Here is a 72,089-nt window from a genome sequence, read left to right on the forward strand (position 1 = left end):
TTACAAAATGTTTTAATTCAAAAATGTAGGACTTCATAGATTTGTATGGTTTATGTGATGCATATATATTTAAAGGTGATACCTGAGCTTACTTGAGTTAAATGGGTTGTATTTGTTGTTATTGTTATGGTTACCTGAGGTAACCCTGTAATGAATGAATTCTTTGTAGATACTTTGCTATTGTTTACATTAATTGTAATAAACAAACTTCTTTATTTCAAATGTAGGACTTCATGAAAGTTGTATTGTTTATGTGATGTATATATATAAAAGTGACCTCAGTTAACTTGAGTTAGATGGGTTATCTTTGCTATTATTGTTATGGTTACCTGAGGTAACCCTGTAATGAATGAATCCTTCGTAGACACTTTGCTAGTGTTTACATTAATTGTTATAAACAAACTTCTTTATTTTAAATGTATGACTTCATGAAAGTTGTATTGTTTATGTGAAGCACATGTGAAGGTGACCTCAGTTAACTTCAGTTATGTGGGTTATACTTGTAATTATGTCTGGGGTTACCTCAGGTACCCATGTTATAAAGAATGCTTTTTAGATAGTTTGCTAGTGTAAACATTTATGTTGTAATCAAACAATTTCTTTATTTTAAATGAAGGACTTCATAGATGGGTATTGTTTATGTGATATATTGGAAAGGCGACTTAAGTTAACTTGATATGAATGGATAATACTTGTTTCTATTTTATGAGTTACCTGAGGTAACCGTGCATGACAGAATATTTAGTAGATACTTTGCTAGTATATGCATTTATGGTGTAATAAACCAACCTCTTAATTTTTAATGTTGGAATTCTTTGAAGTTATATTGTTTATGTGATGTATATGTAAAGGTGATCTGAATTAACTTGAGTTAAATAGGTTGTATTTGCTGTTATTGTTTTGGTTACCTCAGGTAACCCAGCTATAAAAGAATTCTTAGTTGATACTTTGCTAGTGTATACATTCATATTGTTATTCCACAATTTTTTAATTTGAAATGTAGGACTTCATAGATTTTTATTGTTTATGTGATGTATATATATTTAAAGGTAACCTGAGTGAACTTGAGTTAGATGGGTTATCTTTGTTGTGATTGTTTTGGTTATCTGAGGTAACCCTGTCACGTAAAAATACGTCGTAGATAGTTTTCCAGAGTATACATTTAACTTCTAATAAACCATTTACTTTATCATTTTGGACTTCATAGATAAGTATTGTTTATATGATATTCAGGAAAGGCGACTTTAGTTAACTTAATTTGAATGGATTATATTTGTTGTTATTTTTGAAATAACATGAGGTATCTCTGTTATGAAAGAATACTTCGTAGATAATTTGTTGGTACATGCATTTATGCTGTAATGACACAATTTCTTAATCTAAAATGTAGGACTTCATAGATTTGTATTGTGTATGCGAGGTCTATATAAATGTAACCTGAGTTAACTTTAGTTGAATGGGTTGTATTTATTGTAATTATTGAGGTTACCTCGTGTAACCCTGTCGTGAATGAATACTTCGTAATACTTTGGTAGTGTTTACATTTATTGTAATAAACAAACTTCTTTATTTCAAATGTAGGACTTCATGAAAGTTGTATTGTTTATTTGATTTACATGTAAAGGTGATCTCAGTTTACTTCAGTTAAGTTAAGTGGGTTATAATTATTGTAATTATATTTGGGGTTACCTCAGGTACCCATGTTATAAAGAATCTTATTAGATGGTTTGCTAGCGAAAACATTTATGTTGTAATCAAACAATTTCTTTATTATACATGTACGCCTCATAGATGTGTATTGTTTATGTGATATATCGGAAAAGCGACTTTAGTTAACTTGATATCAATGGATAATACTTGTTGCTATTTTATGGGTTACCTGAGGTAACCCTGTCATAACAAAATACTTAGTAGATACTGTGCTAGTATATGCATTTATGCTGTAATAAACCACTTTCTTCTTTTGTTATGTAGGAATTCATTGAAATTATATTGTTTATGTGATGTATATGTAAAGGTGATCTGAATTAACTTGAGTTAAATAGGTTGTATTTGCTGTTATTGTTTGGGTTACCGCAGGTTACCCTGTTATGAAAGAATTTTAAGTACATACTTTGCTAGTGTATACATTTATATTTTAATTACACAATTTCTTAATTTTATAATAGAATGTAGGACTTCATAGATTTGTATTGTTTATGTGATGTATATATAAAGTTACCTCAGTTGACTTGAGTTTAATGGTTGTATTTGTTGTTATAATTGGGGTTACCTCAGGTAACCCTGTCCTGAATGAATACTTCAGATCATTAATTGAACTTTTATAAAAAAAAAAAAAAAAAAAAAGTTTATAATTTTACCAACCATCCCCACCCTACACGTACATACGAAATGAATGATCGGTGAAAACAAATAATAAAATCATTTGGGAAGTTTGTTGACATCTTTGGTATTTGGTCACATTAAAATTTGGTATTAAGATCTATCTAAATAAGAACTATATTTTCGTGCGTATTTAATCAATGACGCATTACCACGATTACCTCAGGGCACCGATTACCTCAGGGCATACAGCAGCGGACCTAACTGCCACCTGCTTTCTGAACGGAACATGTTTGTTTACACGGAATTATACTGATCGTTTCGTTCGTTTCGTTCGTTTCGTTCATACACGACTGTGAGCGGAAAACCACGATTTGACTGCAATGAATGAAATGAGTGGAGATACACGATTCTGACTGATTTAACTCGTTCGTTCTCATTCCATTCCATTCGCGTGTTCGTTCCGTTTTCGTTCCGTGTAAGAGGGAACGTTGAGTGGTTTAGTAGCTGTAACAAAAAGCAAAATCCTGAATGACCAAAATACGGCTACAATAACATAGTAATTGATTCGTTTTTGAATAACCGGCTTGATTATTTGAAGTGAGAAATTAATTGCAAAGAAGTTGTATATTGACAGAATGTAAAAAGTTATTTCAGATATCGTGCCTTAAAGAAATGACAAGGCATATTTCGTTTTTCTTAAGAAGTGATTTTTTACCTTGAGTTCAGTAATCGAAAACTAAACTGCATTTACATATTGGATACATGAAGTACGGGTGATTAAGTTACACTACAGTAATGACAGCGACATAGATTATGTAAGTCAAAATCCTTTCATCTTCTACTAGTTAATACAATGGTGTCATTTTCAACCAGTTAGTTAAAATCATAAATCAGTCAGCTATTTCAAACAAGGGGGTCCAGCCATGCCAAAACCTCTTAATATTTCGAATACACTCCGCATAATACTCTAAGTAATCTTAGTGATAGCATCGATTAAATTACTTGAAGCGGAATTTATTACTCTAGGATGCAATATGATCATAGTACTATGTTTGAAAAGAAGTAATTTGGATATGTACAACAAACAACTGTGACAATTGGAATGCAAAGTAACGAAGTACTACATATTCATTTGTCATCGCAGTACTCATAGAATTGTTGCGTTTGGATAGATGTTTAAATCCACAGTGTTTGAATACTTTTTTACTATTATGAATATGGAAACAATGTGTTTGCAATATAATCAACACGTATGTCATAAATTATTCTTACACACATTAACTCCCACATGTTAAGCCAGTACATCTATTTGTTTTAGTTTTTAGCAATTTTTCCTCTTCGTCTGAATGGAAAATGGCTTCCATTTTGCTCGTACAATTGAAAGGCATTATTATAAAACGGAATTAGACTTGTTTTGAATTTTATCTTGTCCAAATAAGTCCAAAACTTCGCAGTTATATTACTGGCTTGTAAAACAGGAATGTGCATTCATTCAGATGAATTAACATACAACCATTTATGTAGATTAGTTCATATGTGCTCGGCAATATCCGTTTTTTAAAACAATGACTCGCCGTTTAAAAGGAAACTAAGATCCAACAGGAATACCGTTCCGCGAAGATTCATTATTATACAGGTCACAAAGCAAATTATGATATCAATGTGTTTTTATTGATAGGAAATCGAAATGAAAATCGTCATTTAAAGCTATTGCACGTCTTTTATAATTTTTATCAGGGTCCTACCTAGTCTAAACATTTTGAACATAATTTACAATTTCAGTCTTCCATTGCATTTTTGTTACGTTTTGGATTTTAATGAAGGTTATCTATGTTTGTGTGGTAAATAATAAAGTTAGGGATTTCGTTACCAAAACTTACCTTAAACCTTGTCTAAACAAAAATTTCCATAGATCTAAAGATTGGGTTTTGAAGTTTGATTGTTCCTGTAAAAAACTTATTTCAAACGGAAAAGCACATTCTAATTTAAACATGTTTAATGGAGATGTTGTTTACCGAGCCCGGAAATTTAGAAACGATTCGGGTTAACTAATCGATCCGTTCAATAAATTTAATCTAAAAGTTTACCGATTCAACCCTGTAATTAGATCTTTGAATATTGTTTTTAAAGAAAATAATATTGATTTTGTTATCAGTAAATTTATAGGAAACTAAACATTATGTAGTAGAGAATTGATAAGAAGTAGTGGATTCGTAAACGATAATCAACGAGCGACTTTAGTCTCGAGTTGATTATCGTTTTCGAATCAACTACTTCTTATCAATTCTATAGCTTAACCCATTTCTAGTAAAACGACTATCTATTACATGATCTGACAATGAATCAACGGAATTACAAGAAAATGATTTCGTATTTTGTCTTTTTTATTCTCTAATAGCTGGAAATGATTAGATCCACACGGTTCACATTTATATTTAACTTAATATAAGTTCAATTTAACTTAATTGTGTTGTTATCTTCCTGTTTTATTTTTAGATTTTATATTTGTAAATAATTATTTCATTCAGTGTTTAATCATTACAAATAATTTATATTAATTAGATTTTAGTATTTATATTTCATTCCAAAAGACATATAATTAATATATGGAATTTTTTTAATCTTTTTTTGGAAAGTTTAAAAAAAAATGATTGTCAACATTCAGAAATCTTTGACATTTACACATATAGTATTTATCAACCTGATGAGCAATTCAATGTCGATTACATCTCCCATATGATTGAAATTACAACATACATACAAAATGACTGAAGCATTTTACATGGAAATGAAGCGTAAATGTCACAATAATACCACTTCACTAGACATCAGTTGCTGGTTAAATAGATACAATGATTGGTCATAACTGAAAAATTATATATAAATGTTGTGTAAACTGGTTCCCTTTCATTATGTTTTGATTATTTTAACGTTATTACATTTGGCGTCCATCGTCAATCAGTTAATGAACTAGTATTATTTGTGGTACGCATTATGAAACCCAAGCAGAATTGCTTTTGCTACAAATGTACATTATATAATTATGTACATTTTGCAATGTATCATGCAAGCTGTTCATAGCAGTGATCGTCTAGTCGTTGGTACCGAAAGAAATAACTGTGATATTAACAGTGCCAAGTTCAAGCCTAGTACCTGGAATGATTTTTTTGTCTACCAAATTACTATTTTTAATCTTAGGGCTTTTTATATTTCATTTTTACTATAAAGTTGACGATTTTTTTTGGGGGTTTTACCGTCAAATCAGTAGTTCTACAGTCGTAGCTTATCACACTTTATTAACATACGAGTCAGTTATGTTGATGTATATTTGGACCATGTATAACCAAACACAGAAAAACTGAGTGATCATAGTATGATATCATTATGATCCTAAAACTAAAAGTAAGCATTTGCTTTTATGAAAAGGGAAAGGACGTGTACGTTAAAAGTGATAAGTGTAATGTGTAAATGGATGTTTATTTTATAAAGGAATTGTACTAATAAGTACTATTTACAATTTCTTGGTTTTATAGTGTTTATATATTTTATTATATAACAAAAAGACAGAAATACAGTTTATTGACATGCATTGACAGATATACGCTATAAGAGTGATATTTAAATTATAATTTATATCAGCACTCGTGGTCTAGTGATATCTTGCATGGACTACAGACTTTACTGTCGAAAATACGCGCGAGTTCGAACCTTTCATTAGTCACTCGTTTTTGAGAGGATAACATATCGTAAGTTAAAAGTTTAAAGTTATGATGTAAGTTATCCTAAGTTAACACATTGGTCAGTGGATTCTTGAAAAATAATCCACTGTTAGAAATATAGACTGACATCAGAGAATTGGGTTAATGTTATATACCTCTACACATGTATGACCTTTAATCTGACGATCACTCTATCGTGACATTGCAGAAGGTCATGTCGTTCTGTTGTTCTCTGACTGTACTTAGTTGTGTTTTTTTTATGTTGGGATGTATTAGTAGTAGTTCCGGTCCATTTATTCTCTGTGTTAGATGTATTTTTATTTGTATCTGATGAGTTCACCTATTTAACTGATTTTGTTGTTTACTCTAATGTTGTACTGTTACACCACTGTTCCAGGTTAGGGGAGGTTTGGCGATCACTAACTTGTTTAACCCCACCAAAATGTGCCTTTCCCAAGTCAGAAAACTGTAGTTGAGTGGTTGTTCGTTGTTGATGTTGATCAAATGTGTTGTTTGTTTATTGTCTTGTTCAGTCCTTGTATTGTTCTGTTCCACCAATGTCCTTAGATTGAAGGTTGGTGGCTGCTAACATGTTTAACCCCGCCTCATCCTGTATGGGCCAGTTCCAAGTCAGATACATGTATATGAGTTCTTCTAGAGCAAGTACGTATCTGATATCCGAAAACATTTCGTTTCAAAGCGGTTCGTTTTGTTTTTGATTTTGTTATAGTGGCATAGGTAGTGGTTATGATAACAGTCTTATGTTTTCTTTGTCCACAATCTTTTTTTGTTTTTCAATCGGTATCTGCGGTAATTATATATATAACTTAGTTATGTTTTAGGTTTTAACAATTCACATATACACCTGATATATGGATTTAAATATGTCTAAGAATTTAAAACAATAATCATGATAAATGAACACTTCTACTAAGGTATGATACCTAATCTGCGAGCATCACTGAAGAATACAGTCTAGACGGGAAATGGGGAATTTGTCAAAGAGACAACAAATCAACCAAAGACCATAAAAATCCAGCAGTGAATATTTAAAGTTGAAAGACCATACAACTCCGACGGCCACCAACGGGTATTCAACACGACAAGAAGTTTCACACCTGAAGGCGTGCTCCCGTTGACCCTTTAACAAAAACTGGTACTAGTTCAGTCCAAAACATATCAATGAACTAAAATTAAAAAACGTCATAATAGACTACAAAACAATAATACATAAATAAACAAAGCACTAATAGTCGTTACTGACATGCCAGCTACAGCTCTCAATTAAACTGTTTGAACATATAAAAATCATGCACACATTCCTTCCCCCTCCATTAGCGGTTTATTATCATACCATCAAAACATATACGAGAAGAACGTAAACCATTTCATGCCATCAACTGGTTTTAAGAGAGCTGTGTTAGTTTCCAATGCAAAGACCCCGTGAGTAAATCAATATAAAAACCAACATATGCCATATTTAATGACCCGAGAACAGTATCGTGACTATAGCCCATATTAATAAGTATGTTTAAAGCTTTGATAAGCTCTTCAGATGATTGCCAACATTTTTGTGCTTTGTAAAAAATATTACCATAAAAGGTTCGATGAATACCTGAACGTATAAGATGTATGCATGTTGATTTATATTTACGAAGGGTGCCCTTGTACAGATGATAAATTAAAGAAAATGTTTTGACTGGTTTGTGTATTAGAAAACCCTGGAGGAATATTTTTTTAGTAATAATTGTTCTATAATGGTTATATCTTGCCACTAATGGTTAATTGTTTTATAGTGTGGAGTAGTTGTAGCAATGGCGATTTAAATATGATATTAAAACTAAAAAAAAGAGCTGCTAGATTAATACTAGACACATACCCTTTCGCTCTTTCCGAGCTTTTATTCAAACACATAAACTGGATGACAGTTTAACAGAGATTGAAATATCACAAGTCTGTAATGACATTGAAGTTCATCAAAAATGATGCCCCATCATATCTTACTAACAAGTTTCATTATGTGTTAGACAGAAACCCATTCTCCTTGAGAAATGCTGTTTAAGGTAACCTCATACTCCGTAAACCAAATACAGAATTGTTCAAAAAATCTTTTATGTATTCTGGACCATTCTTGTGGAATAATTTGCCAATATCGTTAAGAAATAATACAAATGTTAGTTCTTTCAAAAACAAGATAACAGATCATTTATTGAAATCAACTAATTATGTCATCATGTTTATGTTTTCCTAACACTATTATCATGCCTGACTTTTATACTGTTGTATGCAATGTATATGTTTGCATTCTGTTTATGATTTTTTATTATGAGGGCCTCAGGGAAGATTACTTAACTAACTTAACTAACTGAGTTACCCTCTTGTTTTGTTGTTGTTGATATTCCGTTTTAGTTAAAATCAAATACGTTTGTTATATGATCTTATTTTTGGGAAATGTTTTTTTGGGGGGGAAATCTTTTTAGAAATTCAAATGTGACGTCACTTTGTGCGTTCATGGCTTTGGCCAACTCGGCTGTGTATTTTTATGTGCTGGTTTAGGTTGTGTTATGTAATGTTTCCGTTTGTATTTAGTCACCACTTCGGTTTTATCACGTATATCTATTATATAGTCATTTTTATTAAATTTACAGTTTGGAAAAGTATGAATTACTCTATATAATAAGGATGTTCTTATCCCAGGCAGAAAGCCCTAGCCGTATTGATCACAACTTTTTGGAACTTTTGGTCCTCAGTGCTCCTCAACTTTGTACTTATTTTTGGCTTTCGATCTTTTTTCATCTGAATGTCACTGATTAGTGTGGACAAATTTAAAACGAGGTACCTTTTGTTAGCTATTATTCGTGTGTTTCTCTGTCATGTATTTTCTCCCATTTATTTGTATTGTAGTCCTGTCATATAAAGTTGTCATTTTAATGTTTTATTCAACATTGCCATTCAAGCAGGAGGTTTGGCATACCACAAAACTAGGTTCAACCCACCATTTTTTTTTCTTCAAATGTCCTAGGCCTGTACAAAGTCAGGAAAATGGCCATTGGTGTATTATAGTTCGTTTCTGTGTGTTACATTTTAATGTTGTGTTTCTGTTGTGTCTGTGTTCTCCTTTTATATATGATGCGTTTCCCTCATTTTTAGTTTGTAACCCGGATTCGTTTTTTTTTCTCAATCAATTTAATGAATTTCAAACAGCGGTATACTACTGTTGCCTTTATTTATTTACACGATCAAATTGAAATATTTGAGATATATAAACACCATAAGATGGTGACAAGGGAACTTCATATCTAAAAATGAATAATCAACAATAGGAAATGAAAAATCATCTCTTTTATCATAAATTTTGATACTAAAGTTCCCTTAATGCCCGCGTCATACTGTCCCGATTTTTACGCCGATGGCAACACGATTATGGAAATTTTAAAAATCGGGACTGATCGTATCCAGATCGGGCTATTCGTAGTGCCATCTTTAACCATCGTAGAACCATCAGCCACTTTTTCTAGCCTTCGGGGAAAACTTCGGGAAGGGTTCTAAATATTTTAACATGTTAAAAAAATCCCCGAAGGTGCGTCCGATGTTGAGGGTTCGTATTGAGTTCGTATGAACATCCTCACCATCGTAATGTCACCGGGAATGCATCTTTGAACATCGTATTGCATTCGTGTTTCCATTGTTTTCATCGGGCAGTTTTGACATTACGATGTCTACACGAATGAATCACGAAGCTACCCAAAGGTCTTACGATGGCAACACGACTTCGTGAAGACCTCGTAATCCCGTCGTGTTGCCATCGAATAAAAGTACGGAGGCGACAAGATGGAACTACGATGGCAATAAATCCAGCTAAATGTAAGTTAATTTACGCGCTAAAATACATTTTAAGTGCCATGCGCGATACGCACTGGTCATTCAATACGACAGTTAAGAAAGACGTTCACAAAACATGGAGCTCATATCATATGATTCTATGAGAACAAGAAAGGCCACAGCGTTTTTTATATTAATTCAAATGGAACACGAAGAGCAGCTATTACAGGCTCAGGATTTACTTTTACAAGTTAAATATTATTTTTTTGTCAATTTTTCATATCAAGTAACATAATGAAAATCATAAACGCGCCTCGTACACCAACACTGCAGGTACACGTATATAGGGAAACCAACTTTTTTTTCATTATTCTGATTGTTTTATGTATCGTCTGAGTTGTTGTCACACGAATGTTTACTCCATAACCATTTTGTTTTCTATATGTCATATTTTGCCGGATTTGTTGCTTTTCCCACATCCTTCCTTTTGTCTATATTATTATGATATTCTCCTGGAAAGAGCTCTTTTTTAATAGAAGGGATCAACGAACCCATTACCTTACCTTTAAGATAGATCAGTAAACATGGGCATAATTATGGGTTATTATTCAGACTAGTGCACACATTTTACAGTTCAAACAAGGCAATGCCGAGCGTGGCATCCCCTCGTATGTAACAAATTGGGGACAAATATGGACACTATATTTGTATATGACACATGCAGAAAATGGTAAATTGAATATGCATATTTGACACATAAACTATTTTTTTTAAATCAACCAAAACATTCAGTAACTGGAAATACCTTAAATATTGTCTTTAGAACCAGCAGATAAAAAAATGAGCAACCAATTTCCTGTGTATTATGCTATTTCAAGGAGAAAAAACAAGTCCATCTGCATGACCTTGACCTTTGGCCTTGAACTCAAAATTTTCAGATCATTACAAGGAGGAACAATATACCAAATGTGGTTAAAATCTTTTGAAGCATATTGGTTTTAGAGTGTCCACAAGGGTTATATTGCCTTGTATTACAACTGCCACTGTGACCTTGACCTTTGAACTGTAAAGTCAATAGCTCTTAAGATATTCTTAACGAGTAACACCATATCAAGTTTTGAGCATTTTGGTTCTAGAGTGTCCATAAAAAATTTATCTACACGCAACACGCAACTTACATGTAGTAGGCGAGGGGATAATAAACTAAGTTTTTTAAGAATTGGACAAAAAGATCGATTTCCCGCCATGCATGACAGATTTGTACAGAAACGATATGCTGTCAAAATTCTGTTCGTATCATAAAAAAGTTCAAAACAGGTAGAATGCAATTTTTTATCGTTTGTTTTGTGTTAAAACGCGTGATGCCTTCGGCATATAATTTAAATGCATCGTAAGCTGTACACGACATCTTTTAGACATCGTATGGTCATCGCACCATCATCGTAATCCATCGTGTAGCCTTCGTAATCCATCGTGTAGGCTTCGGCTGAGATATGAAGCTTAAATACCCGTCTTCGGTTAACCTTCGTATGTCCATCTTTTGCTATCGTATATAATTTCGGCACCATCGTATAGACTTCGTTATTCAATGTACTTGATTCGGTTACTTTTTGGTATTTTAACGAGATCGGGACCAACTTCGTACGAACTTACAATTTTCGCATTCGGGTTTTCATCGTATATAAAAATCGGGACAGTGTGAAGCAGGCATAAAGATTTGGATATCAAGATCCTGGAAAGGGCAGTGTTCATTGTTAAATCTCTTTTCAGTATACATACTGAAGTCGTCATTATTGAGACATTGTGATAGCCAATAAATTTTTTAAACCAAGCTATGCTTTTACTTTTTGTGCTCACACATTGACTTACATCTAGAAATTGACAATGAGAGTCGGTTGAAAACAAAACTTTACGACAAAAGAGATGATTTCAGCTTCACAAAAGTGAACTTTCCATTTATATGTAGCAACATTCAAGCAGCTCCTGAACACAGAGTATATATCTACCAATTGATACGATATCCCCGAGGTTGTATTTCCTGTCATGTTTTTCTCGATAGAGGGTTGCTGCTCACAAGGTAGCTATTAAAACAAGAGTTCCAAATGGTGAACTTGAAATCATCCCTACGTATCTTTTATGGACACCATCTCGAATTGGTTGACCGTTATTGAATAACCGTTTCACAGATGATATCAGATATGTTCCGTATGTCGTAACTACAATCACCTTCTTTTTTCACCACGAATGTGACCTTCCGAATTATATTATTTACCGGGTTTGTAATATCATTAGCAATACGACGGGTGTCACAGCTGGAGCAGAATCTGATTACCCTTCCGGAGCACCTGAGATCACCCCAAGTTTTTGGTTGGGTACGTGTTGCTTAGTCTAGTTTTCTATGTTGAGTCTTTTGTTCTATTAGTTGTTTGTTTGTCTCTTAATTTTTAGTAATGGCGTTGTCAGTATATTTTCGATTTATGACTTTGACTGTTCCTTGGGAATCTTTCGCCCCTCTTTTGTTGACAATATCATGTAATTTATAAGATTTTCATACAAGTTAACCAGATTTATTCCAGGTATTATTTTTAACAGGCGTCAACCTCCAACTTAGCATTTTAGCATGAAGTAGTGTAACTACATAAAAATGTACAAAAGACACACTTTTGAATATCAATTGGAAACGGGTTAACTAAATAAAAAAACACATATTAACAAAATCAAGTAAGCATAAACTGAACGAATAATATGAATGGTTTTTATTTGGAATCTATTCAAATAACTTTTTTTAAACTGTAACAACTGTTTCAATTGGAATTATTTAAGGTTAATTATACAAATGATTTGCTCTCAAAATGTGTCCGTGAATATTCAAGAAAATCTCAAATTATAGCAAACAGCAACTTACATTAACATATAAAGTTCCACTAAGCATCATTTAGATGTTTAGAAAGTTGTAAATTATTCACATTATAAATAATTATCAAAAATTGGAAAAAGCAAACATTTCTAAATGATCAAGAAAAAAACATTCATCGTAAAACCAACATCATGGATAACAGGATGGGTACCACGTACGTGTATGGAAGAGTTATGATTTTCACAACACCATTGCTGCTGCCTGAAAAAAAGAATCAAAACATAACATTTCTTTATTCGCTGGATGAGTGTGCATGTAACGTTAAATTTTTTTCATGAATCTTAAAATACTTAATCGAAAATGCAGTACAGAAAATGTGGAAATAACTATCATTTCATTGGTCGTTATGAGTAGCGAAAAAACCTCACTGATAAATAAAATGGTATACCAAACCGGTAGTCGTCACATTGTTACCTGACATTTTGACCAAGGTTCCAATTTCTGTTAGTATGCGTATTTCGTGAGAACTGAAGATTACAATACAGCATAGACTTAAACGTAATCAAAAATAATAAAAGCTCATCAAACACACATATAAAGTTTTACTCAAAACGTACGTATTATCTACATTAAACTTATCAGTGATACGCCAATGTTACAATTCAGTGTTTTCTACTATGAATTTGTGTTTTTATTCACCTAATTGTCTTGTTGTATTTAATCGTCGTGAAATATTTGATGAAACACTCATCCTTGAGACTTGTACTTCTACCTTTTAATTTAATGATGAATTACAGATCATAGACATACAAAGATAGAAATGACCAATGTAACGATGACATTGCAAATTAACTGAAACTTACACATGGTTGGTTTGCCGGTTGGCGTTGCAGTATAACCTGTATTACATTGACATTTATTCAGACTAGAAGTAGTGTTACAAGACGCATGGGTTACACACTGATGGACAGCACAAGTGGCACCTGGACCAATCCCTGTAATTAAAAGTGAACAAAAACATTTAGAGTATAAGTTAATGTGACAGTGATCCAATACAAAAACAAAACACATAACGTTCATCATCTGGTCTTAGACACTAGATCGGTGCCTACATGTATAGAGTACGTCAATCAGGCAATCGAGCAGAGTTTTTCCTTTGTAAATAAAACAAATACGAAATGACTTTATCAATGATTTTATCCAACACGTTCGTATTCTCAAAAACCAACCAACACCAATAAGATGAACTAGAATTAACCATTAATAAGGTTCATTTCTTGAAATAGGAACAAATATAAAAGACTCAATATTCAAATCACGAAAAGAGAAAAATCTGAAACAGCTAAAATGTATCTGTATGAAAAACAAAATAAATAAAGTAAATTCATTACATTGATCGTATAAAATTACAACATGAGGGGTCTAAAACATGTGGAAATAAAAAGTTTTTGAATGTGTTGTTTTTTTCGAGCTTGGCAGGCTGACAAGAAATATACTAAACGTATTGTAAGTCAATGAGATATTGATTTTGAATTTTGGTGTTTTAACGCCACTTTTAAGCACCGAATTTCGCTATTTTATTGGTGAAGTTAGCCGATGTGCCCGGAGAAAACCACCGAACTTCGTAAGGAAAACTGACAATTCTAGTCAATTAAGATTGGAGTCGAGTGCACCCGCATGAGCGAGGTTCGAACTCACAACCTCAGTATTGACTGGCTAGTGATTGCAGTAGTAACCACTTAGACAACTTGGTCACCGAGTCCCCTGCCAATGAAGTAATAAACCTATCAAACCACATGAAGAGCTATCAAATCAATAGGGAATAACTAATACCAAATGTAAAAAAAAAAAATTAGAAATCAAGATTCAAAAATTCATTAAACCGGTTAAGCCCTAAACTGTATTAAACTGTGTGTATCAGGCAATTGCATGTGCCCAAATACTAAATGTATATAAATTTTTAAAAAGAATATAATCACTACTACAAACAAAAAACTTAATTTGTCATGAACTAAAGCCGACATTATAAATATGTTCTTAGTTAGCACAGAACCACCATTTAACCGTACAAGTGTATCAAAAACAAAATCTCAGTCGCAGGAACGCGGCTTGAACAAAAAATTTGTTTAAGACATTGACGTTCAAGTTTTTTAGCATTTTAAACTAATCAGTGTTCAAAGAGTTTTTTCAATAAAGAAGTCGACATATATGCACCTGTTGCACGTTTTGGTAGATTAGATCGAAAAGTACTTGACTTAGATGGAAGCCTGTCAAAATGGTAAAAGAAAAACCATTGTAGGCCAAAGTGCGGTCTTTAACACGGATCATTGGCTCACACAAAACAGCAAGCTATGAAGGGTCCAAAAATGACTACAGTAAAACCATTCGAAAGGGAATAACCAACGGCCTAATCTATATAAAAATCGAGAAACACTTATGAACCCCATCAACAAACGACGACTACTGAACATCATGTTCCTGATTCAGGATAGGTGCAAACAAATGCAGCAGATTTAAACGTTTTAACAGGTACCCTTCACCCTTACCAGAAACAAAAGTGTAATAAGCCTTTTGAGATTGATAAAATACACAATTAATTATTTTCAAAAATATGTAAATATTTCTAATCTTACTCGGATTGCAAGCTGACGAAGATTCATAGTGAGTGGCTTTACACATACATTTTAGTTCCTTTACCATCACTTTGCATCCCGCACTGGCTAAACATTAATCTCTGCGACGTCGCAATTTTTTTTTTAATTTAATTTCTGTTATTTGATGAATTTAATCTAAAAACCAGTTACAGTCACGGTTGGTAATCTACACAAGCAGAACAATTGGTTCTGCATTGAAAATCGTAAGAGAATTTTCCGGTTGTGCTTGAGAGGAGTAATTGCTAACGCTTCAAAAGGTATATATACAGGAAGATGTGGTGTGAGTGCCAATATGCATATTCGATATCAATTTGATATTTTGATTTTAACAGTAATTGTTTGGTAGTTTTGAACATGTCTCCTGCACGCTCTTATTCAATTTTAGAGCCTTCACGAAACGTTTGGTTTTCGATCATCATACATTTGCATTTGTTGATGTGTTTGAGCTTTTGATTTTGCCATTTGAATAAGCACTTTCCAATTTGAACGTTCCTGTGTGTTCAGTATTTTTGTGATTTTACTTTTGGCTAACCACTAAGCTTTTATTTAACATTTAATTCATACGTTTAAGAAAAATCAGGGTAAAACTCGCCGTTAGTTTTGTCGATGGAATTGTTTTACACTCGACATTTCGAGGCCGTTTATATCTGACTTTACGGTATGAACTTTTCTCATTGTTGAAGACCGTAAGGTGACCTAAACCTGCTGATTTCTGTGTCTTTGGTTGTATCATATGCAATCATACCGCATCTTACTTTTTATAATAAATATTGATATTGTATTAATATTTTTCGTTCAAGATATGTGAATGATCATTATCATCTTCTAAATAATAACATATTACTTAAGGAACTGTACTCCTCTTGGTATTGAATTTTTACCAGATATTCAGAATCCTCTGGTTTTATCCATGTAGTGCCATTCAAAAAATTTGTCCGATAACTCCTACTTTTCTTTTCATAATTTTATTACATATAGTTTCAAATGTCATATTTGAAATATTATAAAATCCTTGTTATTTTTTCGTAGTTTTAAAAGAAAAAAAGTGCCTATGTTAAATGTTTGAGAATTTAGAGAGAATGAATTATTTCCCACCAAATTTTTAAAAGCTTATATCTCGTTAACAAGCACACTGACCCTTCAAAAGCTTGTTATTTTAAAACAGAGTTGCGAACAACCTCAATGAATTATCTTCATCGGTTCGCTCACATATAGAAACTAGTGAAAACAAAGAATGTTTAGCTACCTAAATACGTGAAGGCTTAAATCAATAAATAGCTTAATAATGGCCATTGTTAAACGTAAAGATATGAGATTAGGTTTATTCTCAACGGTTTTTCATCTGGTCATCAATCATTTTCATTTGTCCAACTTCAAAATTTAGTGACGTTGCACATGCTGCTGTTACTAGTGAGCATTACACGATGTTCTCGTTTTAAGACAGTTGTTTCAAAGACTGTCCAGGCACTCAAGCTTATATTTGAAATAGGTGAATCGGTTGATCAAATTTAGTTTTTATTTTAATAAAAAAAAAGGAATATGGTTTTCCAAGTGAACTACATGTTGTCACACATTTAATTTTGATTTTATTGATATTCAATTACATAATTTTTCATCCTTTCAGTTATATGTTAACTCCTTACGTATGATTTTTAAACATTTCACGATGCTTTCTTTTCGTAAAAAAAAACAGAACGGTAAAAAATATTTGGGAGTCATGTTTTTTTTTCACACTTCCATATTGTTGTAAGTTGATGAAACGATTCGTGTCTTTTTGTTTGTTATAACTTAGCAACGAATTTTTCCTTTATTTTTTATGTTTTCAATAAAAGATAATAATATTCTTTGATTTTTAATTTGACGATATGAAGCATGTAGAAAGATGACGACGTTCCTTAGTGGGAAAAACCGACACTCAAACTCGATAACAAATTATTTTTAAATCTCATTTGACCAACATTTGATTTTCAATGTTGTCCTATTTCCTGCTAAATTGTATCTATAGTCCTAAAACTATTACAGGAGAGGGCAAGTACAACCTGTACTGATTTGAATTTGGTAATTTGATGTTCATTAAATTTATCAATCTACAAAACTTATGCGTTGTGTTTTTTTGGGTTTTTTTTCAATTCATTTTACGAAATTTGGTAAATATGTCAATGAGGCGGTCATACAATTAAACAGAATACTACTGTTGAGACATTAAGATATACCAAGGAGAGTTAATCGGTAATAAAATCAACAGATATTGTTATCACTTTCTGAAGTTTTCTCTTAATTTAACGCACTACCAAAACATTTTCAGAGATAACTGTATTGTATTTTAAGCTTGGTCTTCGTAAAACGGAGATTTTACTGTCACAAATTGAGTTTAACTTGCGACGCGTAACGTTAAATCAAGATAAACATATATCGTTCTGAATAAATTTCTAAGAAACTGAAAAAGATTGTCAAATTCCCTTTGACAATTAGTACAAATTGTTTAATGGATATAAATAGATATAAGAAGATGTGGTATGAGTGACAATGAGACAACTATCCGTCCAAGTCATAATTTGTTAATGTAAACCATTATAGGTCAAAGTTCGGCCTCAAACACGGAGCTCTGGCTCACATCGAACAGCATGCTATAAAGGGCCCCTGAAATGACTTAAAACCAATCAAACAGGTAAACAAACAGCCAATCTAAAATAGTAAAAACGAGAAACGAGAAACACTTACGAACCAGATCACCAAACGAATACCACTGAACATCAGGACCCTGAATTAGGACAGATGCAAACCAGTGTATTATAGTTGTTTTACAATAAATTGTCTTTATCTCTTTTAACGACATCCCAATAAACTAGTATTCTATATGTAAGTTCAAAGAGCGACTTTCTAATTTATGGACTGGTAGAACGTTAATCCCGTTAAAGTTTCCATTCTCAATTTTGGCAACGCAACATATTTGTATATAACTTATACCACACAAAAGTACATCATTACTCTGAAATAATTATATTGTTTGATGTACCCTGTGGAACTTTTGAGAAAAGCACAACATACCAAAATATTTGCAACCTGACATAAAACTTGACCTGTATCAATGAATATATTTCCTGTCGTACGGTACTTTCATAAAATCTTACATTTTGAACATTTCCGTCCTTATTTCAAAATGAAATATTAAAGAATATGTACAATGATGTACTTAATAATAAAATGCAAACACTAATAAAGTCATATTTATAAATAATTGGGTCCATTACCCCCAGCGCCTGAAATTTGTCTAACCAAGACACAAAGATAAAACTTTTGAACAAACCTTTACAAAATATACATCTCTGTGACAAGCAATCAGAGACTTCCGCTTTTTAGCTTTTTGTTTCCAGAATCATTTTCAAATATGATGTAATTACATTCAAAACATAAATTGTAGTAAAAGCCCTCTGATGGCCATGTTTTTCACTCCATACACAATTTTTGAAGGAATGAATTGGTATTTGTTAGTGTAATGTGTAAATACTGAAATTTACTTCAATTAAAGGAAAGCAAGAGATGACCAGGGAAAAATTTCAATTTGACAGTAAAACTAACAAAGAAGATTGATAAATCTTACTTGCTGCACACTCTGAACCTTTACGGAAAGAATCGGCAGTACATTTACAGGTGGTGTCACACACTGTTTTTTTTTTTCTTTGCAATCTCCGGTCCCAGAACCTGTACAAGCGGCACCATAATCTGCTCCTGAAAAAAACAATATATGAGTTTCTCAAATCATTCTAAATCATTTTGTCACTTCAAACATGACAAATTAGTAAAAATTGTCAAATATCTCATCATAAGGCCGTTTATTGGATAAAAGTTATTGCACGGAATGTACAAATTTCATAGGTATTCAGGAACTAATATTTCATACATTATATATACATTGATTTTAACGTATACGGATGTCGATTTTTGAGTGAATGAGGTTGTTGTTGTTGTTGTTTTCATTTGGTATATATCAATGAAAGGTCAATTTGATTTATTTGGATTTTTAACTCCGATTGAACATTACTCTAAATTTCAATTCCAAACAAAACAACTGTGCATATCGATCATTCTTAACGCAATGCTTTAGACGTTTTCCGCCGCTCATTATCTCCTAAATTCACCCCTGAATAACTAACGTGCAAGGAAAAAATAATGTTTGAACAACGATTCATGAAAGTCTAACATAATTCATTTGTTGCCAAACTGTGTTATATTAAAGACCCATTGTTTCTTGCTTTTTGGTCGGATGGTTGTCTTTGACACATTACCGGTTGTCGTTCTTAAATTTAAGATTTGACAATTAACATAATTAAAGCAAAATAATATACTCTCCTTTTTGAATTTCCCTCGGATTTGACTTTTCATATGCGTGAAAACCTTAGTCTTGCGAAAAAACATATATCGCCTATTTAGTACTTTTATCCTAAAACGTCAAATCGATTTGGAGAAAGTTTATGTACACGTCTTTTAAATTAAACTTGATATTCTGAAGGAAATTCGGAAACTTTACACTTAGTTGAACATAAATCTAAGCTGTATCAATAATCAGAACATACCTTCAACATCTACTGCAATATAAACAAAGCACTAAATCCAGGTACCAACAAACCTAAGTAAGAGGTCCTGTAATAAAAAAAATCATATCAAGTATCATGAAATCATGTGTGCATAACAATAAAACTATATGTTTTTCTTGCGATTTTTGAATCAACAATGCCCAAACAGAAGACATGTGAAAGCCATGGATGTATTATAAATGACTGATAGCTAAGCACACCAGTATAAAAGAACAAAAGACAATGTTTTATGAAGTTCTGTAAAAAACTGTCTCACATAAAATTGCGAGGCTAATAATTTCAGACAATAAACAGGTCATCTTGGAATTATTACTAAACAACAGTTTTTTCTTGTTGTTGTGACTACATTTCTAATGAATTGAGTGAGTTATAAAATTGGAAGCTTATCAGTAACCGTAGAAGATATTAAAATATACGAATTGTCTGCCGGTATGGGTATTTGAGGGATGACAGATGTATTGTGTTGTCAAAGTACATACAATATTGTTAGATTTAATATTGAGCAAAATGTATACGAAGCATTGGATTCTTTTACTTGTATTTACATTTGCATTTGTTCTGTTGCAATGTGGAAACCTAATCTAATGAACATTGATTTATGATATTTAATAGAGTTATTTTTAATTGACTACAAAGAGCTGCCAAAACTAAGCTTTTATTTTTTTTCGGAAAAATGAGCACAAATATATTAAATTTCATTAATTAAATGCATAAGAATACATTACGTTATATTAAAAAAAAACGTGGACCTTTTGAATAAAGTTAGGATGTCAACAAATACGAATAATAGAATAATATTCGACTCGACCTGTCGGTTTCCAGCTAGGATACCTTTTCTGCTTATACATTTGTTAAACTATTCGCTTGCAAACATTCAGTACCGTTCAGTAGCTATTCAGAAAATTGAGCATGTTGTTGATAAGCACAGGTTACTAATAACATAGAATTTACCGTAGTGCGCATGTCTGAAAATTTAAGTGGATGACTAAAACTGTCTTGATAATTTAAAGTTCAGTCGAATGAAAGATATTAAGACCCAAATTGTTTACTAAGGTATAATTACATTTCCATTTTATTTTCATAATAATCATAATTGCTTTTCTGCGTTCTAATAAACATTACACAAATCGCCACGGGTTTTAGATTAAAGTATGCAAGCAACTTATGATGCTTAATGAAGATGATCTACCATGACATTTATCGTAATATAAGAAATAAAACTATGGACACATTTAATAAAATATTATCAAAGCGATAGTCAGCATGTTTAATTCCAACCAGGAAAGTATTTGGGTGATTTTCGTTAGCAATATTGAAAATCATGTTCTGGATTAGAGGAAAGAATTGTACCATAAACTTACCTGCAAAGAATTGTTTGTTTCGGTTGTTGGCAACTGTACCTATTTAAAATTTGTCAGTATATTTTAACAAATATCCGTTCTGTTTCTAGAAAGTTCGACAGTCGAACTGAGTACATTGGAAAACAATTATCTATTTCGTTCACGACTCAACAGATGTATACTTGTATTTGTTAATTAGTTCTTTACCAAAATATCACACATCACACCAGTATGTCACCAAATATTCATAATTACTTATCAGACCCGACCCTAGCGTATTCCAAACTGGTTGTGAATAAGTGCTTACAAGTTCTAGGGGCGTTCATTTGATGAAGATGTTTAGCTAACCATATGAACAATCAGACCATGACTTGCATGTAAGAGAATCGCAGTGGGTAGAGCAGGATAGCATTGTGCTAGAGCTACGGGGTTCAATCACTGACTGTGAAAGTAAAAATGTTTAAGGAAATTATACTCTTCTGTAAAACATCAACGACCGGCCGAAATAAGTACGCTGAATTCGTTGTCTCGCATTCAAATAATAGCACACTCTCACAACGTTTAAAATACATCACAACTCATTAACTAAAACCAAAACAAATTAAGCAAACACAAAAACTAAAATTACCATAAAAAAGAGAGATGTAAAAAAAAGAAGTTCTATTTATTTTCTTTTTATATTGATTTTATTATATTTAACAATACCTAAGCTCGATTTTAGCAGTTACTGTGAGAGACCACAACAACTGAGATGACACAAATTTCCTATCAGTTCTCCTGCAATCCTTCAGAACTAGCTGCAAGTATAGGGATACTACATCTGGACAGATCAGAATTAAATTATTGATTTTTAAATTGTATTTAATCGAATTCAGTTTTTTGTTGCATTGTCAAAATATTGCATCAAAAAAGTCACTTATCTAATTACAGCTGTATTCCCCGTTTATTTAGGTGTGAATCTTTGATGGAATTATACTACCTATATAACTACCAGTTTCAAAATTATTGATTTTAACGCACCATATATGCGCATTTCGACAATTAAGTCTTGGATCCAATTATAATAAAGGCTAACAAAACCGAAAAGAAACACAAATGTTATTAAACATTGCCGTAAATAAGTATGTGAGGCATATGCGATGTATCATTACACGCTTAAAATCTATATTCTTTCTTCAAATAAACAACCATAATTCAGAGGCAAACAGCAAACTCAAAACTTTAAATGGTTATTTTATGTTTTGTTTTTATATGATAATGTAATCCCGAACGTTTCCAGGTGAGAGAGAAAAAACACATATGACGTAGCACTATCGGTATGTTGAAATATATCTTCAAAAAAAAGAAATAACACTTTATTAATGCCGTGCGTCCAAAGAACCTGTCTGGATTGAACATTGTTTTAAATTCAAATGAATTATACGCTTGACTTAATGTCACTTGTTACTAACCACTTTTTTAGTACTCCACAACGTCAAACTACCTTCTTATGTTTATCTTCTACGCATTATATGAATAATATAGTTTTTAACCACAATCCCTCTGAGGGAAAGCAAAAACGTGCTAACGCCACGTTGCAGATCTAACATTGTTATGCTAAATTTTAGACGAGTGCATGAATTATAGTGAGAGGATAGAGAAAGCCTGTCGTAAAATTGTCACAAATTTAAACGCATACATGATTGATAAAATTACATTCAATTTGACGACATAATAAGTAAAATAAGAATCCTTTACGACAGACAAATAAAAAATGATCTGCACGGTCAACCATCTACTTGCAACTATACGTCATGTACCCTGTTACAACACTGGATAACACTGATATGGAAAGGTGTTTTAAACTAATAAAAGCTTAAATTTTGTATTCCCTCGATGACCGATACTGTAGGGCGCTGGACACAGTGTATGCAGTTTTTCCATGATGTATCAGAAGCAGGGATTTGAAACTTACTATGGGTAGAACAAAAATATCCTAACGCAACTTTTCAAATCTAACATTATTGGGCTAACTTTAAGAAGTATATTGATATACTAGAAAAGAGGGACGAAAGATACCAGAGGGACAGTCAAACTTATGCTTGAAAGCATAAAGAAATTAAATACCTTTTGCTCTCAATTGAGATTTATTTGAATAAAACTTTTTTATAATCCCATGTTAAATTAGATTGTGTGCACTTCATCTGACTTGTTTGCTTTCATTTGCTTTTTTGTTATGCTTTTTGTACTTTCAATTTGTATTTTCCATCTAACGTTGTTTAATTTGAGTGTTGACTGCTTAAATGTAGTTAATTGTTCTGATCCATGGTATATGACTTAGATAGAGAATGACTAGTATATATAAAAACAAGGAATGTAGTATGATTGCCAATGAGACAACCTTCCAACAAAGACAAAAAGTCATAGAAGTTGATATCTTTAAGTCACCGTGAAATCTTCCATTAGGGGCAAACCCATACACGAAGAGTTATCCAAGACACAGAAATGACAAATGTAAAACAATTCAAACGAGAATCTTAAACATGTACGGTTTCCGTCCTATACAAATATATACAAGGCTTTATAATGCATTTGTCTGTATTTTATATATCTATGTCTAAATAAACGAAAGAAGTCAAAACTTTAAGAATAGCATATGCTTACGCGGCCAAACAAAAAAGAAGGTAGAGACAAACAACAGTCTACTGATTAAAACGAATGATTTATACTACGATTTAATGCTGAAATTTCTAGGAACTGTATAATTCATGCAAATTTGAGAGCATAATGACTATTTTTTAAATAATATATTTCTTACGACAGTTTCGAAAAGAAGAGTTCGTCCATTACAAAATTATTTTTATTTGGAAATGCAGTGGTCACGATTACAAATAATCCCAAAAAATGGGTAAGAGGCCACAAGGAACTATTTTCCATGCGTTTTATATTTTGATTAGATAAACATAGTTAAAAAAAGATCAACGAAATTCACCCAGTTTTATAATCTAACTGTCAATAACAAAACAGTGTTAATTGTTTTCTTTCAGATTAGGTGCTAGTAATAAAATGGAAGTATTGAATGCAAATTCATTTACAAATATTTGCAGTCTGTGCAATGCCATATACAAATATTTGCAGTTTGTGCAATGCCATATATAAATATTTGCAGATTTCACCACATATAGCAAACAGATTTTTTTTTATATAAGATATATCTAAATCACCTAAATTATTCTAATTGAGGTTCTTCGAGTAAGAACGAAGTTGTGCAAGTATATATCAATACGTCTGTTTAGCTATTGTTTGTTAAGAAATCCCTATACAAAATCTTTAACTGTTTGAAAATTGAGTTCATATAAGAATCCTACAAAACAGAACAAATTCATCTTTTATTTCGTATTTGAATGTACTAAAATCAATCAAAGTCTTATATGATATTATACATGTACATGTATACGTGCACAATGTTGATTCTATCCGACGCAGCTCATATTATGATTAATACCGATTCCATAGTTACACTTTATAACCATTAAAGAGCAAACACAATAAATCCCATCGCATGTTTAACAATTGATTTACTTATCAATTAATTTAGGACGAAACAGATTTGTAGAATACGGCTTGACATGCATTGGTTATACTTGAAAATGTTCACGCAAAGTCGATTATACATAAATATACCATTTTATCAAGTTGGTTTTAATTCCAATTAAAATAACAAATAATAGTACTTGTTATTGATGTTGGAAAAAAAAACTATTATTTTGGAAAAACAATAACAGCTTCATTATATTTTTGTCTTGTTAATTATAGGGTTTTTTTTATTGTTCGTTTTTTGTTGGTTTTTTTTTTTGTTTCCTTGAATTGGGACGTTACACTTGTCAACAAAATCAAATTATCAACAGAAAAGATACACCAGTGAAATAAATTGTGAGAATATAACAGAGACAATAAAAACATGGATGAACATACTCTATTTTTTTTTTAGATCTTCTATATATAGTGTATTTAGAGATTAGGCGCTATAAAACCAATCCACCATTTTCTACATTTAAAAATGCCTGTACCAAGTCAGAAATATGACAGTTGTTTGATGTGTTTTATCATTTGATTTTGCAATTTGATAAGGGACTTTCCGTTTTGAATTTTCCTCGGAGTTTTCCTGTGATTGATTTATGACTTGAATTGGTTCATTGCTTCATGGAATAATTAGTCCATTCATGAAATGATTGATTGGTTCATAAACTGGTAGAACAATTTATTGAATAAATGATTGCTTCATGAACTGGTTGAAATGGTTGATTATTTTATAAACTGGTTGATTGGTTAATAAGCTGTTTGATTAATTCATGATTCAATTATTAATTGTTGGTGGCAGCTTGTTAAAGCATATGATAAACAGCGGATCGATAGAAAGATCGGATACTATAATTGATGATTGCATGTTTTTCTAACGTCCAATCGCAAATATTTCAGGAGTATTAGCATATTTTAAAATGACTCCTATTGAAAATATGTTTAGTATTCTTCTCGTAGGGAAAGACTAACCAACAGGACAGTCTGAACAAAAAAGGAACAAGTGTTTTATTTTTTAACTAGAGGTACTTAGTTTTAAATGTTCAATAACTGTAGCAAACTATAATGTGTGTGTAGGGGGGTTAACGTTCTCATGTGCGACTTTTTGTGTTCACATATCAATTAATTAAACGACTTTAAATCTTATTTCGAATCCTCATTGATACAATTATCACATCTCTAGGTGATGTACATTGGTTAAAGTATCAAAAACGTTAAATGCATTGATTATCGATTAAAATAGTTGCAAAAACTATAGTTTTCGGAATGCTGTAAATTCCTATGGTAACTGTGTAATTTATTAGCTACATGTATCATACAATTGTTTGATTTTTTTACGCATAGTCATAACCAAAAAGATAAACGACAAAAATTGCAAATAAATGTCATGATTTTAATGTGTTCACCTTGTCTTGGATTCCTTGTTTTCATTATAGGTCAGCTAGGAGTGTCATCGATTTTGTAATATTCGTTTTTTGTTTTGATGTTTCTTTCGGGCTTAAAAAAAAACTCTTGACCTGGAATACAATGTAAATTTTTCTTATAAATTCTTGTCAACTTGATCGAATGCATATAGAGTATATACCTCAGTTGAGCCCCTTTATACGATGTTCGATGGATTATATTGCCTAACAAGATTTTTTTTAAAGAGGGTTCTGCTCACAAGGAACCTATTAAACCAAGAGTGCCAAATTCAAAATCATTCAATCTCTTTTTCTGACGGCATTACGAGTTAATTGACCGTTATGTAATATTTGTTTCACAGTTGATATCGGATATGTTCCAAATGTCTGACCGACAATCCCGTTTCATTTTCACACATGGGAACTACCGAGTTAAAATTATTACCTGGTTTGTACTAACCATGCTAACATGAGCAAGACGACGGGTGCATCATTTGCAGCTGTATCCGTTTACCCTTCTGAGATCAACAAAAAAATCTTTAAAAGGAAATATCATATTGAATACAGACCCTAAAAAGTCTGTCTTTTAAATTTCAGTATAACACCCACTGTGCATCATAAAGTATAAATGCAAGTTCAATATAATAGATGGGTTTATTATCGCGGTTCTCAGTACACATGCATACTAGTATATGCATTTCAATCTGCCCTTTTACACACTTATGTTTACATGATCGAAATATCAATTCCTTCATTTCTAAATTTTTGTGAAATGCCTCAATTGAACAAAAATGAGTTTAGATGTAGTTTGACTATCAAACTTTTCAAATTGAAACTATGTAAAACAGAATTTGTCGAAAATATAGTCTGTATTTCAAAAGGTATCATATATGACAAGTACTTGATGGTTTACTTTTTATGACTTGTAACGGAAAAGATCCTCAAATTAAATAGCTAAACCTCTTAAATATGATAACTGGCCCACATTGTATAATAGTGATGTTTGCATTTTTCAGTTGTGAAATATAATCCCTTTCATGTTAATGATATATTGTATGCATATTTTTTTCCGTAAACAAAACGTTTGAAATATTCTTAATTCTAGTCTCCGTTCAAAACATTAAAGATAGATCCCGTACCAATTTTGATCGTGTTGTGACAGTAATCAATACGTCCAGTGTCGTTGTAATCTCTTATTTTGATATTATTACACGGCCGACACTCGGCTAACCGAGAGTTTGGTCGGTTAACTTATATTGAGTATGCGGCTATATCGGCGGTTGGTCTGTTAATCGGGTTGGCTAAAGTCTGTTAATCAGGTGTTATCGAGAAAATCATTGCAAGGTCAGTATGTTTCATTGTATAACTTTTTAATTATATTTATATCATAAAAACTATTCATGTCTGACAAAACGATTTGGAGTACTGAATCCAGTGGTGTAATTATTTTTTTTCTAGCTTCAATAAACGATCTATAAAATGAAAAGGCGAGTTACTCATCAGTAAATTTATACACATTTTACACACACAAAATGTACACAAAAATGACAAGTTGGTTGAGTTTACTTGCATGCAATATTTTGAACATCGAAAAAAGACAGGCATTATGTTTGTTTACCATATTAACATCAATATGTGAAAAATCTACACGAAAAACTGTATTTTGGTGGCATAAATCAATTTTTGATAAAAATGTGGTCTGTTAATGGGTCGGATGTATAAAACTCGGTCTGTTAATTGGTCTGTTAAGAGTTATGAATGACATTACAAGCATAATTTAATTGCTATATGGGGTGTTATCTGAATCAAGGGATAGACTCAAGATTAGTGGCTAGAATATATGGAAACAACACATGAACAATGAAACATAAGTTTAGACAATGGAATCTGAAAATTGATAGAAATGGTTTCAAAAAGTGTTATATCAAAGTAATATTAATTTCAAAAGACAATACATACCGGAAATAAACTCCTCATAGATACCAGGATTGAAATTTTATATTTACGCCTTATATTTACGCCAAACACGCGTTTCGTCTACGGGATACATAAATGCATTTAGCAACATGCTTGGGCAGTGACAAATATTTGTAATATACACTTTCATTTTGTTAAGAATATGACGTCAATAAAATATGCTAGTAATCAGTCATGCTATCATGTTTTTTTTTTTAAATAAACAGTTAAACATCAAAATGCAAGCCGTTTTATAAAAAGCTGCAAAGCTTTGACGTTTGGTACAGAAGTAGGATGAAATAATTGAAAAACGACGTCAACAAACGTTACCATTACTAAACCGAACACCGTGCGTAACGTGATCATGGCATGCAACTAACGTATACCGACTTTGTCAATTTTCTCTGTACGTTTCGACGTTTGGTGCACGCCGGTCTTTACGCCAATGTGTGACGCCGGCATAAGGTAATCTATTCCTGAGGTAGAAAAGCCTTAGTATTTCAAAGAAAACGCATGGAATTTAACCAGCTGCATTGCAACACATGACAGATTCATAGATGTTACAGACTTTGAACAGACAAAAAAAAATAAGGCTGATTGATAACTTGGCGTAAATAATAAATTCGTGCGAATTCGAGCGGCCAATCAGTCCATATAACGCTATATTGAAGTGACACACCCTTCAATGAAATGCAAAGAAATAAAATTAAAATAAAAGTTCTCTTTCTATAAGGATACTGTTTCACCGTATTGTAATATTTTCGTCACAGGTACATCTCATTTTTTTCAATGTGAAAATATAAACTAAAGGTAGTAAGACTATTGTCGTGGCTAAATAACTCTTAACTGACACGATTTAAATTGTCCAACCCATTAACAGACTGTATTCCCCTAATATTCATTAAACTGTGGTATTACTCAACTTGTATAACAATTATGAAATATTTATCAACGACAATTATTTTTTTAGAACCAAAGTACTATTTTGTGTCCTTTAAATTATATATAAAAATGTTTTTTAGCCTTTTATCAAAAATATTGCTATGCGTACAAGCATAAAAACCACATACTTGCGAGACGCCTTTTCGTTTTACTTAAAACTGCGCAGGCCATGCATTTTTTTTACTGGTGGAAAATGTTCTATGAATGATATCATTTTGTCAGACACTTTTCTTTTTTTGATGTGGTTCTCATAATATGGCAAAAACCTGTATATCTAACAGAGTTTAACATTAAATTGTGAGTTTTACTCTTAACAGACGTATAACCAACCCGATTAACAGACCAACCGCCGATATAGCCGCATACTCAATATAGATTAACCGACCAAACTCTCGGTTAGCCGAGTGTCGGCCGTGTATTAACAGAAAATAAATATAAGGATTTCAAATTTATACAGTGAATGTCTTTTATCCGTAATATATTAAGGCTTTATTTGATTTTATATCTTTCATAAAACAGAAGAATGAATTAAAGGATCATTAATATGCTATAAATGCAACTTAATAAAACACGTTAGAAAAAATATTTAACTCATATCATTTTTTATATGAACAAAAAGGTTATCGTTTACTTAAGCTTTCTTTGTAAAGATATTTATTAAGATATCTTATGTATTTAAGTTGTTGTATCTATTCAAGGTCTAGAATTATGTTCCCCTCCAATCATTTGACGAATTAACATTGAAATACTATGCCGTTCATCGCAGTTCGACTTAAGATATGACCGTAAACAATATTATTCTGGACAATTTGAATGTACCCTTATCTTACATGTATTTTCATATTTCATACTCTTTAACTCAAACTTTTATGTTTCGAAACATTGAAATCCTTAAGTATCGTATGCAAGTGGTCAAAAATATTTAAATCTGTCATGAAGTAAAACTGCTAGTCCAACTAACTTTATTGCGTTACATTTGTTAGTTTTTAGAAGATGATACTTGCCATCCAAAAAATTGTTTTTTGTAAATTTTTTTGTCAAATTTCTCTAATTCTCTGTCAATTTATTGCTTTCTGCACCCATTGTATAAAAATAAAAATGTAATCAACGTGTGGTTCGTTTTATCTCAGTACTTCATTGGTTAAAATCCGATTATGACGTCGAATTTTCTTGCTTTCCTCTGAATTTCCTATTGTGACGGCATGAAAAAAAGCGACCATGCCTGATGACGTCACATACAAAGAACACATCGTTTTGCAAATCATTCGAAAAGAAGGAATAATTGTGCCTGCATAATGTTAGAAAATCATTAGAGAAACAGATTTCACCACCAAATCTCGTGAAATACGGTATTTATCCACTCTCGACAGTTAAATTTTAAATATTTAAAACGCTCGGGCAAGCCTCGCGTTTCAAATTTGAAAATTTAACTGTCTCGAGTGGATAAATATCGTATTACACTCGATGCAGTGGTAGAATCTATATAAATAAACATAGCAATTTGATATTTACACCTATATGTCACTCTGGCAATATTAGTTCATATTCGGAAAACGTAAAAGTTCACAAAATTGAAACATAAAAATTAGACGTAATTTTTTTTTTTTAAAGAATGAATACTGAATTTAAAAATTTTGCCGTTGGAATTTGATATTGCTCAATGCATGGTTAAGTCTTTCGTTATCATCACTAAAATTGTTTAATCCGGCAATATGTAGACATTTGTTCTAACTCTATCATAGCATGGACAGTTCAACATAAATTGTTTTTCATCTTTGACCTCATTTTTTTAACACAATACACAATATGTGTGAGTACTCTAATTACTACAGCATTCTTACTATATCTTAACCTTACACAGTTTTAACTGTACTGTTTATCGGGAACTTTTCTTTATGTAATTTACCTTCCAGTGCATTGGTCACGGTCATACTCTAAGGACTGTAACCTTAGAAACGCATTTTTGCTTAACGACTTATTAGGAAAAAAACGTTTATTTATTTTGAGTGAGATTTGACAATATACGTATTTTCAAAATACACCTTTCACCATGAAACATTAAGAAAAATCATAGCTGTAGAAAATAAGTCCACAAGAATGTCCTTGAATGCTCAACAGATGACTTTCAAGTTATACATTTGAATTTAAATCCATTTGCAGAATACAGTGATCTGTAGTTACTGACATCTATCCTTTTCTCGTTTTCGTGTTTTTGGCTGATACAAAAACAAAAATCGAAAACGCTGAATGACCGAATGCTGCCACAATAATAAAGTAATTGATTCGTTTTTGAATTAACGACTTTAATATTTGATATGATATATTAATTGCAAAGAAAATATTGACAAAATGTAAAAAGCGATTTCAGATATCGTGCTTAAAAGAAAAGACGAGGCAAATTTCGTTTTCTAAAGAAAGTGATTATTTACCTGGAGCTCATTAAAGTCAAAAACTACGCATAACAATAATGACAGCGACATAAATTAACAACCCAAAATCCTTTCATCTTGTACTAGTTAATTAAATGGTGTCATTTTCAGCGCGTTAGTTAGTGTTATAAATCATTAAGACACTTCATACAGAGTGGTCCAGACATGACAAAACCTCTTCTTATTTCTTATACTCTCCCCATATCACTCCAAGTCAACTTAGTGATAGAATCGATTCACTTACTTGCAGTTGGATTAATAACTCTAGAATGCGATATTATCCTAATACAATTTATGAAAATAAATGATTTGAATATGGACAACAAACGATTGTGATAGCTGTCATGCAAAGTTAACGACGTTAAACATTTTCATTCTTTATTACTGAGTGTCTCGATTTATTGCTTATGATTAGTAAGAATTCCTCTGTGTTTTACTACCACCACATTTTAAAAATGGAAACAATGAGTTGGCATTAAAATCGTCATTTGGGCAAATGTTCCAATGCAAAAGGAAATGCAAATTGCAATTTTAACTCCAATATGTAGAGCTGGTGCAACTGTTTTTCCTACATAACATTTTGTTTTAATGTAGTCTATTATAAGCATGTATGCAGGTCTTTGTTAACAATTTTTCGTTCGTGTCAAAGGGAAATACAATGTTGCTACACTTTGGACTGTGAACATTGTAATGATCAAAAATATTTTGTTTTGTTTCAAACATTTATAAATTCTAAATCATTCGTTGTGTTTTATCATGTCAAATTGAAAAATCGTCAATTTATATTATTGCGTCTTTATCACTGTACATAGGTGTAATACCACCAAATCATGGTACGTCACATCCGGTTGTATACGAAAGTAGGTCGAAAAAAATATTCCCTTGAATTTGACAGTTGTAGGTTATTAATCCTACATTTATTGCAGTAAAACCATTTCTGTGTCATAAACATATGTCTTGGGTATTTCAAAACACCATTATTTTTTATTTGGGATTTCTATAGAAAATGTTGTAATCTTGAGGTTACATGGTGACTTAACCTTGTACACAGATAAAATAAGGGGAAAAATTTGATTGGTTAACTTCCAATGATGGTTATTTTCTTATATATGCAATGAAAGGTATGTTATTTTTTTTCTATAGAACTGGATAGGATAAAACTTTACTCATTCCAAGTATTTCTTTATTTGAAACAAGGATAAATTCTGCACATTATTTTGAAAAGTGCAAATTTAACAAAGACTAATAGTGGAAAATCAATGGTGGTATTACATCTATAAGGTTAGCGTTTTTTCGAACTACGATATACAAAAAGAAATCACAAAAAAACTGCACTCTGAGGAAAATCCAAAACGGAAAGTCAATAACCAAATTACAAAATCAAAAGCTTAATCACATCAAGCGAATGAATATCAACTGTCATATTCCTGACTTGGAAGAGGCATTTTCTTATGTAGAAAATGGTGGATTACACCAGGTTTTATAGCTACCTTAACCTATCACTGGCATGACAGTCGCATCAAATTGCATTATATTGACGACGATGTGTGAACAAAATGAAGACATACTGTTTAAAAGGTCAAAAATAAGGGTACATAGTGCAACATTGTACGAAGCCCTCGTTGTACGTTTTGTAATTATAACCATAACCCATTATACACATACTGTAGAGAATGTGAAGAAGTATAGATTCCGTTGGAAAATGTTGATGGATGGGCTTCACCTACAGCACACATAACACTATATTATAATCGTAAGACTTTTGTATATGATATTTTTTTATGTTAGAAACTGTATTGTACAAAATTAGATATTGCTTTGTATTAAATATCATATCTATTCGTTTCGATGCTTAAAAAAAGTCCTACCTCTACAGGCACTCAAACAAACGTTGAGTGATATGGACCGTATTGAAAAATTGAACCAAGTCTATTCTATTTTTTCACAAAGGTTTCACCAATAGTTTCAAAGATCAACGGTTTCTTTTTGAAGCCATGCATAAAATTGCTTACTTACTGATATCCATCTCATCTTTGTTCTGTTATTCCTATCTACTGTTAACTTTTGTATGTCCGGTACTTAAGTGTAATAGAGAACAACTCAACTGTACCGTGATTCCTTTATTAGATCTGTCAGAGAATATACAATATAAGACTCTCTCACTTGCAATAATAATTTGAAAAAAATGAATGTTCTACTCTTTACACAAGTATTCCTTATTTTCAACTTAAAGACAAATTTAAAAAGTTGATCGTGCTTTATTTCATAAAAAGAATAGCCAACATATAGATACAGGTATATTGTTTTAGGGAGTGATACTCTGATTTAAACAAACAAAAAATATCTGAAAGCGCTTGATTTTTTTTTGTATTCACAGCATACCTGTTACGTTAGAAATACTTGTTTTTTAAAAAACGATCAATAATTCAAGAGGAACAATATGTGAAACTTTTTTTTCGATTTATCATTTTAATTTATTCATATGAAGATGATTTCATACAGGAATCTAACTTCTCGATATATCGATGATGTTATCTCACTAATTAATTCATAATTTGGTGACTGTGTTGGGAGAGTCTATCCCATCGAACTTGAGATAAAGTATACAACAGATACAGTTACGTCTTCCTCTTATCTTGACTAACATCTAAAAATTGATAATTGAAATGATATTTTAATGCTTGCATAACTGTTCACTCGCGAAGTTTTATTAAACATGTGTGGATTCTAAATAACTTCTGGATAATATTGACATGTGATTAAGTCTCGATCTTCCTATGATATTATTTCTATTAAATCGTTTGATTTTTAAACCCTGTATAGGGCTAACTTCAGTAAAAGATCTCCCATTGACTTTATTGCTAATCTATGTCTTGAATAAAATTTATACCTGATTCACCCTTAGAAATTATAAGCTTTCATATATCTTCATGAAAGTACAAATGCAGCATATTTTTGCAACAATGACAAATATAGGGTAAAGGTGAAATTTTTGGCACTAACACTATGGATTCGCACCTTAACTGACACCCATTACTATTTAACCCTGAAGTAAAAAAAAATAGCACATTCAGCATTTGTTTTGTTTTTTTAACTCTAGTTTTGAACCATCTATAAAAAAAATTATTACAAACATTATCTATCAATCAGAAAAGCACAAGAATTCAGTTTTATACTGCAAGCTTTCTCCAACATCGGAGGTCCTGAATGAAGTATTATTACCGAATATACCCCTATACCATCATTCCTCATGTGAAATTTTGAAAATTCGTCTAAAAGAAATAGTAACAATAATTTTCAACATGCAAATTGCATCATACGCAATAAATTTATTACTTTGGTATACAAAACGGTATATTTTCCTAAAATTGAACAAAAAAGTAAAACATGCTACACCAAGGGTATTTAAAATAACGTCTGGTATTGTTTCTAATGAAAAGTTCAGCGGAAGATATCAAGACTTGGTTGATAAATATTCTGTATCAACTTCACAAATATTACACCACGGTCCTGAAGTATAGATTATAAGTACTGACGTTTTTTATCATCTTAATAACATCTTATATGATTCTATAATTTGTCTTTGTATGTTGTTTTTTTTTTTAATGTTAATTCTATAATTATTTTAAGTTAAACATATTTTATTGTTCAAAAATGAAAAAAGGATAAGACACAAGTTTTTCAACTTAGTATCGTCTTCTCCAATATATACATAAATATATTCATGAATAAACAATACAAACATCTGACTTAAAACAACTATTATTTTAGCATGAAGATATAAAATAAATTACATATGACTTTTAAGAATCGAATCAATGGATATTTTCCATTTAATATAACCAAACAAGTGCGCCAAGTCTATGCTTGTTATTATTCATTTATTCGTTATTCATTTATACTTATACATCCCGGCATTTTTTATTGTGCTGTGGTAAAATTTGGTATTCTTGTCTTACGTTTTTGATAATAAGCCTTGTCTATACGCCTTTTTGTTTTACTTTGTTTTACTTTGTTTGTTTTATAGGGATTAAAATTGTAACAAAATGTTGTCTGATGTACCCCTATTTTTGATATTTTCACATATTATGTCTGTTTGTTTTGTCCATAATTCGTTGTTAATATCATTTAATTCGATTGGATTGTCATAAAAGTAAGAGATTTAGCTAGCTATAAACAAATGTTTAATCCATCACTTTCTACACACGAAAATTCCTGCACCAAGTCCTGAATATATCAGTTGTTATCTATATGTTTGATTAAGGACTTTTTTCAATACAAACAAGATACATGTATGTTATGACTTGCGCGAAATAACTAGAAAAGAAATGCTTTTCATTGTAGTGTCTTTGTTCTGAATCGGAGTATCACTAATGAAAAAAAAATGATTATCCTCCTATTTTTTGTTGATTTCATCAAGTTTCTTTGTAGTGTATTTTTACTGCTGTTGTTTTTCATCTTTATCTTTCGATCAAGGAATTCTACTTCAAGTCATTTTGGTGAGAATTCACTTCCCTTTTTGATTCTTAACATCGGTAGCATGTTACTTACAAACACCAAATCTTCAACTATTTAGTATATATTATATTTCATAAAAGCACAAAAAAGGTAATGTTTTTATTTTATTTTAATATAACGTAAACGTATGTACATCAAGTTGCATAGCAATTACAACCTTCATTAACATGCGTACATTACCTATAAATATACAAAAACGAGAATAATTTAAAATTTTCTAATGAATTACACCTCTCATATGCTTCTTTACTTGTTATTTAGCTCTAGAGAAATTTCTTCAAACAAAGATAACAGTAGTTTACCGCTGTTCGAAATTAATAAATAGACAGAGAAAAACCAAACAGAGAACAAGACAAATTTAAATAGAGATTTACGTTTGCCAGGACTATTAATTTTGATAAGTATACAGACAGCGAATACATAGAATAGCTTGACGTTTACTTACAAGTAGCATAAAGTGCTATTACTTTAAATTCACACATACAAGAAACTTTTTTTTTCAAATCAGTGCTCTAGCTAGAAATCAAAAGGGGCAGGGTGCCAGTGGAGGGCAGGGCACTTTTTATGATAAGAAAAGGCACTGCTCATTTTTTTGTCTACGTTTCTGTGTGTATCACGAGTTAACGAATCTCTTTTTTTGTTTACTGTATATGTTGTTTTTTAGTTCATTTGAAATGATTGTACATAATATTGATACCAGAAAGAATAAGCAAATATGTACATCATTGTACAGGAAGAATAATAATTGCTTTTCGCTGACACATAATAGTCGAGAGTTATTCCAATTATCTAGCACTTTTCAGAATCAAACAAAATGTCTTTCAATATACTTAAAATTTTGTTAAAAAGCAAAATTACTTATATACAAATGAATTCAACAATAAGATGAATAGATATGAATTTAAATTTTTTTAAACAAGACATTGTTTATATGTTCAAAATATATTCCAATTTCTTTTACAATAGCAATAATTGTTTGAACTGAGATAATATAATATAGATCATTCAAATAATGTATATTAAATAAACTCATCATAGATACCAGGATTAAAATTTTATAATTACGTTATACGCGCGTTTCGTCTCAAAAAGACTCATCAGTGACACTCGAATCAAAAAATGTTTAAAGGGCCAAATAGTGTACGAAGTTGAAGAGCATTGAGGACCAAAAATTCCTAAAAATTTTGCCAAATACAGCTAAGGTAATCTATTCTTAAGTTAGAAAAGCCTTGGTTGTTCAAAAATTCAAAGTTTTGTTAACAGTTAATTTATTATTAAAATGGTTTCTTCGGTATTTTTGAAGTTGATAAATGAACGACATAGAAAACAAAACAAAAACAACAACAACTAAAAAATAAAATTATAGGGTATCACTATGCACTAAACAGACTGTCTAAAAGCTAAAACGTATAATATAGATATCATAAAGAAAACTCAAATACCACAAAATGAAAATACCTAAACACTATAGAGAATAATCATTTATCGTAGAAGTAACATCATGGATACAAAAATTGGTATCGCCAACATGTACGACAAAGTTGCGACTTTCATTACACCACTGCCTGAAAAGAAATTAAACATATGATTACTTAAAAGCAGCTTACATAAGGGTTTTTTCAAACTCATTTGATATTATTACGATACAGGAAATGCTAAAATGGGTTAAAGTTTTGTATCATTGACAAAATTTTTGCAACAACAAACGTATTTTGTAATTTGTGTATACACTAGCCAAGTGTGCATAAAACCTTTAAGTTAGTCATGAATCGCAAATATCTCGATTCAGAAGACGGTGAGGATGATATAAGATATAGCCACCATTTTATTTGTCGTTGTTAGTAATACAATACTCGTCCTATAAGCAAAACGTTAAACCACATCGGTAGTTTTTATGATGTTTCATGTCATTTTGGCAAAGTAAACATTATCTTTTCGTATACGTATTTGGTAAGATTAATACAATAAAAACCAGCATAGACTTGGACTAAAATTACAAAAATACTGAACTCCGAGGAAAATTCAAAAACGATATTACATTATCAAATGACAAAATCAAAGCTCAACAAATCAATCGAATGGGTAGCAACTGCAATAATCCTGACTTGGTACAGACTTTTTCTTATGTAAAAAATTGTGGAATGAACCTAGTTTATAGGGTAGCTATACCTCTCACTTGTAAATGGTCGCATTGAATTCCAAATATACATCAGTCATAGAATATGTACACAAGACATGCGTTCTGTCTATATAAGACTCATCAGTGATGTGCAAGAGAAACAGTTAGGTGTTTTCTACTATACAATTGTGTAGTTTTTTCACCTAAGTGTCTTATTGTGTTCAACCGACGTGAAATATTTCAAAAACTTATTATAAAGACATGCATTTCGGCTATCATGATGTAAATGATACAATACAGATCATAGAGATACAAAGATAAAGTGACAAATGAAACGGTGACATTGACCAGTATTTTCAATTTACGCTATTGAACTCAAACTTACACATGGCAGGTTTGACGGTAGGTGTTGCAGTATAACCTGTCTCGCATTGACATTTAGTAGAAGTAGTGTTACAAGTAGCATGGGTTACACAATGATTTGCAGTACAAGAGGCACCTGGAACAATTCCTGGAATTTAAAATGAGCAAAAACATATATAGTGCAAGTAGTGACAATGATTCAATACAAAAACACATTACATTCAACGTCTGGTTCTGCACACTAAATATGTGTTATATAGTACGTCAATCTATTAATCGATTATATTTTTCCCTTGTAAATGATCCGGACCATATGCGTTCAGTGATACCAAGGGTTCGGGTCGTTCCGATGTGTCTACGGTGTTTTGAAGAAGCTCTAGATTTCAAATATCGTAACATGACTGCAGTACAACATTTTTACAGGATAACTTAAATAAAGTATGGTCCTTGTCGGTGATGTCATATACTTAATAATAAACTTGGTAAGTCACCAGACCCCTTTCAATCACCGTAATACCTAAAGTAACAAAAATTCCTTTTACAATATGTGCATTTAATTTTGACATCTTCTTATTGTAACTACAAATAAGGAGTAAAATTATCAAGTTAATCTTTTTTATTATTGAAATATGTTAAATAGCATTTTAAATGACGCGACAACTAGAAGGGTTATAGCTTGTGAAGAGTTTAAAACTATCCAAGGTAAATGTTTTAATTACCCCGACCATACGCGTACAGTCGGACCATATGAGTTTATACCCATATGCTCATAACCATACGCGTATGGACCAAATACTCATATGGTCCGGAAAATAAATATAACAAATTGATAATAACTTTATCACAGACAGGTCATAATACCAATAAATATGCAAATGTGTTATTCATTTTCGAGATTTTTATATGTGTATGCTTTGGCATTCTGTTTAAACACATTGTTCTAAAATATGTAGAAAAAAACGCGTTTAAAAAATATGTTGACTCCGAAACGCTTTTCAGGCTTAGACAGACTGACAAAAAACTCCGACACACGAAGCCTTTTGAAAACCAAAGAAGTAGTAAACCTACATATAAACACAAAGAGCTATTAGAACAAACGGACAAAAAAGAATATAACAAAATATATATCTTAAAGTCAATATAAAATAGGACAAAAATTTTGATTAAAAAATTAAATAAAAAAATTGTAGTATACCCCTATTCAATAGTCATAGATGATTTTAACTGAAACAAATCCGAGTCAAAATTAAGACCTAACCTTTATAGCAATGCATGTTATCAATTAGTAAATGACTGAATTTATGATGACCAAAAGTCCATATTATACATACATTTTAAGTACTCATTTTTGTTTTTGTTTACTAAGATTACTTGTAACTAAAAACAAATATTCAGGAAAAAATTACATTAAATGTAAAACTGAAGATGTGCCATGATTACCAATGATACAGCTATATATACCAGAAGAGACCAAATAGCACAGAAATTAACAAAAAGTAGGTCACCGTATGTCATTCAACAATGAGCGAATCCAATGTCAAATATTCAGGCCCCGTAATGACAAATGTAAAACTATTAAAACGAGAAAATCCAATGGCTTAATAAATACAAAATAACAAACGAAGAACACACATGTAAGACAGCAACAAACAACAACCACTGAATGACAGGATTCTGACTATGGACAAATACATACGGAATATTGTCTGGTTAAACATGTAGGCGTGCAACCAACCCTCCCATAACCTTGGACAGTGGTATAACAGTACAATATAAAAACAAACTGTAAAATATACTTGTAAAAGCTTTACACATTAGCTGAATATAAATAGAAATGCATCGAATTTGAACACAGAGTGTACGTAGCCGGCCGGTACTTGTACATCTAATCAAAAAAATACACAAAGTACAGATTTGAGAGTACTCGCAGTTACTCACAGATTGGTTTAAACCGTTAACAACAATTAAAACAAATTATAAGTTTAAAATTGACACACTAATAATTAATCACAGAGAAAGTTGATATTTCTAGTCTTACTCGGTGTGCAACTTCCTCCATTTTCATAGTGTGTGGCTTTACACAGACATTTTTTAGCACCTTGACCATCATTCTTGCATTCCGTGCTGGCTACACATTGATCTGAAGCAGTCTCTGCGACTCCGCAATTTGTATTAAATGCAACTTCTGTGAATTGTAAATTTTATAACAAAACAAGTTATAAGTTTATACATATTTCATGGAGTACCCGATTCATTTTTTTGTCATGAGCAGTTGAATATCATCAAAATGGTACCCTAATGGAACATAATCTGTCTGACTATTTGTAAATAGAAACGTTTTTTTTTTCTAAAGTTTATTTATCAGTATCCATCATTTGTGTATAGCAGCCGTTATTTTTATTCTATGTCATCCGATTTATGTCAAATAATCATATAATGTATCATTTCTCAATTCAAGTCATAATATTAGTACTCAGATGTGTCATCATTTACAAATGCAATATAAGAAAGAAAAGGAATGCACGTTTTCATTTGAATACGAAATTAACGAACAAATAACAAAAATATGGCGCATTGGTATTGCATCAACGTTTATTGGAGATGAATCTGCTATTTTGTATTTCCAGTACTAAACAACATTACTATATTTCGGCGTTAATATTGATTCACTTATAGGGCCTTTGAATCGGAACTAAACACATTGAGTTCAAAACCAGTTGTTGGCATAACACGGGTTATGTTCTTCTCATATATGTTATGATGGTATGATACTAAACCCCTAACGGGAAAGGAGTGTGCCTGCTTTTCATATGACATAATCTTTCATTTAGTTAAATTGAAGTCAAGAGCTGGCATGTCAGTTAACTGCCAGTAGTCTGTTGTTTTTTATGTGTTATTGTCATTTTGTTTATTTTCTTTGGTTACATCTTCTGACAACAGACTCGGACTTCTCTTGAACTGAATTTTAATGTTCGTATTGTTATGCGTTTACTTTTCTACATTGGCTAGGTGCAATTTGGAGTTTAGTATGGCGTTCATTATCACTTAACTAGTATACATATTTGTTTAGGGGCCAGCTGAAGGACGCCCCCGGTGCGGGAATTCTCGCTGCATTGAAGACCTTCTGTTGTTGTCTGTTCTATGGTCGGGTTGTTGTCTCTTTGATACATTCCCCATTCCCATTCTCAATTCTACAGTGAGCATGTTTACCAATCTGTTAGTTTAGGTCAAGTAGAATGATTTTTTGTTATATTGGAATTATTGGGATTGGCTTTTCACTTTTGTATACCTCACATGTCGGTAAAATGTATCAACGGTCTTTCTTAAGTCATGATTGGTTAACGTATTCAGAATATAAAATTCATTATTAAGTAATTATATGTTAACGTTTTCGTTTTACAACGAGCCATCATTTACAATAACAGTGATGCTTGGCTGTAGTACTATACTGTATTTATAAAATATCTATTTGCAAAAAATAAAAAGCTAAAATAAAAATGTGTAGCTTTTCAGTAATATATAATTCACATGTATTCTTTTTCATCGCATTTCTATCAGTTTCAATTCATTTTCATTTTAAGATTTTGGAATGCTTTCTTTGTCACCAAAAACCTAGGCAGGTAAGAAATTTTTCAGTCATGATTTTTACATTTCCGTATGTTTGTGGCATTATGCGTGTCTTTCTGTTCGTTAAATTTATAACAAACCCATAATGATACATAATGATCCCGAATCGTTTTTATATCTCAATTGAACAAAATTTGAACGTTAACAATTACACCTAAACATTGTTAAGGGTACCAAACTAATAGACGAGTGGGCAAGTACAACATATGCTGATTTGAATTGGGTAATTTTAATGGTCATGGAATTTATCAATCTAACAAACATAAAATGCGTAATTCTTTATATTTTATTATCATTCGATGATGATGTTAAGAGATGTGGTAAACACGTCAATAATAAACTCATCATAGTTACCAGGATTAAATTTTGTATTTACGCCAGACGTGCATTTCGTCTACAAAAAACTCATCATTGACGCTCAAATACAAAAAAGTAAAAAAGGTCAATTGAAAAACGAAGTTGAAGAGCATTGAGGATCAAAATTCCTAAATGTTTTGCCAAATACAGCTAACGTCATCTATTCCTGAGGTATAAAAGCCTTAGTATTTCAAAAATTCAAAAGTTTTGTAAACAGTTAATTTATACATATGACCATAGCAATGATAATTCTTGTCGCCAAATGAATGCTGACTATATGGCTGGTGATACCCTCGGGGAATTAAAACTCCACCTGCAGTGGCATCGACCCAGTGGTTGTAAATAACCTCCAAGTCAGGAGCTTGTAGTTCAGTGGTTGTCGTTTGTTTATGCGTTACATATTTGTTTTTCGTTCATTTTATTTACATAAATAAGGCCGTTAGTTTTCTCGTTTGAATTGTTTTACATTGTTTTATCGGGGCCTATTATATATGACTACGCGGTATGGGCTTTGCTCATTGTTGAAGGCCGTACGGTGACCTATAGTTGTTAATGTCTGTGTCATTTTGGTCTTTTGTGGATAGTTGTCTTATTGGCAATCATACCACATCTTCTTTTTTATATATCATTATAGATATCTAGATTAAATTTTGTATTTACGCCAGACGCGCGTCTCGTCTACAAAAGACTAATCAGTGAAGCTGGAATCCAAAAAAATACGCTATTTATATGGGTATCCAGTTGGAGTAGATCTTTAAGAATATCAATATATCCATTTAACCACTATTGAATGTTTCTATTCATTTCACGTATCATGTGGATGTAGCATGACGATCCACGTTAAATTTGTCTTTACGTGGATTACATAAAATCAACATGTTTCAGTTTTCAAACTCAATATAAAAAAAACGTGTATGCATTATTGTTAAGGTGGTACCCAACACTTACACTAAAATCAATTTGACTCGTTTAATTTTCATAAATTTTTGACAAAGTATTTACTTTGACCCTTTTACAAAAATATAAAAAATTCAAAAAATTTGAACCAAGCGTTTTATCAGAAAAATTACACTGGTTACATAGCAGTTTGACAAACACTAATTTTGATCATTCAGAAGCTTTATATTACCTTCACAACGCAACGTAATTAAAACATTTAGTTGATATTACAGAGTTATCTCCCTGTAGTGTTAGGTACCAACCTTAAGATGCTAGCTTATGTACCGATTGGTGACAGTGGGCTGTTTTCTATTCTTTGGTCAGGTTGTTGGCTCTGTAGCACATTCCAGGTTTCTAATCATAATTTGATAAACGCAATATAATTTATACGATACACAAACAGTTTTCGTACTTACCGGCAGTTGCCGCATGACATAGAACCCGACATATATCACAAAACGTATTGGCATACATAATGATTACTAAGCCATGATTCTAGTTGACCGGTCATTTCAAAATATCTTACGTTTTACACATTTTCCGGCTTTATTTTCAAAATTCCCAGGCTTGCACAAGCATGTATTTCCAGAAGCGCATACTGCAAGAGCGTCTGCACACTGATCAGCCGGTTGTGAAGCTGTACATGCTGCTTTTAACAAAATTTCTGAAAAGAATAAAATTGAGAATGGAAATGGGGAATGTGTCAAAGAGACAACAACCCGACCAAATAAAAAACAACAGCAGAGGGTCACCAACAGGTCTTCAATGTAGCGAGAAATTCCCGCACCCTGAGGCGTCCTTCAGCTGGCCCCTAAACAAATATATACTAGTCCAGTGATAATGAACGCCATACTAATTTCCAAATTGTACACAAGAAACTAAAATTAATATAATACAAGACTAACAAAGGCCAAAGGCTCCTGACTTGGGACAGGCGCAAAAATGCGGCGGGGTTAAACATGTATATATCATTCCAAGACAATATTTAAGAAACTGTAAAAATTGCCCATTTTACTTTAGGAATGGGTATGAAGTTGTTTAAAATTGCAATAAACAAAATAATAGTAGTATATTTTCTGGACATAGAATGGTTCAAAGTAAGTAATGTTTTCTCTGTTGCATATCTTAATTCTGATAGTTCTTTACAGTGGGCAATCTAGTGAAAAATATTACCTCCCTTATAAAAACTGAAAATTATATCTTCCAATATTTGTCCTATTCTATCAAGGAGATATCTATTACGAATTCATGGAAAAACGTTCTGGTAAATATTTGTAATAAAACCAAACTTCCAATCAATGTTATCATTTTCCTTCTAGGGTAGCAACCTACGAGTCAGCAGGCTTGAAGTAAATTTGATTAAAACTATTGCTATGCGAATACATTCCTGTGTTACCATCTTTAAATATATTTTTGACTGTCAGTGTACCTCTCTTGAACATGCTAATTATTCGTTCACCGCAAATACTTGTACAAAACTCGAGACGACCTTTACTTAAAATTAAATACAAGACTTTTAAATGTTTATATTAACAAGAAGACAACAGTTATCTGTTAAATGTACATATGACAAGAACAAACCGGTGTGTTCGGTAAGTTAGATTTGACAAAAAGCATACTTTGAGAAATTATAACATGCTAAGGACATTTTTTGAACACTCAGGAAATTGGTGACCCGACAGATCTTTCGATGTTGTATGTTCAATCAATATGTAGCAGAGATTAGCAGCTTTTTTAATTTCATTTACCAAAGATTGTTAAGCAAGTATCTTGATAAATACTGAACATAAAACAAATTATATATATATATATATGTGTATGTGATCACTTAGGCGTCCCTTTGGCAGATGATAAGACCGTCGGTCCAACTCATGTTCTTACTTTTTGGGGGCTTGACGTGTTCTCCATTCTTTTACAGGCATTTTGAATTTTTGTTCGAGAGTGATCCCTACGGGTAGGGCATTCAACAGACGTTTTTATGATGCAATGTCAGGAATATCAAATTCTCGGCACCATTTTAGGCTCACTGCGTCAATTAAGGAAGACATAAGGCTATTGTTGTTATTTTTAGATTGTTTTAATCATTGTTAATGGCAAATTTTATTTTCCCGATTTCGATTGGATATCAAATGTTTATATGGAGTTATTTACTGATAGTGCTGGGAGTGCTTTTGGTGGATGTCAGGTTGTTGGCTCTGTAGCACATTCCAGGTTTCTAATCATAATTTGATAAACGCAATATAATTTATACGATACACAAACAGTTTTCGTACTTACCGGCAGTTGCCGCATGACATAGAACCCGACATATATCACAAAACGTATTGGCATACATAATGATTACTAATGATTACTAAGCCATGATTCTAGTTGACCGGTCATTTCAAAATATCTTACGTTTTACACATTTTCCGGCTTTATTTTCAAAATTCCCAGGCTTGCACAAACATGTATTTCCAGAAGCGCATACTGCAAGAGCGTCTGCACACTGATCAGCCGGTTGTGAAGCTGTACATGCTGCTTTTAACAAAATTTCTGAAAAGAAGTATATATCATTCCAAGACAATATTTAAGAAACTGTAAAAATTGCCCATTTTACTTTAGGAATGGGTATGAAGTTGTTTAAAATTGTAATAAACAAAATAATAGTAGTATATTTTCTGGACATAGAATGGTTCAAAGTAAGTAATGTTTTCTCTGTTGCATATCTTAATTCTGATAGTTCTTTACAGTGGGCAATCTAGTGAAAAATATTACCTCCCTTATAAAAACTGAAAATTATATCTTCCAATATTTGTCCTATTCTATCAAGGAGATATCTATTACGAATTCATGGAAAAACGTTCTGGTAAATATTTGTAATAAAACCAAACTTTCAATCAATGTTATCATTTTCCTTCTAGGGTAGCAACCCACGAGTCAGCAGGCTTGAAGTAAATTTGATTAAAACTATTGCTATGCGAATACATTCCTGTGTTACCATCTTTAAATATATTTTTGACTGTCAGTGTACCTCTCTTGAACATGCTAATTATTCGTTCACCGCAAATACTTGTACAAAACTCGAGACGACCTTTACTTAAAATTAAATACAAGACTTTTAAATGTTTATATTAACAAGAAGACAACAGTTATCTGTTAAATGTACATATGACAAGAACAAACCGGTGTGTTCGGTAAGTTAGATTTGACAAAAAGCATACTTTGAGAAATTATAACATTCTAAGGACATTTTTTGAACACTCAGGAAATTGGTGACCCGACAGATCTTTCGATGTTGTATGTTCAATCAATATGTAGCAGAGATTAGCAGCTTTTTTAATTTCATTTACCATTTAACTCGTCTTAACATCAACCCAACAATGTTAGATCTGTAAATTTGCTTTCGCAAATTTTTGGTTCTTCCCTCGCCGGGATTCGAACCCATGCTACTGTGATATCGTGACACCAAATCGCCTGCACTGCAGCCGTCCCGCTAGACCACACGACCACCTGGGCTCTCATTATATATTTATATTTCTAATTACACAGTTTAACACATAATTGCTTTAAAATATAGAATTATTATGTGGAAATAACTGCTGATCACAGTCGTCGCTGATATTGTTATATTTTTGATTTTCGCGATCTAACAGTAACGAGAGTGAATCTTTTTTTGTTTTTGTTCACTTGTTTTTCCACTCCTTAAAAATCGTCAGATGCATTTTATAAGTTTCAAATGTTTTCTTTATCTCATGTACTACGATTATTTAATAAAATTACAGAATTTTAGATTTTTATCTTGCTTTTGAAAATGAAAATACAGGGGCGTCATATCTTAAATAAATTTGTTGTAATATCGTGCAGATAAAAGCCAAAAAAATATTAGATAAGTGTAAATATATGAATATATTAAAGAATAAATATTTAATTAATTAAAACATTTATAAAAAATATTTAAAAATAACTGGGTCGATTACTCAAGCACCTGTAGATTTGGCTCACAAAGACAAAAAAAATATACAATATATGTTGGTAGGTTTTGTTTTTTGTGACCATTACCATTATTAGTGACTTGCACTTTTGAGGTGTCTGTTTCCAGACTGATTTTCAGATTTGACGAAATTGTATTCAGAAAATAAATTCTAGTAATTCGATTTAAAGGGCTCGACCATTAAATTGCGTTATAAGAGGAAGACCAGCAATAGTTCATTAGCAGGCCACAGCAGACGCGCATGTCTAAATTTATTACACTACCTATAATTAATTAACTGCTCTTTCACTCTTATCACAAATATTGCAAACGCTATCTTCAAGGATTTATATTGATTTAAGGTAAGATTATTGAGTTATTTTATTATACACATGATTACTTGATATTTAATTTTAATACATTCAATTGATTTTATTTGTTTATGTTTATTATATTTCTATAACGAATTATGATGTTTAATTTAATTCAACTTTTAGTTTCATTAATATTATTGCTTTGTCTTTTATTGAGGCATCAAATGTTGATTCTATCCATGCTAATTACATTTTGTTATGCAGATTATTCCGGTAACTTCCAATTATCAGGTATGTAATATACTAAATATTCGATGCACGCTGAGAGTCATCTATTATGGGTAGACAATACAATTATACATGGTACACCTAACTGTTATTTGATGTTGCGAATTATTTAAGTGAATTATATTTAACTAGGCTTCCGTTAAGGAATATTCGGTAAAAGCTTTAAATTGACATTTGATTAATTGATTCATCATCAGTTCTTTTCCGTAATAGATATTGCGATGTTCATTTCATGTTTACTTTTATATTTAGTTATACATATATTTTAAGATTGGTAACTTTTTTTTATTTACACTGTGTTCATTTATTGGAAGGTTAGTGATGCCTAGGGGGGAACTGTCGAGAAGGAAAAGGGAGTTAAAAGAAGGAGAACAGCCCGTGTAACTGAGAATGACAGGACAGCGGCACTGTCCCAAACAGAACATGATGTAGTGCCACCCCGGACGCAAATTACAATATATAATGCACCGGGACCATCTACCATGTCTAACAGTTCAGTGGATTTACCGAATAATGAAAACTGTCGAGAAGGAAAAGGGAGTTAAAAGAAGGAGAACAGCCCGTGTAACCGAGAATGACAGGACAGCTGCACTGTCCCAAACAGAACATGATGTAGTGCCACCCCGGACGCAAATTACAATATATTATGCACCGGGACCATCTACCATGTCTAACAGTTCAGTGGATGTACCGAATAATGAAGAGTCCGTAATGCCTGCGTATTCACAAAACATCAACGAACAAGGTACATTTCAAAATTTTGAATCTAATGTCAATTCTGTACATGAAATTGCCAGCATCAGCAATGATTTGGGTAATAATGTTTCTAGCATTATCAGAAAAAAATCTTACATGGGTATATATTGATCTGGGTTGTTTATTGTTGACCACAGTACCTATTGATAATAATTCTAATACTTTAATAATTAAAGATGGTGTTCTACAATCTAAACCAAAAGCATCAACGGTAAAGATTAATAGTATTGGTCAGTGGACTGATGCATTCCTGATTTTCATTGATATTTACAAGACAAGAGGGCTTCTGAAATACATGAGTAACATACGACTGGGACCTAGTAGGGTTCCCGGTTTAAGCTGGAAGAGGTATGCCGAGCAAAAAAAAATTTAAGAAGTCCGTCTTGTAACTGGGAAACAATTGATTTAGAGCTTTGGTTACTCTTCGTGTATGATGATAACACACAAAATAACCAAAACCATGTAACTAATGCGTATAAATGTTATGATTATAACAATGGCTCCTGTACTAGGCCTAACTGTCATTATTCACATAGTTGTTTACGTTGTACAGGTATTCATCCATCGGTAAACTGTACACGATTTCATGGTGCTCAGACAAATTTTAATTCTAGGCGTGGTCCTAGATTCGCTGCTGGACAACAAAATAAAAGTTCGCAACGAGGCTCGAGTGCTAATCCAAGGGCAGCTGTCAAATTCCAGCGACCAGCTTTCCACGATTCATTCAATCGCTAATACGCCAATTAAATTTGATGTTCTTTGCAAGTTTTTGGAAAATTATAGTAATAAAATAGTTGCTTCAAACTTATATTTGGGATTTTTGGAAGGTTTTCGTCTAAAGTATACTGGACCTAGGATGACTACTGATTGTAAAAATCTAGTTTCTGTTTTGGCAATGAAGTTATTGAAAGAAATTAATTTGGGAAGAATAGCTGGTGCATTTAACAATATACTACTTTTTAATCTAAGATTGTCTCCGATTGGCTTATGTCCTAAAAAGGGATGGTTCTTGGAGGCTTATACAGCATTTATCATACCCACACGGTTTAAGCGTAAATGATTATATTGATAAGGGCTTGTGTTCTGTTACTTTTACGCCGTTTGAAAGTTCGCCCTAATTGAAAAAAAGATATCAGCTCGCGATCGGCATTAAGGCTTTTACCAGTAAACCCGGGTGATTTCGAGTTATTAGGTTTCAAATTTTTGGACTTTTACTTCGTGGACCGCTGTTTGCCTCAAGGTTGTAGTCTGTCTTGCACAACATTTGAGAAAATCTAGAATGTATCTTTGAGGACAAAACGGGATCGGAAAGTGTTATACACTACCACTACATAGATGATTTTTTGTTTGCAGGCCCTGGGGCTGATTCAACTTGCCTTAACCTGATGAGTGAATTTGATTGTGTATGTGATCACTTAGGCGTCCCTTTGGCACATGATAAGACCGTCGGTCCAACTCATGTTCTTACTTTTTGGGGGCTTGACGTGTTCTCCATTCTTTTACAGGCATTTTGAATTTTTGTTCGAGAGTAATCCCTACGGGTAGGGCATTCAACAGACGTTTTTGTGATGCAATGTCAGGAATATCAAATTCTCGGCACCATTTTAGGCTCACTGCGTCAATTAAGGAAGACATAAGGCTATTGTCGTTATTTTAAGATTGTTTTAATCCTTGTTAATGGCAAATTTTATTTTCCCGATTTCGATTGGATATCAAATGTTTATATGGAGTTATTTACTGATAGTGCTGGGAGTGCTTTTGGTGGATGTGCTTCGTATTTACATCCTAATTGGGCTTTCTTTCCTTTGCCGTCATTTTGGTAAGGTTGCGATATATTAAAGGACATTACATTTTAAGAGTTATTACCTATTGTATAAGCCTTTCATTTGTGGTATGAGATTTTTGCGAATAAGAAAATTATCTTACACGTTGACAATAAAGCACTTGTTCATTGAATTATATCTAAAACGTATACTAGATCAAGCAGGATAATGCATATTCGTCGTCCTTTAGTCTTAAAAGCTATATGGTGTAAAATATTCAGTTCAAAGCAATGCATATTACATCAAACAAAAACTATATTGCAGATGCAATTTCTCGTCAACAGTGGTCAAAAGTTTTGGCGCATGTCTCCAGAGGCGATACAAGAACCAGAAAAGGTCCAACAGTCTTTTCCTCAAGTGATCTCAAATTTGAATCCAACAAGTTGTTAACGGCGTCAATCTCACCAAACACAAGTGACACTTATGTTACTGCTGTCAGGTCATTTGATTAATTTAGCAAGGACATGCCATTGTTTGGCCACCCTCACTTAATGTTATCTGTAACTTTATAGCTTATTTATCTGTGCAAGGTTATGCTCCGTCTACTGTCAAGTCTTATATTTTTGGTATAGCCTTTAAATGTAAAATGTAAAATATTACTGATAACACTCACAATTTTATAATTAAGAAAATGTTAATTGGAATGGAAAGGTTTGACAAACGAGAGGATTAAAGATTGCCAATTTCGCCACAGATTTTAGATAAATTGATTTCACTATTACCATCTGTATGTCTCTTACAGTATGAGACCTTATTGTTTTCGGGGTTGTTTAGTTTGGCGTATTTCGTTTTTCAGGATAGGGGAATTAGTAGTCAATAAATCACTGGCACATTCTCCCACTTTGTCGTTAGATGATTTTAGTTGTTCAGAAAATAACGTTTCTATCAACCTTAAATTTTCAAAAACTGATCAGTTAGGCAAAGGTAGTTTAATAATTATACCTTCAATAAATTCTCATGTATCTCCTGTCCATTTATTAAAGAAATATTTTATTGCCAGGCCCAAAAACATTGGTCCTGCATTCATACACTTCGGTGGAAACTATGTTACACGTTATCAGTTTAACGCTGTTCTAAAGAAAGCTCTGAATGTGGCGAATATTACATCGGATAATTTTCAAAGTCATAGTTTTAGGATCGGAGCTGCATCTCAGTCTTCGAAAATTGGGTTTTCTGATGATGAAATTCAGGATTTTGGTCGTTGGGAATCAAAAGCTTATAAAATATATATCAGAATACCAACGCTAAAGTTAGTAATTCAGATTTGATATGTGTCATCATATATTTGTTTGTATATATTGTACATTATTGATTTGAAATTTGAATGCTCACCTGATCGTCACTTTAAGACTTTCAGGTCAACAAAAGAGTATTTGGTTGGTTGGTTCTTCAATCATCAAACATGCATTTGTACATGCTAGAAAGTCTGTCGATGGTGTAAATTTAGGTTTGGAACGAATAAAGACTACAATATGGTGGCAAGGAAAAAGTGGAATGAGAATTTGTGAGATAAAACCCAAAGTCAAACATTTGCTTACATTTGAAGAACCCCTACAAGTATTTGTACTTCACTGTGGTGGAAATAATATCGGACAAACAGTGTCATGTGTATTAGGACACGATATTTTAAAAGTAATTGAATGCCTTCGGGTCTTACTACCACAGTCAAAATTTGTTTGGTCTCAAATTTTACCCAGATTGAAATACAGGAATGAGATTGTACACAGATCTTTGAACAGAGCTAGAGTTAGATTAAATAGTGTAGTAGCTACATATATCATCAAACATGGCGGTGCTTATATTAGATATCCAGAAATATCCGCAGACACCCAGATTTATTTTTAGACGGTGTTCATTTATCAGATATCGGAAATGATTTGTTTTGTATAGGTTACAGCAAGGTTGGTTTGACATTATAAAATTTTTCCATACAATTTGTCCACAAAACTTCGAAGTAGGTCCATAGCTTCGGGAATCTGTTAGCTTGTAGTTACGGCGGTCAGATTCTTTAACATACAGGTTTTTATTTTTAAATAATTCACCTTCATAGTACTGGTTGGCGGTAACAATTTTCGAAACATTCTGTTATGACAGAAAATTTCGAATTTGTTTAGTGGCGGACTTTATGACTGCACCAGGACCGATAAACTTGATTTATCATTTTTAAATTAGAACAATAATCCATTTAATCTTCATTTACACTTCAAACGTAGTATTTCATGTTGATTTGGGCATCTGCTGCCAGGGTTCAATTCAGCACACTATTAATTCATAATTTCATTACATTTTAGTTTTATTTCAATTTTAATTATCAAATATCATTTAAAGATTTGATTTATAATTTTAATTTACGGTTACCCAAAGACCTTTTGTTCATGGGTTGATAACCGACAGAAGCTGTGATCTTACTTCGCAAATACATATATATTATTCTTAACATTTGTTATCGCTTATAACTGCCCTCTGACGGCCACGTTTGCCACACTGCTGTTACTATTTATTTTTTTTGGATCAGATTTTTCTTTTATGCTGGGGTCACACATTCACGATTTTTACTGCCGTCCTTACAAATGTAACAAGACCATTCCCGATTAAAATTTATTAAAAGTCTGATCAAGATCCTATGAATCATGGATGGAAATTCAAACTTTAATTAAAATTTGTAAAAAAAAATATTTAATCACGACAACAATCAGATATTGTTCAGGAAGCGTCGATATTTAACCGTTTCCAAGCGAATTTATCCCGATAATCCTGTTCTAAATCCGCTTTTAATCCGATTTGTATCTTTCACTAGGTAAAATTCGACCGAGTCTGTCACGACTGCGTCCCGATTCTACCGAATGTAATCCGACAGAGATCAGATAGTGACAAGACAGTGAACCGACGCTGACGGAAGTTATCCGTTCGAAAACTGTCGGCATACTCGGGATGATCAGGTACTGTCGGAACGTAATCCTATCACGGTCCGCTCTATCGCATTGCAAACGGCTTTGTCTGGTCTCCGTCGTATTGTATTCTGTAATTTCGGGACTCTTACGTCGGTATCATTGACGAATTTAGAATAAATAACAGGACTGTTTCGGAACGGTTTCGGCAAAACCGGTTCGCAATCGACAAGATCTGGATGCAATCTGGACTCAATCGGCAGAAAACAGTAATGAAAAATTTCTCCAGATCATTCCCGTTCTACAGGACACCGTCACGAATACACAGAACAATGTTAGGAATTCGATCCGATACAGAAGAATCTGTCACGAGATAGGCACGATTGTAATCCGACTAGACAAAATCGGCTGAGTTTCCCCGAATGTTACGGGACGCACATAACTGTCGGGGTGCTTTGCCGCACTATTCAGACCCTTCCCGACCAGTAGGAATCTGTTACGAACTAAAACGACTGCGTTCAGACAATAATAGGACATTCCAGATAATTTAGGATACTAATCCGACTTTTTCACTTTTCGTGTCGTATCGCTGTCTGATCTCAAACGGGAGAAATAATCGGCAATGTGTGAACCCCGCATTACAGAAACATACAATATAGAATTTCCAATCATTGTAACTTATAAGAATGAAGGACAAATGATTCATTATAAATCCATGTTTTATTTTTTTCAAACGGAACCGACTTTTTATACTTGAAAAAAAAATCAGGTATCACTTTATTTTACCAAAACAAGGGAAAACAATTTGGTATTGTTGAATACCTGTAGAAATAAATACGTTAAATTAGATACATTCTTTAAATAGTTGTGAAATGCTATTATATCTTTTAACATATGACATGAATGTTGCATGGCGATAAATGTTAGGTTTGTTCTTACTTTGAATTCCACACAATAGCAACTTGATACTACTATTGACGTTGATTTTAATGAGCAGTTTCGGTTTTCCTTTGAATGTCGTTGGTGACAATCAATCAGAGACTGACGCTTTTCACCTGTTTGTTTCCAGAATCATGTTCAGATCTGACGTTATTCAAAATATAATTTCTATCACTCTGACGACCTTGTTTTCCACTCCTTTCACAAATTTTTTGAGGATTTTATTTGACTTTAAAAAAATATTGAATAAATTTTCCTCTTTTCAGAAACACTTTCTATCATATTAATAAAGGCATATCGCGGTCAAAAAAGTCATTATATATCCAAGTTTTATTTTGTAAGGCAAAACCGGCTTAGTGTACAACGATACCACAATATATTGATCAAACGAACTTTTTGTTAAATTGGAAAAGAAAACTAAAAACACCTAAATGTTATAAGAATCACTCTTACATTTTAATGAACTATATTCTATGGTTTAGAAGAAAAATTAATCGAAATTGTCAACATTTTATGTGGATGTAGAATGAATATCCACATTCAGTTTGTCCTTACTTTGAATGTTACGTAACAAATGTCAACATCTTGCTACTATTGGCGTCAAATAAATTGAACAGTAATTACGGTATTCAAGCTTAATGTCTTTGTTGTCGATGCAACGTATTTGGATATAATTTATATAATACAAATGAAGTGACCGTACTTGAAATAATTAATTTTTCGTTAATTCCCGTCAAGTTTTCAGCATAATTGTTGTATAATGTACATTTATTATATTATTATGACCTTTTAAAAATTTGGTGTCCTTTTATATCAGTAATTTTAATGTAATGTGTTAATATTGAAAGTAACTTAGATTAATTAAAAACAAGAGATGACCAAGAACACATATCATTAGACAGTAAATCTGGAAACCAAGATTGATAAACAGCTCTTACTTGTTGCACATTCTGTAGTACTTTTTCGGAATGAAGCGGCAGTACATTTACAGGTAGTGTCACAAACTATATTAGCTGTTTCTGTGCAATCCCCGGTTCCTGTACCTTTACAAGCGGCACCGTAAGCTACTCCTGAAAAAAAATATCATATGGTGTTTCATCAATCCTTTTTAATCATGTTGTCACTTCAAACAGGATTAAGCCGTTTATTTCATAGGTATTGCATGAAATGTACAAGTTACATAGGTATTCAGGAACCAATTTAACATTATATGTACTGGAAATAACAAAACACTCACTAAATGCATCAAGATTTCTTTCAACTGTAATTTGCACTCAAGTTATGTATGTAATAGCTTATTTCAGGTAGTGTTGTATAACATAGATTTCAAACAAAAATCACATTGCAAGAATTTTTATGATTTTTCAGTTTTTCACATATATTGTGTGCAAGGTATACAGATGGCGAACTGTGTGTGAATGTGGTTGTTGTAGTTGTTGTTTCAATTAAGTCCGAAGTATCTATGAAAGTCGAATTTAATTTATTTAAATTTTTAACACCGATTGAGTAATACTCTAAATTTCAATTCCGAACACAAAAACTGTGCATATCGATCTTTTTTAATTTAATGATACAATTAAGTACATACACTGAATGAATAAAGCGTCTGGTAAATGTAAGTGCTGCAGTTTGAATGTGTTACAACATGGCATGTGAAAACAAGCGTTGTACTATTAAATGCAAAACATATATAACGTTCAGGGTGTTTCGATCTTAACATATGAAACATACAACATTTCATTAAAATAAAGATGTGCATGGTTTGGTCGTCAATGAGAACACTTTTAACCAGAGTTAGCAGTTGTAGGTTTTTGTACGACCAAAAGCGCTTAAAACCCTTACCTCATAACAGGGTATAATGGTCCCCGAAATAACAAATGTAAAATGATTCAAAAGAAAAAAAAGTTATAGTCCTATGTATGATTGTATTAAACAATAAACAAAAAACAAACTGAAGTGCAGATTTCTACCTTTGGAACGGTACATACAGAAAGTGGATGAGAGAAACGTAATTTCTTTTCTAGACAAAATACATTGGTTTATCGAGTTACTTTGATTTCTGAACTCGCAAATATCATTTTATCGATATCAAAAATCATGATCCTAGTTTTGACATTACATGTTTTATTATCTACGGGATCGTCTTACGAGTATGGCGGTAGAGGTGAACCATTTTGTCACACTTTTTCTCACTATTTTAATATTTCAAACGATTTTAATTTTTTTCTATCCCATATTTTGTCGCTTTCATTATATCTGTACTCACCAGATTTATACATAACTTCAATTTGATATCGTTTGATTTATACTATTGCATTTATGTTTACAAATAACCAATAAATAACAATATCACAAAATCGAAAATTAAAATTTGGAATTTTTTTTAAGAAACAATAACTCAACAAAAAAGCCATAGCTGAAGCTGGCCCCTTAATTTTTTTAAATTTAAATGTTCTGGCGTTCAGTATGACGTCCATTTTCACTAAACTAGGACGAAGTTAGGAGCCTCTGATCTTTGTTATTCTTGTGTGCTTCTATAATTTTGGTTCCTTTACATGTTTCGGAATTTAGTATAAAATCCCATTTTCGCTGAACTTGTATACATTGTTGTAAAGGGGCCACCTGAAACCTATCTCCTATGTTAAAGACCCATTGTCGGCTTTGGGCTGTTTCTAGCACTTTGGTCGGATTGTTGTCTCTATGACATATTCTAGGTTATCATTTTCAAATTTAAAGTTTAGCAATAAACATTATAAAAGTTTAATTATATGCGTCAAAACCTTATTCTTTGGGAAAAACGTCTACCACCTATATTGTACGTCTAACCTTTAACGACAAAACGATTTGGACAAGTCAAAGTATATATCTTTTTAATTAAATTTTGTATCCTGAAGAAAATTCGGAAACCTTACAATAAGTTGTACAGTCATATACTTAAGCTGTATGAATATTCAGAACATACCTTCAACACCTACTGCAATGTAAACAATAAACACTGTCCAGATACCAACAAATCGATATAAGTGGTCCTACAAGAAAATAAAACATATACATGTACAGTATCGGGGAATCGTTAATTGTTTTAGGTCATGTGTGCATAAGTATAAAACTTCAATATTTTCGTGCGATTCTGGATTCAACAATGCTCAAACAAAAATCATTTGAAACCTAAAGTATTAATTAATGTAAGCTTAGCACAACATTTTTAATGAACCAAAGACTATGTTTATGAAATTGTGTATAAAACTGTCTCACAAAATCTTGCAAAGCTACATGCATTAGTTTCAGTAGATATACAGACCATTTTTGAATTGTTACTAAAACACTGTTTTTTTTTCTTTTTGTTGGTGTGGCTACGATTGTATTGATTTAAGGGGTTATAAAATTGGGAATATGTTAATATACACGAATGATATGACAGTACGAGTATTTGAGGGTTGACATATGTACTATGCTGATATAGGACACACATATTGTAAGATTAAAAATTGAGACAAAAGTCAATAATATTAAACATGTGTCCCTATCTTAGAACTTGTGATTCCTAAAATTCATGGGGGACTGGTTGACTTAATTGGTTGCATCATAATGGACCTTTATGTATGATATTTATTCAGCTATCTATAGCAACTTTAAAATTACCAATGATATCAAACATTTTTCAACTTTAGTACGAAGAGCTGCAAAAAAATAATCGTTATTTTTGCCGAGAAAATTTACACAGCTCACAATGTATAAAATGTTAACAATTGTTTGTTAAATTACGACCTTTAATATAGAGTCTTGGCTCACATGGAACACCAATATAAAAAGAGCCCCAAAATGACTAGTGTGAAACAATTCAAACAGTAAAACCAACGGTCTCATCTATATAAAAAGGAGAAACGAAACAATATGAACCACATCAACAAACGACATCCACTGAACCACACGCTCCTGACTTAGTACAGGTGCATAGAATGCAGCGGTTTCAACAGGCGCCAACCTTCACCTTAACCTGAGTTAGTAATGTTACATTACAATATAAAAATCCAAACTGTGAAATATCAATTGAAATGACTTAATTCGGTTAAAAAAGAATTTTTTTAAAACAAGTTTCATCTATGACATATTATAAATCCAATATTAAGATGTAGGTGCCTATATAAAATAGACGTTACAGGTAGCAATTGAAAATTACAATGACTGATCAAAGAGAGGCTAGGGATTGTGAAAGTTATTTAAAATATAAAAAAGAAAATAAATACAGTATATTAAAATAAATTTGAAAATCTCGTTTTGATGATGAAATAATTATTAAATTTCACTGTTTTCTAAATTTGTTATAATTTTAATTAATGAGATGTTGTGAGGTATTTTTTTTTCTTTTGATATTTTTAATAACTTTCACAATCCCTAGCCTCTCTTTTATCAGTCATTGTAAAATACCATAATTACTTAGATGACACACATTTTGTTTTATCAGATCTAGCTATAGAGATACTTCATGTGGATAAATTAGAATTATCATTGATCTTTAAATATTATTTTCAACTGATTCACTTTTTTGATGCATTCTAAAAAATCTTGCATCATAACTGTAATTTACTTAATTTTGTTATATCTATATGTTTGTATTCATTTCAATTGTGGATTTTTTTTTTAATTTTTTAATTTTATTATTTGATAATCAGTAATCAATCTTTTTTTCAATTATTGTCCGTTATTAAAATAAGAAGATGTAGTATGATCACAAAATTTAATCAGATAACTATCATGACATCAAAACTGTCAAGGATATAAGTTGAAACTGAGAAAGGTTGCTAATGACATTTTTTACAGCAATAGATCGTAATTGATTTTCAAAACTTATTAGTATTTTTTGGTTGCTTATAGTAGGTTTTTGTTTGGGGGGGGGGGGGGGTAAGACTTATCAAGCTATTCATTTTAATTTCCAGATATAAATTTGAATGTGTATGGAGCAAGCAACTTAAAAAATAGTAGTTTATCACATTCATTTCGCCTTAATATCGTCTACACGGTGCGATGCCAAATAACAAAAAAATTCCATGCCAAACAACACAATTCCTAGTAACAGAATTCCAAATTGTAATTACATTTAAATTTCTTGTTCATCAGGTATAATAAACAGTTTCGTGAAACAATACGTAACTGTACATGTACGGGGGATACAAAATCGTCACATTACAAAGATTATCACCAAAGGTAACAAATAACTTTTTGAGACATTAAGAAATATAAACATGTAAATAAAGATTTCATTTTTCATTTGTGATCAAAGTACTAACGAACAGGGCATGACTGCCCGTCAGATATGTAACTTGTTCCAACAGTTACTAATATAGCATAACACGTTGAAAAATCTATATAATTTTTCCAAACAACTAAAGCATTTCATTTCATTTTCTTTTTTTATAACAAATATAGCATTAATACAATACATTGCACTTACCATAGTTCAGAGATATCAGTAAACTCAAAATCTGAAATTGTTCTATTGCATTTTGTTTATATATGATAATGTGACCCAAAACGTTTCCAGGTGAGAGAAAATAACACAGGTGATATTGCATTATCGGTATGAAGTTCCTATCTACAAATCAAAAGAAATAACCTTTCATGAATGTCGTGTACTTGTCCGGATTGATTTTCGTTCAGAATGCATGTAATAGTTAACGTTAACGGTTATAGCGGTGTGTCAGTGTAAGATCAACTCGATGTCCGAATGGGATAACTATTTTACATCCCAGCTGTTTAAGATAAGACGAAAAAACATTTACAATGCATAAAATATAGTTAAGAACGCCACAAAACAATTTTAATGTACTTTATATATTACTACATATTGTATACCCTTTACGACCCCCAAACACATGATTAAATATGAAACCAGTTAAACCCTCATTGAAAAGAGGTCTGCCAACTCGCCTAACTTATGAAAATATGATGCCTTCTTTAAGCATGTTAAATTACTGTTAGTTGGTATCCTGTCGTCCTGGTATCAATTTCTAGCACTATTATCGTACTCAGAATCAGAAATCAACCAGCGAAATTCTTTTTTTTTTTTTTGTGTTTCGAGCACGAATTCCATATTCCAGGTACTGAGTTAGGTTTTATTATTGCAAGGCTAGGAATCTCGGCATGCTTGTGTCTGTCCAAAGTCAGTAATCTTTTACCTTAGCTAGTCTTATGTGGGTTTTTATGGTTTTTTTTGTTCATTTATATGTTTCAGAGTTCAGTATGAGGTTCGTTTTCGCTGAATTAGTATGCACTATCACTATTAACAGAGCGTTGCTCCTCACAAGAAAGTTGTGGAGTACACGTCAATCCAGATAACGTCTAACGGTCGAAATTATGGCCAATTTAGCACTTATGAAATAGCTGTGTCACAGTGTTCGGATATTCTGCATCTTAAATCTCGTTTTAATATCCGACACTAGATGTCCTGATTTATCAAAAGTGTTTGTCAAGCTATTAGTAAACAAAGGTGATAGTAGTTTACCGGTCTTCAAATCTCGAGAATCAAATAGGAAGAGGTAACAAGTAAAAACCGAGGCAATCGCATGATCTCCTAATGATGGAACTAGACTATGTGCGTCGGCAGTGTACGCGTCTGTTGCTATGCATGTATCACCCATCATGCCAATTCAGACTTATTCTTAATGTCACGAACATGTATATGGCACAATTGATAATACTACAGATCAGATGACAATACTGGAATTTGGAGATTAAGTAAGTATCGGTCAACCAATTCGTTATGGAGACCTTAAGGGCATACGATACAGTTTTGATCCCGTATTTAAATTTTGATGAAAATTTGCATGTAGGCTATTTTTTACCTGATTAAATCAAATATGTAATATAAAATAAACCTTCATGTGCTTCTTTTTTAGTTAAATGAGGTCGAAATTTTGTATATTTGCTCAAAATTCGGCTTTGTGGCCGTATTTTTCCTTTCGAAAGAAAGTCATAACTTTTTTGTTTTAAAAGATAAACACAAATTGTTTTTTGTTAAATAATTTGTAATTTCTGTATTTTATAAGTATTCTAAATATTTATGCATTTTGTATTCAGAAATAACTCATATTTATCAAATGATCATGAATTGAGAAAAAAACGTCATTTTTTGCTGTATATTTATCAAAATTAAAAAATTTGCACTATTTACAGTTTTATAAATTTGGTCCACATAATCTCCCTGCAAAATGAAACAAAATGTCGATTTAAAAAATAGGGGTCCATGCACTCGTTTTCAAATAAAATCAGTTTGAATGATAAAAATCAGATAAAAAAATGCATCTTTTCCCGATGTATCACAGTTTGACGTCGCGAAAAAAACATTTTACGTTAGCAACGTCATTACCTCCCCTGTAACTGTATCGTATGCCCTTAAAGTCGTATTTCTTCATAAATCTTTTGGAACAGTTGATGTATGGTCATGTATAAGGAACAAAACCCTGATAATGACGTCCGAATTGTGAGGGAAGGCACTGACGTTCCATATAAACTAAGATATAAAAACGTCATTCGATGAAACAGATGGCATGCTAGTGCTGGTAAATATGAAGTTAAGAATTCGAAAGTTGAAATCATCAATTTTGTATTTTCATGGCATCCTTCTGTGGCAATACTGACGAACGAAACACAATATGAAGCAGGCCTTCTTTGTTCGGTAGTAACACAATAATTGCAACTACTGGAACAGAAACTGATTACACATCTGGACTGCATGAGTCCACGCCGTTTTTTTTTAAGGATTCTCTTTTGCTTTATTCGACGCATGAAATTTTATCTAGTACTTTCTTTATTTATGAATCAAATACGCATCAAATTCTCTAAGAGGAAACTTACCAACGGTAGGATCATGCCCAGAATGTTTATAATTTTTCAGCTTTTTCTCTCAAACACCATTAGCATTTTGAAAATTACAATGAAAGGGTTCGATTTTGTCTTTTCCTTAAAAATTACGATCAAACTTATATTGTCTCATAAAAGATCACAATGAATAGTTGTCCAGGTGGTTTATATTTGTAGTGTGTGCAAATTAATTAACTAGGATACAAAGAACATGTGCCAAGTTTAGCAAACGAACTAAACTGTCAATGATAAAACCTGTAAATTGTTTTCTTTTAGATTAGGAAGAAGTAATAAAATTAAAGTCTTGAATGTAATACCATTTACAATAATTATAGATTATGAAATGCCATATACAAATATTTGCAGATTTCACTACTAAATACATCAAACAATGATATTTCCTTTTCATGTATCGAATACATAAAACACATAAATTAATATAATTGAGGTCCATCTGATAGAAATCGAACTTATTTAAAAGAATTTAGATACATCTGTTAACCTATTTCGGGTTAACAAAAAAACTCTGCAAAGTTTGTAATTGAGCTGATATACGCACCCTACAAAACAGACCCAAAATCATCTCCTATTTCGAATTTTAATGTTCCAATATTAACCACCGTCTTTTGCATGTATGTACATGTATACGTACAATTACATAAGTTCAATTTCTATTTGATGCAGCTAATATTTAAAATAGTACTGATACTAAAGATACATATAATAACTATTAAAGATTCTAATGCAACAACGTTTGTAACGTTCATTTTGATTGGATAACGTCACTTATTTACATGGCATCAATTGACAATTGATGCTATGGGACGTACGCGCAAGCGCAGACGGCATATGACATATTTTGAATACAGGTTTTAACGTTGTTTTCTGTCAGTTTCATTAGAATGGAGATAACAATATTGTATTTTAAGCTCCGATGGCATCAATTGGGGATTTGATGGTCGCAAATACCCGTTTACTGTCTCCGCTAACGCGTCGCCAGTAAACTTAATTTGCGACCATCAAATCCCCAATTGATGCCATCGAAGCTTAAAATACAATACAGTTATATCCTAAGTAAACACAATAAATCCCATTACAGGGATTCCTATTGATTCTCCTATCAATTGAAATAAGATCAAACAGACTTTGAGAATCCAGTATGACATCATGGACATTGGTAATGCTGGTTATTTCGAGCAAATTTGATTTATACAATAGTGAAATATTCTAACAAAATCGTTTTAGTTGTATTTACAATAACAAACAATGAAATATGTTGTTGAGGTATCTAGAAGAAACACCTATCATTTGGGTACGACATAACATATTAAACATATTTTCCCTTTTTTATTTGTTAACCATAGTTTTTCTATATACAAGTCATGTTTCATATGTAAGCATTGAAATACATTTTTTTCCTCTTAATAGTAGCATTAAGTCTCTTAAGCTATTATGGTTTGCAAGATAATAATCGTAAAGAAAATGTGAAAAGTAAAAATCGTCATCTAAATGTAAGAGCGAAACGTCTATACAAATCGTAGATGTCAATAATTTGGTATATCCATCCTGTATACCTTTATTTTACCCGTTAGTATTTATATTATGGAACAATTAAGAAAAATGTGATATTTTCCTTCAGTTATATATAAATATACTAAATAAATAAATGATTTGGAAAATACGTTGAAGGTATAAAAAGTCATGAGAATTCCGAATGCAATAAGGTTCTATCCGGGCACTCTGGTTCTAAACCTTGGTTCCATCTGGGTTGTTTGGTTCTGAACCTTGGTTCTATCCGGGTTCTTTGGTTCGAAACCATGGTAACTGGTTCAACATCCGGGTTGTTTGGTTATAGCAACCCGACTTCTTGGTTCCATCTGGGTTCTATTCTAGATTATTCTAATGTTCCCGTTGAACTTGGAGAAGATAACCACAAGTATCCGAATAAAAAGATAAAGTAGGTCAAAGACGCTAAAATTGTTTTATAACATTAAACATTTAAGGATCGACGGTAAAAGAAGCTGTAAGGTATTTATTTTCTCATTCTAATAATTTTGATTAGGAAACTAGATAAAAATAAAGCATCGATTAGATTTTAAAAATAAAACGAAATATACATTATCTCGAACATTCTTTTATTTAATTCAGTCGTTCTGTTTTTATTTATTTCGCTTTACTCATTCCTTATTTTCGTTAATATTTCTAGAAGTTTTAAAACAACAAAATTAGGACCTGTCGTTCAATTGGCCAACGATATATGCATCTAGCCACTTGACCAGTTGACGACTTGCATATATATTTGATTGCTCATTTAAAGTTCGAATGAATTTTATTTAATAGCTGCTTTGTAATAATGTCAGATTTGATAGAAATACGTGTGAAGAATATGTAACAAATCATTTTGTTCAAAACGGAATGTTAAAAGACATATAAAAAGAAAGTGATGATCAATTTAAGTTTGTTAGCTTTATTTAATTGAAAAATAAGTTATAAAATATTACACAAATGTACTATGTACAATAAATTTGTCAAATTTGATATTTAGGCATTCATATAATCATTATAGGCCCAAAATAATCAAATCAAAATTAAGATTGAATATTTTTATAATAAAATTGTGTGTGTGTTAAAGACAGTGCTAGTGGGATGAGTAGCACCAGCACAATAGTCAGAACTTCTGTGTTGGTACCATAGTAAAGGGGCATACCGAGTTACTCTAGTCCGTTCGTCCCGAACGTCCCAAACAAAAGGGTTCCCTTCTCTTAACTTTAGTTGCCTCAACACAATACTACAAAACTTATACACAAAATAAAAAAGAAAATGTGGCATAAGTGCCAATAAGAACTCTCCACAAAAGATTAGATGACACAGAAATTAACAGCTATAAGTCACCCTACGGCCTTCAACAATGAGCAAAGTCCATACCGCATAGTCAGCTATAAAAGGCACCGAAATGACGATGTAAAACAATTCAAACGAGAAAAGAAACGGACAAATTGATATACAAAAAATGAACAAAAACAAATATGTAACACATAAACACAAACGACAATTCATGAATTACAGTCTCCTGACTTGGGACAGGCACATACAAACAGAATTAGGCGGATTAAACATGCTAGCGGGATCCCCACCCTCCTTCTAATGTGGCATGAGTGCCAAAGAAGAACTCTCCACAAGAGACCAGATGACACAGAAATTAACAACTATATGTCACCATACGGCCTTTAACAATGAGCAAATATATATAGGAAGATGTGGTATGATTGCCAATGAGACAACTCTCCATCCATATAACAATTTAAAAAAGTAAACCATTATAGGTCAATGTACATCCTTCAACACGGAACCTTGGCTCACACCGAACCACAAGCTATAAAGGGCACCAAAATTACTAGTGTAAAACCATTTAAACGGGAAAACCAAAGGTCTAATCTATATAAAAAACGAGAAACGAGAAACACGTATAAATTACATAAACAAACGACAACTAATGTACATTAGATTCCTGACTTAGGACAGGTGCAAACATTTGCAGCGGGATGAAACAATAGTATAACATCACAACATAGAAAAACACACGAGAAAACGAAATTCAAACGAGAAAAGAAACGGACAAATGTATAGGCTCCTGACTTGCAACAGGCACATGCATACTGAATAAGGCGGGGTTGAACATGTTAGCGGTGTCTCCACCATCTCCCTAACCTGAGACAATGCTTATTTCCACATAAAAAAATTAAAATTTGAAATTTGGTAGCGTTACTTTTACCTTTCATGAGTTATCATGTTCCTCTAAAAACATAGAAAATGCTGAATTTTTCGTTTTCGTTCTTTTTGATAAGTTTGACTTATCAAATGTTATAAACCTTATACGTAATGCTTATTACCCCATAACACAGATCTATCAAGTTCGATATTGGATGGTGTAACTGTTCATGAGTTATTAGATATAAGAAGTTGGTACGAGTACTAATGATACAAATATCAACACGTAGCCTTAAGATAGGAAAAAATGCTAAATCTGTCGTTTCTGTTCTTTAACTTTAGTTTGTCTCAACCAAATGTTTTGAAACTTATACAAAATGCTTATGGTCACAAAACAGTCAAAATTACGTGAATCCTGCATCTATATGTGGAAGTTTACTTGTGGTTTTTTTTCACAAGCACGGGCATATGTGGCCCATAGACATATTGTACATTTATTTCAGTAAACAGTTTATTTATTTCCTTTGGATTCTACTTCTATTAGAATTAACATGCATATCTTTTTTAGGATTGCGGTGCAATTTGATCACAGACAGTGACCAGCATAAAAAAGTGTTTCACTAGATTGAGCTCTATGTCTAAGTGTACTTTAAAGGTTCTTCGCACTGAGTTCAGTTTATTGATATCCGTATACCTTCTGTGTGATTTTTCAAGATGCTTAAACAGACTATCCATATCTACATGTCCATGAAATGAAATCCAAGGTAAAATGATTGAAATATTTTGAATTATCTATCACAACTGGCAGCACATGGTGCTACTGAAGCAGTAAATGTTCTCTCTAATTTTTCACGGCAATTAAAAGATTTAGTTTTCATTTGATCAAAGCATTCTTCAATTCAAAAATTGATAATGGAAATGTGAAATGTGTGACAGAAACAGTAACATGACAAAAGAGCAAAAAAGCAGTCGAAGGTCATAAATGGGTTTTTAACAAAGTTAGAAAATCCCTCGCCCGGCAGCGGACTTCAGATGGCCCCTAAGCAAAATGTGTACTAGTTCAAACTCCAATACATAAAACCGAACTTACAATTAAAAACATACAAGACTAACATAAAATCAGAGACTCAGGCCTGACTTTGTCAATGTAATCATACCAAGAGGCACACCCAATATGCATAGGTCAAGAGTCAAAAAGTCATAGACTGGTCAAGAGTTCCATGACAAAAAAAACACAAAGCAGATTTTGAGGAAAGGGTCATCGTGGTACACTAAACTAACAAATATATCTATATATCTAATATAGATATAAGAAGATGTGGTATGAGTGCAATCAGACAATTCTCCATATAATTCAAACAAAATATACAAGTTGTACAATGAGGGCAAAGATCAAGCTCATATGAAGATTCTCGTGCCAAAAAACTCACCAATCTATGACAATACATCTGCATGCCACATATTCAGAAGCAAGGTCAATTTAGAATTATACTTTTAGGTCAGGGTAATATACAAAGGAACACACTGTATCATGATGACACACCCAAAGTGCATAGGTCAAGAGTCAAAAAGTCATAGTCTGGTAAAGAGTTCCATGTCAAAAATACACAAAGCAGTCCTGCACGAAAGTTCATCACGGTACACGTAACAATGTCTTATGTCATGATGCACTACACATGCAAAATATAGAAAACATAGGGCAGAGGCAGAAACACAAGACATATAACTAAACTCAATTGAATGGTAGGTCACTACAATTGCCTTCAACAAAGAATATAAACTCTCGCAACAATGCAAAGTTAAACCCGTCTTTCACTAAAGTTTGAGCAGGATTCTTTGCAACGATTATCTTACCACTGTTAATTGAGAATCGAGTTAAGCAGTTATGTCAATAAAATAAAACAGAAAGATTAGACATTAAAACACTAAAAATTAGGGTTTACCATTAATGTTTAACCCAACCATATGATAGTACTATGGTAAACTTATGGAAACACATGATACAGTTATGGAATTGAATATTTGAAATAGTACGACCAGAACAATACTTGACAGAGTTGTAAACAAAAGAAAATATTGATACATATCGAATTTTTAATCCCAATGCACAAATTAAGAACCGTAGTTTTCATTCAATTTATTTATCTAAAATGTACGTTTGGGTTAAACAATGGAAATTAACACTGTATATTTATATAAACGATCAATCTTGTAACCTGCTAAATAAAAAATAATCTGAAAGTAATAGTATGTCATCCTTTTTTTTTGGAAAAGTCTGTTCGATAACATAATAGTTTAAATAATCAAATTATAAACAAAACTATGTACTTTTTTCCAAAAGATAATGTACTTGAAAACTACGGATCTCATGAGGTAAAAACATTTGTGCATAATTTGGGACATATCTGAATAGGAAATGAACCTATAAGATAAATACATGTTTGTATCTAATAACAGGGCCAGGTTGTACTATAATACTATAGATATCTTTTAGTTATCTCTTACAAAGAGATATATAATAATATACAACTGCTTCCTCGTATATGACGTTTGGTTGTTTTGTTGGGTTTTTTATTTTTTGCTTTTTCTATTTCTAATTCGTTCAACCCGTGTATTTGTAAATGATAACCTAAAATAAGGAAAACCGTCCAAATTGCTCTCCTACCGAGGAATATAGTGTCAGTTAAACTCAAGTGAATATTTTTCTCTAAATTCTCTTGTCAGTCTGAAACAGATGTGCATATTTTCGTTTTATTTATACAGTTCATCAGACAGTAAATCAATATCAAATCTGAAATAAGCACACTTTGTACCGCTTATCAAATATCAGTATAAGATTTATTACTTTAACAGTCTTTCATATGACAAATGGTGAATAAATAAGATTACTATTTGAAACATTAACACGTTTATAATAACAAAAAGGATATTGTTTAAAACCTTCATCATATATCTATATCTCGATATGCAATTTAGTTTGATCAACTTTATTATTGCTTTAGTTATAATATCACTTCAAAGAATGGATATAAGTTGATTAACAGGGGTTTATTATTGGTTTGTTCTTCGTGGGATAGTATTACAAATGTCTGTTAATAAAATGCGTGAAATGGCATAGGTTCCTTTTCCCCAGGTCTCTTCTTTTATTTTCAGTGTTTCAGATACAAAAAATAAAAATGGGATTTCTTTTTATTCTTGAAGACGATTGATGAATTGATTGAACGTCCCATCTGCGTTTATATTCATTGATTCCGTGAGACATTGAAATAAGGGAAGAGATACAAGTAGCAGAAGAGGTGCTAATTCGAATTGTGTTTTCTTTTTGTGTACGAGGGAAATGTTTATTTCTGTTTATATTGTTCCATCAGATTCAAAACGTTAATATTTGATCTCCTCAATCAAAGTTTTCGTACACTGGGCTTGCATGAAATGTCACTCTTTAGTAGTAGTATTATTCGCCTTCAATTCAATTGTCATATCCGATGTTAGTGGAATAACAGTTCTTGTAAACGATTTTCTGCACGGAAATATTTACATGATGCGTTGCAATAGTAATTTCTATCATTTATCATGTTAATTATACATGTAAAACACCGCTACATTGTAAATCAATGTTTCCTTAAATGGTGCATTGTTTATTGAGATTTTTAATGTTCACAATTTTAAACCGACATCATACTCAGAGGACTGTTATTCCAAAATTACATGGTGGCACAATAAAGTGTACTAAAGAACGGTAATAGATGAAAGACATTTTTATCATGCATGCTTATTGTTATAAACATATAGACCTTTCACAATTAAGCAATTATAAATCACAAAAGTTAATAAGGTTTAATAAGAATGTCTTTGAAACTCAACCGGTGACATTCACGTTAAACTACTTAAATTGGAAGTCATCGGAAGAACGAGTATCTGTATCATATGATGAACGGATACGGGCTAAAACGCTACAAAAGAAATAGCAAAATGAAAACCATATATCATTTGCACTTATTTTGGGGTTATAAAATATCAAAGGTTAGCACGAAATAGCTGCATCAGGTACCCGTAAAACAACTTTGATTCGTTTGTTGCGTACATCTTTAAATGAAGAGGAAATCTTTAAAAAAAATGTTACAATTACTATAAGTTTAAAAGATACAAAACGTATGTTAACTCATCCTAACATCCCCGTTTTTGTTTAGAATTAAATGCAAAAGATGTTTAACCCCGTTGCATTTTTGCTGCTGTCCCAATTCAGGGGTCTCTGGCCTTTGTTAGTCTTGTATGTTTTATAATTTTAGTCCATATATGTTTTGAAGTTTAGTGTGACGTCCATTTTCACTGAACTAGTACATAATTTTATTAAGAGGCAAGCTGAGAACCACCTCCGGGTTAAGAATTTTCTCGTTGCGTTGCGGACCCATTGGTGATCATGACCTTCGGTTGTTGTCTGCTATTTGGATGAGTTGTTGCCTCTTTGACATATTCCAATTTCCATTTCAATTTTATTCTCTTTTACCACTACCATATTCATTACATTTTGTCAAATTGTTGAATAGGACAGACTCACTTCGATTGTATAATAATAATTTTAGCTTAGTTTCGATTAGCAAATATAAAGCATTATGTATAAATATTTTTTTGTCGAAAAATACTTAAATGTTGAACAAATATCTGGTTTTATATATGATTTAGGACATATCTGTATCGGAAATAACCCTCGAAGTATCTATTAAGTATCTATAATGAGTCTATTATTAGGTAAACACGTCTCATATCTGGGCCTAGGTGTTCTAGAGTTATTTATAGAGAGTTCATTCATCTTTTAAACACAAATTATTTACAACTGCTGCCTTTTAAGTGATTATCGGTTACATTTTTTTAGAATTTGTTTTTGATTTGTAGATAAAAACAAATGCCAGAAAAATGCAATCCAATTACATCTCCTACCAAACTATATCTAGTTAGTTAATACTGACATCGTCAATGTTTGAAACAGTTTTCTCCTATTTTGTTACTTTTGATCAGACTTAAACAGGAATGTGTCCCTAGTACACGGATCCCAATCCGCACTATCATTTCATTTTCTATGTTTAATGGACCATGAAAATGGGGGAAATTTTCTTATTTTGCATTAAAATTAAAAAGATAATACTATAGGGAATATGTGTACTAAGTTTTAATTTGATTGGACTTCAACTTCATCAAAAACTACCTCGACCAAAAACTTTAATTCTGAAGCGGGACGAACAGACGGACAGACAGACGAACAAAAGGACGGACGCACAGACCAGAAAACAGAATGCCCATTAATGGGACATTAAAACAAATAATACATTTTATATCCTTACGATTACTTTTAAATTAGTTCCTGCGAAACAAAAATGAATGAAGTGATCATTAAAATGCAACTAATTTAATTTATAGGTCATAACACATTTATCAGAATAAAAATGGTTGTTGTTTGTAAAACTTCATCTCTACATCTTACATATGTTTTATTCGATCCATACTTTATTTATACTAGTATCCTCCTTCTTTTAGACTTCATACTCTCTCTTTATAAATTCCTTTATCGGCCATTCTGCTCTTCGACTGTTTCGGTTCTTGTACATACCTGGCTTTCAAGCAATCAGAGCTGACTCTTCCTGATGAAGGTTAATCAGGAAAAGACATTCGGAAGCATACAATTCATAATGTGTTATTCTCATTTTTAACAGCGCTTGCTCGATACTGCTGCTAGCTATAGTGGACTATTAATCTCCTCTGGTATCCTCAGCTCAGTTGTTAGAAATTCGCTACTGACATGATTTATAACAACCTATCTAAAATTGTCAGTTTAAATTATAAAGAAATTGGTTTTTACTCCCTCCGGACCTTAGATGCATTTGGCTCATATGTCCCTTCCTGTCATTTAGATCTTCAACTGTATCGTTTTTTATACATGCATGGCTTTTAAATATTCGGCTCTGACTATGTGAAAAAGATTTTTTTTTAAATGCAATAATTTCGTCATTCATACAAATAAAATATCATAACTTTCGTACTATTAT

The 72,089-nt window shown here is 32.1% G+C and overlaps 1 protein-coding gene and 1 long non-coding RNA gene across 2 annotated transcripts; both read right to left on the bottom strand.

Annotated features, from left to right (window-relative positions):
- Nucleotides 1-12,607: 12,607 nt before the first annotated feature.
- LOC143046945 (uncharacterized) lies at nucleotides 12,608-13,721 on the bottom strand. The gene is made up of 2 exons (XR_012969323.1): nucleotides 13,587-13,721; nucleotides 12,608-12,984 (listed from the first exon to the last, which is right to left on the bottom strand). It is a non-coding gene; the product is annotated as an uncharacterized LOC143046945 (long non-coding RNA).
- Nucleotides 13,722-36,626: 22,905 nt separating this feature from the next.
- LOC143046946 (uncharacterized) lies at nucleotides 36,627-60,021 on the bottom strand. Its single transcript, XM_076219984.1, has 8 exons — nucleotides 59,936-60,021; nucleotides 57,446-57,512; nucleotides 55,422-55,553; nucleotides 45,921-46,058; nucleotides 44,050-44,187; nucleotides 40,639-40,785; nucleotides 38,623-38,748; nucleotides 36,627-37,683 (listed from the first exon to the last, which is right to left on the bottom strand). The coding sequence occupies exons 1-8, from the start codon at nucleotides 59,936-59,938 to the stop codon at nucleotides 37,601-37,603; spliced, it is 834 nt and encodes a 277-aa protein (XP_076076099.1). The 5' UTR covers nucleotides 59,939-60,021; the 3' UTR covers nucleotides 36,627-37,600.
- Between the last annotated feature and the right edge of the window lie 12,068 nt (nucleotides 60,022-72,089).

This window comes from Mytilus galloprovincialis, chromosome 9 (genome assembly GCF_965363235.1).
Source record: "Mytilus galloprovincialis chromosome 9, xbMytGall1.hap1.1, whole genome shotgun sequence".
Lineage (NCBI taxonomy): Eukaryota > Metazoa > Mollusca > Bivalvia > Mytilida > Mytilidae > Mytilus > Mytilus galloprovincialis.

Bases quoted from the DNA above. Each gene is read 5' to 3' on its own strand.
- LOC143046946 (XM_076219984.1), bottom strand. The intron at 46,059-55,421 runs GTAAGAGCTGTT...ACTTCTTTTCAG, and splicing joins TACTACAGAATGTGCAACAA to AAATTTTGTTAAAAGCAGCA. The intron at 38,749-40,638 runs GTAAGACTAGAA...TTTAAATTCCAG, and splicing joins TGGAGGAAGTTGCACACCGA to GAATTGTTCCAGGTGCCTCT.